Source organism: Onychostoma macrolepis, chromosome 23 (assembly GCF_012432095.1).
Source record: "Onychostoma macrolepis isolate SWU-2019 chromosome 23, ASM1243209v1, whole genome shotgun sequence".
In the NCBI taxonomy this organism is placed as follows: Eukaryota; Metazoa; Chordata; class Actinopteri; order Cypriniformes; family Cyprinidae; genus Onychostoma; species Onychostoma macrolepis.
The window spans coordinates 2,391,184-2,463,272 of record NC_081177.1 but is presented as its reverse complement, the minus strand read 5'-3'; the positions used below and the strand labels follow the sequence as shown (position 1 = coordinate 2,463,272).

Sequence of the window (72,089 nt, the reverse complement as noted above, 5' to 3'; positions counted from 1 at the left end):
AAATGTTACATGCTCCAGCACAGATCGCTGTAAATAGCATGATCAGGTATAGGGTCCCCAAAGGAGGTAAAAATGTACCGTTGACAAGCTTGGATGCTATAGCAATTGATGATTTATCTCATACAATTCATAGGAAACACTGGAAAGAAAAATGGTGTAAAGGCAAGGATGAAACTTATTATTTAGGCCTTGAATGGATGAAAGATGGTCTTTGTAATACGAGCGTTGAGATCATAGGTGAACAGATTTTAGGTGGTCCAAGGTGGTATGAGGCCCTGGAGAGTTCGTGAAGACGGAATCGATGGAATAAAAACAGCAGCAAATGCAGTAGTTAACTTCGTTACTAAAGATATTTGGAATGGGTTATTGGATTTTTTTATTAGCGCAGGATGGTATGTTTTATACGGAGGATTAATAGTGTTAGGATTAATCTTACTGTTCATTATTGTAAAATGTTCTTGTGCTGCTATGGGTGCACGGATGTGTGCTAAAACTGTAGGAAAAAGTGACGAGTTGATGGTTATAGAAAAGTTGATAGACTTTCAAGCTAAAGGTCACAACCGTTTTAGGAGACGGAAAAAGAGTATTTCAGAGCACCCTTTGTTATAGAAAAGATAGCGGAGTGGAAAGACACCTGTTACAGAAATAACGTTAGAGAGGAAATAGGAGGAGCTGAGAACGTATAGAAAATATAGGGCATGACGAACAAACAAAAGACCACTCATCGCTGAGGGGGGCATCTGGTAACTGATAACCCTGAAACTTGGAAAAACCTAGAAGTATATGACATTGGGCAAATTGCTAAATTATTAATTACATAAAATAATATTTTTGAGAACCAATTGTTCACGGTAAGACCAACAGAGATCTAACATTGATAAAGCTTAGTATGGCATCCAACGGGACAAACAACCTCACCACTAACGGAACGGCTGATGAAGTTGGAGAATTTCCTCAGGCAATATCCGAAACTTTTATTCAGGTTGGTGAATGGGGCGTATATTTTTTATGGATGTTGATACAAGGAGTATACAAAAATCTCTGGTGGCACTTTATAACTGGATGTTTTCAATTGATAAGAATAATATTAATGAAGAGACTAAGTAAAATTATTCTGGTTTGCCATTTAATTGTGGTATCAGAAGGATGGAGTAAAATACTTGGTGTTAGAGGGTTAATAGCGTTAACCTTGACCAGTATATACAAATTGTGTATTGATGTGACCATGAAAGTTACGGGAAGAAATGATTTTATTATGTGGTGCGAAATAGCAATTATAGTGATTGATGCAATATACCTAATAGGGGTATTGTTTGCTAAGTACGGAAGAGAAGCTTATCTTTGGATAATCATAGGAGTTATGACTTTAAGTGCATTTTTGCTAGGATGTTATTTGCAAAATGAAAATATTCTTTTGATGGGTATAATGATTTTGATGAATAGATGGGATAAAATGAAAAAGAAACTTAAAGAATGTGTAGGCTGTTGTCAAAGATTGACAGATGTGAACTCAGCCGAACCATTCTCTGCCTGATTTTCAGGACCTGGCAGGATGGAGCGAGCTGAATCAGATAATATATGAGACATCCTGCAGAACCGAAAGAAACAGAAAAGTCATAGGCAAATGCAAATTTGTTACGGTGTGGCGGTTCCACAAGACAATTATTTTTCGAGTTAATCAATGGACAAAGGCATTGCACTAGATGTATGAGAATGCCTAATAATAAGGTAATAGATGGACTAGGTAAAGAGGTTCCTATATGGACCCAAGTTCATTGTATGGCTACAAGACATGGAGTATGCGAAAGATGGCAATTAAAAATAAATGGTTTTATTGATATAACATTACGAAAAGATGAAAATGGTATATTTCATATCCCTTGGTGGATTAAATTATGTGTAGTAGGGCGACAATATGAACGACAAGGATCTAAATCAGGACGGACAGTAATAATTTTCCAATTATTAGAATTCTTAGAGCTAACAGAGAAGGAAGAATGGAATGGCAAAGAATTTAAGAAAATTCAAACAATTGTGAGTACAGGTGTGTTCGGCTTAGGCTTTGTTGATGGTCCTAATTTCTTTTACAGGCCTCTGCAGTGATGGTACAGGAGAATTCGGTCATTTGATCGAAATGACTCTTGGGCGGTTTTTTCATGCGGCCTGGTATCGGCCCAGAATCGCAGGACGAGTCTATTTCTCTCTGGCAGCATTGCGGTTCTTGTGGATAGAGATGGGGATCTCAATGAATGTCTTATGCACGATAGCCCTAGAAAGCAAGATATTCTTCCTATTTGGGAAATGAGGAGATTTGTAGAGATTACATTTTTCAGAAGATGGAAAAACATTTTTGATGTATATATTGAGAAAAAATTTACAAGTGATAGAATTGGCACAACCTTTATGAAATGTGTTGAAGATAGATTACCAGTAGATGGTCAACTTACTAGAGAATTATATCAGATAACCGCAAGAGAGGGTGTAGAATTATTACCTAATTCATCTGATATGCGATTCCCTGATCAATCCTCTAACAGAAACGTGAGGAAGAGGTCAGATAAAATAAAGGTTGATTTTGATGATTTTTTAGTTCAGGGACTACAAAGAGACTGGAGTAGGGAGGTCAAGAAACAGGAGAAGAAGGAACGTCGCAGACGGGCCCAAGAGAGAGCGAGAAGACAAGAAGATCATCTTCAAGATGAAGGCAATATTGAGACTGATGAGAAAACAGGAAACGACAAATAAAAGAATAATGAAATTAATAAGAGAGATGATTGAATTATGTGATTATTCAGATGAACTGCAAAAGTTAACAAATGATTTAGAGACAGTGAAACTCTAAAACTCCTGTTATAAAAATATGAGTGTTGAAAGTTATGTATAAATATATCTTATGTCGAAACCATAGATGATTATAATCTTGTAGGTTTAACGGTTATATAAGTTGCTGTGCTTATTTTGTAACATGACGGTTACAAGCAAGAGGATGCACTTTGCATTTCCATGCAAGGTGGAACCTTTAGCTAAACCGTGGCATAAGATGCTCTTAACACCTGCTAGAGGTGTTATATTGTGGTTTAGGTATATAGTTCTATATGTTGCTTATGTTTGAAAAAGGTGTCATAATTTTTCCTATAGTTTAAAATAGAACTAGACACGCTTGCTATCTAGAGATGTTGTAATATTTCCTTCTGAACTTTTGACATTACTTTTGTACAGACTCTGACATAAAGGTCATGTTTCCTGCCTGGGATGGAGGAGGCAGTTACAAGGGGTGTAAGAACTATATAAATGCTTGTTAGACTATATGTCAGGGCCGACACTTCGTGGTGAAGACTATTCGCTGTTATTTTATTGTTATTTGCTTATGAGTTATTTGTTTTTTTAATAAAACGAAACCAATGCTTTGGTGATTCGTTAACCTTTTTAAACAAGTCTCTGAGTGATTAATTAATAATAATAACTCGTTATCTGAACCTGAATATATTCTAAACGAGCTCCCAGAGGTACGAATTTGACTGAGCCAGGACGGTCACCGGCGGGGAAGCATCCGGAATCATTAACAGCATCCATCCAGATAAGAGGTAAATATGCATTTGCTATTTATGAGGTACTTATGGATGATGAAGATGTGAATAATGGATTTTTGGGTCTTTTAACCGGTATAGAAACACAACAAGCTACAAGATTCATGTCTTGAAGAGAAATAAAACACGGTACAAAATGTTGTGTACCTACTAACTTGTGAGTTTTGTATAATTCAAGTTAAAAGCGATCCTCACACGAGCACAGACGAGAGGAAAGTTTAAGCAGAGTTTGAAGGAAATCCTTAATAAATGAATGTTCTCCACTGCTGGATTTTGATGTACATATATTATGATACGTGTAGACCTTAAAGCATCAAGCTTGGCGGATAAGGTGGCCAGAGTGACGCCGCTTCAACAATTACTGGAAAAGGTTAATATGTATGGAGATTAATATTTCTGAAAATATTTTTATTACATATTACATTCTAAACATGCCTTATGGCATACACTGCATATACAGTGCCCTCCACTAATATTGGCACCCTTGGTAAATATGAGCAAAGGCGGCTGTGAAAATAAATCTGCATTGTTTATCCTTTTTATCTTTCATTCACAAAATTTACAAAATTCTAACCTATCATTGAAGTAAAACAATTGAAAGTGGGTGGGGGGCATTACTTTTTCTTCACGCCCCACGGAAGTTGTAACTGTGTATCTTCCACATAAAACATTCAAGTAGAAATGTTGTATTAATCTCATTAATGGTCATGTGTAGCTTGAAGCTAATTGTAATTTCTCCATTACCCATATACATTTCATTATGTATTTTATCAAATCACATAAGTTTGTAAGAAACTGTTTAATTTTTCAAAAAGATTTGTAATTATAGTAATATAATGTAGCACATGCTGATCAGAGGGATGTGGGTGGGATGTAATACAAGAGTAAAGTAAAGCCACAACTTACACAACAGTGTTCAGATCATCTTTTTTCCTCACAAAAGGAAAGCTTTTGCATATTCCAAGCTTGCCTGCCGCACTGGGGACATTACATGCATGTGCGAGTCGTGAAAATTATGAAAATAAATCTAGGAATTATTTGATTGTAGGATTTTAAGTAGGGTTTGAGGCATCAAAAGTAACTAAGTAACTAAGCTGTTTTATAGATGGTAACTGTAATATTATTACTGAAATCTTATTAGTAATTAGTTACTGTCAGACTTTGTCTCAGCGTCTTGTGTTTCCCCTCCTCTCGTGGCCTTATTTGGAGTTCCTGTTCCTGTCCTTGTTTGTCGTGTTCATTAGTTAATTAGTCCCCAACCCTGTGTTGTTAATTATCTAGTCTCCCCAGCCTTCTTAAGCCCTGTGTTTCCTTGTCTCAGTGTTTGGTCTTGAATCGTCATTGTGAATGTCAGTGTAAAGTTAATTGTCTGTAGATTGTTATTGCAAATAAAGTCATTTGTTCCGAAGCTCCACGTTTCCCTGGCTCCAACGACACGTGACAGTTACACTACTAGTTACTGCAAAAAGGAATCTTATTATAGTAACTAAGTTAGGGGGGAGGGAGTTATTCAATAATTTCCAGTAACATGTGTGACTGTTGAGTTTGTTTGTCTCCTATGTGCAGTGTAACCGGTGTAGTCTGCGTTGTTTTATTTATTTTTTTTTTTGTGTGGAATAATCAGACGGACATCAGATGACGGTCAACTCTTCTTTAATCTGATAAGTGTCACGTGTATGTTCCTGTTTAGTTTCCTGTTTTTCCTTATTTGGTCATGTTCCTGTGTTCATTCTGTTCCACATGTGTGAAATAAATGCTTTCTCTAGTTCACGTTGGCCACAATTATTGGCACCCAATTATTACAACATCCTTTTCCCGAGATAACAGCTCTGAGTTTTCTCTTATAATGCCTGAAGAGTTTGGAGAACACCTGATAAGAGATCAGAGACCATTTCTTCATCCAGAATCACTCCAGATCCTTCAGATTCACAGCTCCATGTTAGTACTTCTTCTCTTCAGTTCACTCCACTCATTTTCTGTAGGGTTCAGGTCAGAGGACAGCCATGGCAGAAGCTTCATTCTGTGCTCAGTGACCCATTTTTGTGTTTATTTTGAAGTTTGTTTTGGATTGTTGTCCTGGTGGAAGATCCAATCACGGCCCATTAGAAGATTTCTAACAGAGGCAGTCAGGTTTTGATTTTTTATCTGTTGGTATTTGATAGAATCCATGATGCCATGCATCTGAACAAGATGCTCATGACCTCCGGAAAAAAAACAAGTCTCAAGTCTCAATTTTGTTTATAAAGCACAATTAAAAACAACTACAGTTGACCAATGTGCTGTACAATGGTGTAAAAGACTTATAAAAACATGTATACAAACCAAGCAAAACATCAGACAACAAACAACACCACAAGTCATAGGCTACAGTGAAGAGATACGTTTTTAATTTTGATTTAAAAATATATAATGTTGGTGCGGTTCTAATATGGATTGGTAACGTGTTTCAAAGTTTATATGCGGCTATGGCAAAAGCTTGATCACCCCTAGATTTTAATTTTGACTTTGGAACAGTCAACAAACTCTGGTTGGCAGACCTAAGAGTTCTATCCTGATGATATTCAGAGAGGTAAGGGGGAGTGAGGCCATTTAAACATTTTAAAACAAGCAAAAGCACTTCAAAATCAATTCTAAAGAGTACTGGGAGCAAATGTAAAGACATTAACACAGGAGTAACATGACCGTATTTACGAACACCGGTTAAAAGACGTGCAGCCACATTTTGGACCATTTGTGATCTAGATATTGAAGAACTGTGTATTCCCAGGTACAGGGAATTACAATAATCAATTCTAGAAGAAATAAAAGCATGAATTGCAGTTTCAAAGTGCTTAAAAGAAAGGAAAGTCTTCACTTTAGCCAACGTTCTTAATTGATAAAAACGTGATGTGACAACTAAATTTATTTGCCTATCAAATTTAATGTGCACTATCGAAAAAGATGCCCAAGTTTTTTACACCTGATTTAACTGAAGAAGATAGAACACCAGAATTTACATGAGAAATGTTTGGGACTTCAGAAGAGCCAAACACAATGATCTCTGTTTTACTCTCATTTAGATTTAAAAAAATTCAAAGACATCCAAGCTTTGACATCGGAAAGACAGGCACAGAGGGAGTCTAAACCATTTTTGTGCTTCAGGGGCAAATAAAGTTGAGTATCGTCTGCATAGCAGTGATAGTACGAGCCATGCTTTTCAAAAATAGAGGCTAAAGGAAGCATATATTAAAAGAAAACAATAAAGGGGCCAAAATAGAGCCTTGGGGGACCCCACAAGTCAGGGGGACCGCCCCAGGATAATATCGTCCAATATTGATTGAGAGCCCACAACATTAAAGATCCAGCAGTACATTTAACCGTTGACATGGGGTACTTTTTTTTTTATCCCTCTTTGTACTAAACTCATCTGCTGGGTTTGCTGCCAAAAAGCTATTTTTTCAGTTTCATGTGACCATAGAAGCCAGTGCAATTTGAAGTTCCAGTCATGTCTGACAACTGAATTTGCTGGAGTTTGTTTTTGGATGAATGAGGAGAATTTTCCTTGAAACCCTCCCGAACAACATGTGCTGATGTAGGGGATGTTTGATATATATATATTTTCTTAGGCTTTCTGACTCCAAGACTCAACTAATCTCTGCAATTCTCCAGCTGTGATCCTTGGAGAGTCTTTGGCCGCTCAAACTCTCCTCCTCACCATGCATTAGGACGATATAGACACACTTCCTCTTCCAGGCAGATTTATAACATCTTTAGTTGATTGGAACCTCTTAATTATTACCCTGATGGTGGAAATGGGGATTTTCAATGCTTTAACTCTTTTCTTACAGCCACTTTCTATTTTGTGAAGCTCAACAATCTTTTGCTGCACATCAGAACTATGTTCTTTGGTTTTACTCCTTGTGGTGGATGATTAAGGGAATTGGCTTTTGTGTTCCTCATATTTATAATCCTGTGGAACAGAAGTCATGGCTGGACAATTTCATGCTCCTAGTCACCCTGGTGTGCTAAAAAATGTATATATGAATGGGAATATACTTCAGAGATATTTTACTCATAAAAATTTCTAGGGGTGCCAATATTTGTGGCCAACATTCATTGGAGAAAACATTTATTTCATCATGAGATTTTCTCCCCACTTTCAATTGTTTTACTTCAATGATAGGTTAGAATTTTGTGAATTGTTTGAGTGAAAGATCAAAAGTATAAACAATGCAGATTTATTTTCACAGCCGCCTTTGCTCATCTTTATCAAGGGTGCCAATATTAGTGGGCACTGTAGAAATAATAAAATTAGAGAGAAAACTTTCTTGTGTATTTGCAGTGTGGAATAAATATATATTGACAAGGAAAGTCCACTGATGAATTATCAGCATAAGCCAAGTATGTGCCTGGGCTCGATCAGCCCAATTGCCTAAACTCTCCAAACACTGATTCTTGAGACATGGGACAAAACATGTCCAGCAATTGTAACTGCTATTAGGTTTAAAAATGAAAATATTTTCAATTGTGTTATGAGGGATTAATAATTATCATTATTATATCAAATCTATGACACTTATTGTCTTCTCGCTACATCTACAACTGTGCGTCCACAGAGAAGGGTTCATATGCTATAAAATGGATCTACTGTTAACTACTAAGGAATATGTGCTAACTAATCAGTATGTAATACAATTTTATGATTGTGTTAAGTAACAGTTAGCTAATCAATAACTAATGTATTCTGTCATACCTCCTGAAGAACTACTAATTATCTACTAGTTAAGGTTCAAGAAAAATAACTATGAAGTAACTACTAATGAACAGTCATACACAATTACATTGAGTTGTGACCCTTTCATATAAATGTTATTAGCAGTAGTAGTAGTAGTAGTATGAAAATGCAATAAATTTTATAGAAGTTTTGCCTGTGTCGTGAATTGTTTTGTGAGTGTGTTTTGTAAGAAATCAGCTTCTGGTAGGAACCCCACCACCACTCGGATGCCTTGCGATAACTTACCTTAGTTTTTATATTTTATATACATTACTGTATGTGTGCCTCCTCAGCATATACCATATTACTATTAATTCAATTCCTGTATGTAAGGCAAGGACTGAGGGAAAGTGAAAATACAGGTAACCAATTAGTAATTAATAAATAATTATCAAATAATTCTGCAGGCCTTATTTCGAACCTGAAACAGTAGGCCTATTCTAAAGTGAAAATATTGGGAACCCATTAGTAATTAATAAAGAATTATTAGATAATTCAGCAATAATTACTTAGAACCTGAAACAGTATTCTAAAGTGAACCTATTAGTAAATAATAATTACTGCATCATTTTTGATTCAAATCAAACTTACACTCTAAAAAAAACTATAAAATTAATCATAAACTTTGTAAAATACATGACACAACTTGTTTACGATCTTTATTTCAGATGAGAACATTTCTTAATACAGCATATTTTATTCTGTTTTACTGTACTGTATACTGCCCACATTTAAACTAAGTACTTAAAGTGGGGGGGGGTTTGGCATTAACACAACACAAACACTACCCAAGACTAAAAAAAACAAATATGACCCAACAGCTTCATCCCAGTGTTTTGGTAAATTAATGAATTAACAAACCACCATTTTACAGAGTGTACTGTATCTGTAGTAAGTTGTATAGTTATGGCAAGACAGTGGAGTGGTGTTCTTTTCCGAAGCAGATTTCCTACAGAACATGCGCACAAAGCAATTATTTACCATACAGGCAAAAACATAAGGGGTGAGAACCAGAAAGGCGTAAGTGACATTTCACCAACTTTACAGGAGGGCCAAAACAAAAATGTACCATAGGTTGATCTGAATTTGTGCACTGATTTCAATCATTAATAATAAAAAATTGTACACTTATGGATGACAGCTTTCATTTGATAGGCTATATATATATCCACTTCACCCAAAATGTCACTTACGCCCTTCTGGTTCTCGCCCCTCGTTATGTACAATTATAGTAATGAGTCCTTTTGGGTGTGCAGCAAACAAAATGCATATTTCATTTCCATTATAGGCTAATGTAGTAGTGGACTGTAACAAAGTTGCTACTGTAGTAGTACTTTGCACTTGTCCTTTTACTCAAGTGATTTTGAAAATGAATAGGCCTACTTATAATTTTACTGGAGTAATATTTTATTGGGGTATCTGTACTTTTACTCAAGTACTTGATTTGTGGGCCACAGCCTGATTATTGTAGTGACTATTTGTGTATAACTGTTCAGTACACATCTTCCTTAATAGTTAACAGTAGTGAGTTAAGTGTTAATGAATAATTACCTGTTAGTTCTTCAATAGTAAGTAAGAAACAGTATTCTAAAGTGTTACCGTTCTTCCCTCTGAACTGAGAAGACAGGAACATGGTGAAGCCTGTCTTGTCCCATCGTGCACCTCAGCCAAGTGTGAATCCATCTCAGCACGGAATGACTGTTCACAACTACAGCTATTGACTGGGAACGTCAGAGAGATATACATAACCTGTGTCAAGGTTTGGGAACATGACTTCATCCAGCAAGTTGAAAACACATTGAGAGCCATAAAGTTTTTAGCCACTAAAACCTCCTCTGATTTTAGATTAACATTATAATGATCTGCCAGACCTCGGAGGTGCTTCTCACAAAGAAAGCTGGTCCAGGATTACACTCTTGAACACCTCTCAAAATTTGGCCAAAATGTTTATCCATCTTAGCAACTATTCTGTCGTGGCAAGATAGAAACATGTATTTATCGCTCACTGCTCCACAACTAGAGTCCACTACATAAACCTGCTTCTGCCTTTGTCTAGTAGCAGCACATGACTCTGGGATCTGGGCGTGTATTACAGAGATTTTTACTTAACTTAAGATATATGTTAAATTAGGATTTTTTGCAAATTCGTATTACAGAAGCAAATCTTAACTTGATTTGGGATTCTTATCCTATCTTACAAAATCGTATCTTATCTCTAGTTAGGAAATCTTAAATTGCATCATCAAGTTCGACAATCCACTCTCGGGTCTTGACAGCATCTGCTTAAGAGTGTCCTTTGTACTCAGCAACATTAGCAAAGTCTGCTGTTTCACTTTGCAGATATTTGTGCAGGTTCTCAGTTACATACAGAAAAGTCTTGAACATCATCAATAAGATATACGGATGTGGCCATTAAAAATGTGCATCACAGGGAAAGGGATCCCACGACCTGCCGTGTCAAGACATAGTGAAGTTCTCTGGCACATGAAGTACATTAGCAGCAGGGGGCAGTCCTGTTTCATTCTCAGTTATACTGAAACCAATAATATGCAAAGGCTGTTTTAACCTCTCTCAGACGCTGCTGACAGCAAGCGACAGAGCTCATAAACGTGTGAGAACCACATTTTTAAGTATATTGTTTATGTACAGCTCGAAGAAATAAAATATTAATGTTTCCATTATTAATGGCTTTTACATGCTTGTCACGGGCGTTTGAACATTACTGTTGTGCTTATCTTGTGTTATTAGAATTATTAAAATTTTAGTCTGGTGAACACTAGTAAGAATATTTTGTGTGTGTCTTTTTTTTTTTTTTGTCCTTTCAAGAGAGTAAACTCTTACTCCATAATTTATGGTCACACAGATAAAAGCAAGACATAATTCATAAATTTACAAAACATGGCCAATTTTAGCCTTGACTCATTGGCAGTCTTATTGGCAATTTACCATCTCAGCACAGTGGTTCAGATTCGTTAGCACATCTAAATGTCACCTGTACACAAACTTGACATAACACAATGAATTACAAAGCAAACAACTACCTTATTTAACTATAGGCTACAATGTGTGTTAGCACTGGGGCGGCGGGTGATCAAAATGCGCTGCCTGGTAGCAACAAACAACTTTCCCATGCCTCTGAACGTCAGATAAACCATTCACTCCGTACATTAAGTTTAGAAGAATTGATTGAGTGCAGTTTACTAGCGTATTTAATTTCTCAGGTAATATCTTTGATTTGACCCATTTCAGAGACGGGTTAGAAATTTAAAGTGGATTGCATGTGCTCTGGTACCTGCCCAAGGGATTGTTCTAATTCAACAAACATAACATCAACAATCAGTAAGTAGGAAAATACTTGAAAATTACTGTGCTTGTCCCTTGACTGAGGTCTTTCAAGGCATAAATGGAGCAGTACTCCTGTTTTGATTGTAAAATGGATAGTTTAAATTACGAAGGGTTTAACAAATTAACAGTTTTTTCACAGTTTTGAACAACTGACCTGATGCAACGAGTATTTCCACTGCCATTTGCCTTCTTAGTTTTTCAATATTGTCTCCAGATGGATTGATATCAAAATAATCAGGAATGCAGTTTCTTTTGCCTTTGGGGGACCAAAGTTTGTTATAACAACCAGCATATAAAAGAGACCATTAGAGTTCTAGAACACTTTTTAGAGGTCAAAGTGCAAAGTAGCTCAGCTTATTTAATCGCACATTTGAAATCTTAATGTTTTCTTTTAAAGGATACCTGTAAGACAAACACTCCACAGCTTGTTGCCTCCTCTTGCACAGTGTGAGAAATGTGGCTTCCACTGAATGTTAACCAGGGCTGGCACTAACTATAGGCAGAGCAGGTGGTTTGCCTAGGGTCTTCGTGAAGGGTCAATTATCATGTGAAAAACAATTTGACTGAATGTTCAGCAAGTACTTAAGTGATTTAAGTGAAGTTTAAGTTAAATCTCTCAGGAGTTCAGTTCTCTCACAATAACCATATTCTTGTCACTCAATTCTTATGGAATTTAAAGGTTATTTAGTAAGTTATTTATTTAGCAAATTATTATTTTGTAAGTTAGTAGAGAAGTTCATTTGTGCAAATTTTTACCAACACTCGATTCAGAACCATGGACAGCAACCTAGCATAGCAAGCCATCATTCACTGGTTTCGTTGCAGCAGGTGCGCCTTCTCCATCTAGTCCTGAGGCCTCATTAGGTAAAGAACTGTTGAGAACTGTTTACATTCTGCTCGATTTAGATATGGCCTACATGCATAGACAACAACATGAAATTTCTTCACTTACCACAAACATCCAGTGGTTGCTTCTTACATTTACAAAAGTAATTATTCCATCAAAGCTTTCAAAATAAACCTGTATAAATGTGACATTCAAGAATGAATTAAATGGATACTTCACCCAAAAATCTCACACTTGAACCCATCTTTCATACACTAGTACACTCAAGTGTAATACAAGTGGTAGCTAAATACATTTTTTTAAATACAAAGATAGTATGTTAAAAGTGCATTTTAGTTCATATTCATGGTGTCGCAAAATAGCACAGTCGAGTACACTTAGATGATCTTAAGTTGACCTTAAGAAGTACTAAAGGATCATTTTTAGTATATTAAGTACAAAATTAGTGTGTGAGAATAGAGCACTTTAAGTACATTATGGAAGTGTACTTGTTTTTCACCTCGGAAAACAAGGGGAGTCCGCTTTTAGCTATTATGCCGCTCGCAGTTGGAACCAGCTTCCAGAAGAGATCAGATGTGCTCAAACATTAGCCACATTTAAATCCAGACTCAAAACTCATCTGTTTAGCTGTGCATTTATTGAATGAGCACTGTGCTACATCTGAACTGATTGCACTGTATTTTATGTATAATCATTCTCTTTTTAACTGTTTTAAATTAATTTTAAATCATTTTAAAAGTTTTTAAATTCCTTGTTTTATTGTTGTGATTACTTTTTTTTATGATTATTTTACTTCCTTTTATGTAAAGCACTTTGAATTACCATTGTGTATGAAATGTGCTATATAAATAAACTTGCCTTGCCTTGAAAAGTCAACACACTTGGAGGAGATGCATCAGTCTCAGGTTGTAAACTCACACTCACCAATTAAGTCAACATAAGACACCTATTATGAAGTAAATAATAATCATAATAAAACAAGAACAATAACTTTCATCAAATACATACATGTAAACAATATAAATATTATTGAAATATTTTAATTTAGATTTTGATATTTTAATATAAATATTTGTAAGTTGGTTTATCTGATTGAATGCAGGTGTGTTTATAATGATGAGAATCATAGGAACTGAAAATTAAATGAAAAACAGATTTGTTTTAAATGACATTGGCACAAATAATCAGAGCATTTGTTTTTATTAAACGTTGCTGTCCTAAAAAATTACAAAAGTATTTTCTATTAACAAAATATATAAATGAAACTTACAAAAATATCCACAGCAAACAAACCCAACTAAAAGGTGTCAAACTGGAGTAACTCCATATTGCCATATTTATTTACTGTACTGTTACTGAATAATCTGTAGGAAAAAAATTGAAATATTTTGAACATAAAAAAATAATAATATCTAATACAAATCTTTGGTGTGAAAAGTTGAGAACAATAAACCTGAGCAGAGTCAATGCTTCACATGATTTGTGTCTGCAGCATGACTGGATTTATGTTTATGATTTCCTTCTGCATACGATGATAGTTTGAGTGGGAAACGATGTAATATCTGTAGGATTTAGTGGATCTTGTTGGAGTGTGTGAGAAAGAACATGAACTTGTGTTTAGGTGAATTTCTTGATGAAGCGCAGCTTGAGGTAGGCGATGATGAGGAAGATGAGGGTCATGATTCCCAGAGCTAAATGATTCTGCCACAAACCCCAGGTTGAGTAATCGATGCCCTGTTCGCTCAGAAAGTCCTCGCCTGTGGTGCAGCTGCAATGAGAAATGATGATAACATTTTTAAAAAGTAGTTAAGCATCATTGCATGTTGGATTTCTACACAAGCTACGTTTATGCAACCAAATAATCCGTTAGAAATCAGACTGATGGCTCAATCGGACCGAAAAGCCTTCATGTAAACACCTTAATCAATCTGACTGAGCTCGATCCCAATGAAATTTCAATCAGATTAGAAGGGGTGGTGTAGGCCTATTCTAATAAGATCAAAAAGACATGTAAACACTTGATCGGATTGAAAACTAAAACTAGAAATTACTGTGCATCTGCAATGCTCTTTTAAACAAAGAAAAGAAGGAATGGCAGGGGAATAGTATGTGCAAACAGCAGGAAACTCGTGCAGTGTGCACTTAATGCATAATGATGCATTGAAAAGTTAATGGCCAAACATACGTTTATAAAAGTTGGCATTGTTGTTGCAGATGAAATATTTTTTACCAGGTTAAAATGTTGATTATTAGTAACTCAAACCCCTCTCCACTTAACCGTTGGTCGTGCACATCTGCCATGTTTGTCATTTTTAATGCTTTTCATTTAGTAGTTTTCATGTAGCTCTGACACAAATCCTTCACCAAAGCGCAATGGATTGTGGGCAGTATTAGCCATTAGAGTGTGCACGGACACACACTTCAAATATCTACCTGAAATAGTAGACCACGCTCTTTTCAACATACTATGCTTTGGGACACACTTACTCTAATCTCACATACTATTTAGTATGGATAGTATGAACATTGGGACGCAGGGATCAGCAGTCATATTTTATTAGCATATTTTCGCAGCTCTGTTTTTTTCTTGTTTTCTTTCCGTTGTTTTTAAATAAGACTATACTCTTTATTTCTGTTTTAGTTATTTTACTACAACTTATGATATTTTGGTTTAGCATCTTGCTCAAGTTTTGTTTGTTTGTTTGTTTGTTTTACATTTATTTGGCAACACTCTACAATAATGTTCCATTTGTTAATGTTGGTTAATGCATTAACTAACAATAGGCTAAACATCTGTTCCAGTATTTATGAATTTCTGTTAGTGCTAGTAAATAAAAACTCGTCAAACTTAATTGTTTATGTTAGCTCAGGTCCATTACATAATACTAACAGATCCAACATTTGATTTTAATCATGTTTTACTAAATGTTGACATTACCATTAAGTAAGAATAAATGCTTCAGCAGTTTTTCATTGTTAGTTTAACTGATGATTTTGACAAATGTAACATTATTGTAAAGTGTCAGCATTCCAAGTAACACATTTTAGTTCATTAACATTTCTTTTATTTCATGTAACTTTTTTTTTTTTTTTTTTGATGATTTTACTTTCAGTTGATTGTTTATTAGTCACATGCAGATTTATACTCACACTTGTGTTTCTATACCGCTCATGTTCCTTGGGTCACAGAATTCGAGTCCGGTGAACTCATTGATTTCCAAAGCCTGGAAGAACATTCATCAACATCAGACACAAATGAACATTGTTATCTGTTCTGCACTTAACAAAGCAGACAGTGTGTTTTATTCTAAGTATCAAGGTTATTATACTTCACTAAAACAATAAACACTAAACTACTAACAAACGTAAACAATATTATGAATATATAAATCATGCATAAAATTAATCTCAATAAATGGACTTCAGCAGAAGAACTTGATGCAGATAAAGACTCACAGCGAGACCATAACGAGGAATACTGAGATACTTCAACCAGTTCAACCAGTTAACGACACTGGGGAGATTCACCAGCAGCCCTGAGAAGATCTGAACACATGGAGAAATAACACTACATATTACAGAACACACTAGACAGCAATGTTTTTTTAAATCATTTTATGAACTAGATCAGCTCAAACATTGAATCAGACATGCTTTAACAACTACATAATATATATTATTAACATACATTTATATACAAATACACAAATACAGAAATTTACATATAAAATATAGCTGCAAGCAGCAATTAAGGGGCCAAGCAGCGGCAGAATGAGCAGCAAACATGCCAGGGAGGATCAGACCAAACGCAACAATGAGTAATTAAAGACATCTTAAGGTGATTTTTACTCAAACTGGCTGAAAAATCATGAATTCAATCATTAGTAATATGACTTAATGGTTTATCTCTTTTGACCAATAGGTGTCGCTGTTAACAAATTGATGTGGTGTGGTCAGTGTGAAGTGACAATGACAAAGTTTGTAGGTCAAAGATTTGCAGAGACACAGCCTCAGATACAGTTTGGCATCATGACATCAAATTTGTTGATGTGGTAAACTAAAACCGTTTCATCTGTCAACTTCTCAAAAATGTAAAATGTTTGCCCACAAGGTGGCATTGCCACAGATCTTTTTGAGTACCTTCAGGGCATGATGCCAAAGACACATACCAAGCTTTGAAATGATACGCCAATGCATTTGTAAAATATAGCAATTTTTGTCAAAATTCAAAAAGGCCAACACAGAAAATTTGGTTACTCTGCATGCTGCTCCAAATGTAAAGACAGCAGTCTTGTGAGTTGTTGAAAAGTAACAAGAACAACTAAAATAACATAAAAATGATTAACATGCACAAGCTTAGGCAGTTTCTATTTATAACACGTGTTTTGGAGCATTGAGCAATGTAGCCAATCACAGACATCTCTGTTGATTTCAGGAACGTAATGGCCAATCAAAGGTGTTTAAGTTAGAATCCACTCACCGCTCAAAAGTTCTTGCGCAATGGTGAAAATTGCATGCTCATGAATCCTCTCATTATAACACATGAAGTGTCGACATTATGGAAGATTCATTGTGCATACATTCATTGTGTTATAACAGAGTTTATGAGATCGTGATGAACTGAGATGTCAGCTTTTTTGTGATAATAAAGCGAGCGCTGCTCGTATTCTGCCATGCCAAACCATACACGGAGCAGTCCATGCTTGTTTTTCTGTTAAAAATAACAGTGAACATTTGTTTGTGAATGTTGATGTTTAGCCTAAATAATTTTATCGGGAGCGTTCATGTGAGCGCTGCTGTAGTCTTAGGCCCTCCCCAAATGCTCTCATTGGTTGAGACGCGTGATGACGCCCATCCCAAGCCAGTACCAATCAACATCCCAACCCTCCTGTGACCCATGGTTTGTCTGTATGTGTATTCAGAGCCAGTGAGCAACAGACTTTCAAAATAATGATAAAACTGCATTAATGCACGATAAAATAATTGACGCTGTTAATTAATTAATGCTTTAACGCGATAATAACGCGTTAACTTGTCCACAAAAGTGAGTACACCCCTCACATTTCAGCAAACATTTTAGTATATCTTCTCAAGGGACAATACTACACAAATGAAACTTGGATATATTTTAGAGTAGTCAACGTGCAGCTTGTATAGAAGTACAAATTTACTGTCCTCTAAATATAACTCAACATATAGCCATTATTGTCCAAATAACTGGCAACAAAAATGAGTACACCCTAAGTGAACATGTCAAAACTGTGTCCCAAGTGTCAATATTTTGTAGGGGCACCATTGTTATCTAGCACTGCCTTAATCTTCCTGGGCTCGGAGTTCACCAGAGCTGCGCAGGTTGTTGCTGGCATCCTTTTCCACTCCTCCATAATGACATCACGGAGCTGCTGGATGTTAGACACGTGGTGCTTCTCCACCTTCAGCTTGAGGATGTCCCACATGTGCTCCATAGGGTTCAGGCCTGGAGACACTCCATCACCTTCACCTTCAGCTTCATCAGCAAGGCAGTTGTCATCTTGGTGGTGTGTTTGGGGTCGTTATTATGTTGGAAAACTGCCGTTCGGCCCAGTTTCTGAAGGGAGGGCATCATCTTCTGCTTCAGAATGTCTCAGTACATGTTGGAATCCATGTTTCCCTCAATGAACCTCAGCTCCCCAGTACCAGCAGCACTCATGCAGCCCCAGACCATGATGCTACCACCACCATGCTTGACTGTAGGCAAGATGCAATTTTCTTGGTACTCCTCACCAGGGCATCGCCACACATGCTGGACACCATCTGAGCCAAACAAGTTTACCTTAGACTCATCAGATCACAGGACATGGTTCCAGTAATTCATGCTCTTGGACAGGTTGTCTTCAGCAAACTGTTTGCAGGCTTTTTTTGTGAGCCAGCTTCAGCTTTCTGGGACGACGGCCATGCAAACCGACTTGTTGCAGTGTGCGGCATATGATCTGAGCACTGACAAGCTCACCTTCCGCTTCTGCAACCTCTGAAGCAATGCTGGCAGCACTCATGCGTCTGTTTTTGAAGCCAGCTTCTGCACCTGACGCACAGCACGAGGATCTTGACATCGTTGATCGACCCTTGCGAGGCCTTTTCCGAATGAAACCCATCTTGGAAAACCTCTGTATGACACTGGCCACTGTACTGTAACTCAGTTTCAGGGTGTTACCAAACTTCGGTCATCTTTGTGGACAGCAACAATTCTAATTCTCAAATCCTCAGAGAGTTCTTTGCTATGAAGTGCCATGTTGAGCATCCAGTGGTCAGTATGAGAGAATTGTACACAAGCACCAAATTTTAACTGCTCTAATACAAGATACACATATTTGTATAGTCCTGTCAAGCAGACAAAAACATGAACATGATGAATAGGACATGTGGCTCTGCATGGTTAAACGACGTATAGCTGTTATCACGTAGGGTGTACTCACTTTTGTTGCCAGCTTTTTTGACAATAATGGCTGTATGTTGAATTATTTTCAGAGGACAGTAAATCTTTACTGCTATACAAGTTGCACATTGACTACTCTAAAATATATCCAAGTTTCATTTCTATAGAATTGTCCCTTGAAAAGATATACTAAAATGATTGCCGAAATGTGAGGGGTGTACTCACTTTTGTGAGATACTGTATATATACGTTTATATAGTTCACTATTATGATGTTTTTTTAATTGTATTATTTTCTTATTTTAATGATTACATCTAACTTTGAAATGAACTCACTAATATCCTTTAAAATTTCCATTCCCTCATTTTCAATTCATTTCACTACATTAGTTTGGTGAGAGAGAGAGATTAAATTGAAATAATAATTAAATAATTAGTTATTGCAGTTATTGCAAATGCTTAAAAAACACTTAACCATAGTACACTTACAACCTCATGTGGTATGTATTGCTTTATTATTCATGTTTAAACGTGTGTGTGTGTGTGTGTGTGTGTGTGTGTGAGAGAGTGAGTGTTTTTTTACCATCATAAAGACAAAGCTGATGGTCATGAAGATGTTAGCGATGGCCACCACCGTCTGATCAGCAGAGATGGCCAGAGTCATGGACGTGGCTGTGTACGACACCAGAATGATGGAGAACATGAAGATGAAGAAGGCCTCAGCCGATGCCTTCAGCCCTGCACAAGAAACACAAACACATCAAACCAAACGTCTGATACCATATGCACATGAATGACATGATGATGAAGGCGATGAGTGTCTGACCGATCATAAAGTATGCCATGCAGCTGAAGATGATGGCCGGGATTGTGCGCAGAGTCAGGATGTCAGACAGGACCTTGGACAAGAAGTACACCGAGACTCTGTAGTATCCACTGATGTACTCGTGCCTGAGGACACACCCAGCAACAAAACATCATCAATCAATCAATACCCAAGATAACTGCACAGAAAATATCAGCAGCCAAATTCACCAAACATTCTTTAGAATTAAATTATTCTTATATTCTTCTTATTTTCTTACTTTGGAAAAAAGGTTAGAAATATTTTGTATTCCCAAAAATTACTTTTCAAAAACAAAACTTGAAGAATTCAAATTCTTGAAACGAATCTTAAAATCATCACAAATGACCTCTTAACCCTCTGGTGCTCAAAAATGACCTACTTCATCAGAACAGTACGATACTTGGTAAAGGTTTTGCACTTTCTATGTGAAAAAAAACAACAACAACAACAACAAAAAAAACACATTCATGATTTGAAAGGGTTAAATGGTCCTGAAAAAAAAAAATAGTCACACTTGTACTGTTCATGGTCAAAAATCATCACATTACAAGGGACAGACCGGGAAGCAAATTTCATCTAGTGGAAACATTTGGCATTGTGCCTAAAAATCTCACAGAAAGCTCAACTTTGGCAATATCAACAACAACTTCAGATTTTTGGCTTTGATTTTCACTGGTACTGTTCACATTCAAAAATGACCGCATTGAAAACGAATGGGAAGTGGATTTCGTCTAGTGGAAATGTTTGGTACTGCGCCCAAACAAAATCCTAATACTGTACATTTTTTGTGATATCAACCTCAAATTTGGAGCACAGCTTGTTTAGATTTATGGTTTTGATTAAAATACACAGTTTTAGATTGAAACATGTTTTGGAAAATACATTATATAGATTTTGTATTTTTGTGCACTTTTAAAACAATACACTTAAACTTGTATAATCTTTTAAAATTTCACTTCTTTAACTTTTAAAAAGTTAAAAAGGTTAAGTGTCTTTAAAAAGTGTCATTTTCACATCTATGTTCAAAAAGTGGTTAACAGGTATTAAATGGATCATAACTATTCCATAAATATAATTTGAAAATTCCTAAAATTACAAAATATTAAATAAAATGCATTATCAAACTAAAATATAGTACTTATCATTCACAAACAAAAAGACAATCTGTCATATTTGTCTGCCATGCAAACAGCACCAGAGGGTTAAATTAGTCTTAAATCTGTATTTCTAAAGTTATTTCTAATTCATTGTTGAAATTAAGCATTACAACATAGCACTATAATACATATTAGTACTGCTAGGGATGTGCATGGTTGTTGTTTTTATTTTAGGTGACACCAATAGGCTAATTGTTGTAAACGATGATTGATCATGATTATGTATGATGTGACTTATGATACTGGAAAAAATTAAGATGTCCTTAAGAACTTCTATTCTGTTTTGAATGTGATGTGATAAACATTTAATCTTATGAATAATAACCCACTCAGTTTGAATAATAGTAGTTGTACCTTCTCAGTTATTTAGTTCTTTGTTTTTGTTTTTACATATTTTATATTATACTATTTTTAACTGCAAATAATTACAAAATGAACACAGAAATATTCTTATATAATAAAACTTTAATAAAAATAATAATACACATTCACATTAATCTACAACCAGAGTTCATGAAAATCTATTTTGATTTCAACTGAAAATGATTTCTTTCATTTTAACATTATATCAGATTAAAACACTTATATATTTACTTAATATTAATTAAGTAAAGTAATTATTTATTTACCTGCATGTCATGTGATCATTAACCAGAGGAATTATATTTCACTAAAACCATTAAATTAAAAAAAAATAAAATAAACAATAATAATAAAAAAATAAATACATATAAAATAAAATATAAAAATAACCTACAATTCTAATAATACACCTGTACTATAGAATACATCAAAACAATAATTCTATTAATAATTAAATAATTTTAAAACTTTTACCTAAATAACCTTTTCACCCTATTTGATAATCAAACTATAATTATATACAAAGCCATTTTTAATTTATTTTAATTAATTGTACACATAAGCAACCTACAATTACAGTGTTTCTACACTGGACATGTGCATTAAAACAAATACTCCCACTATCAACAAAACACTCTACATTTATTTACTTGCATAAGTTATTTCACCTCCTACAGAATGTTTGGATAAACTGCTGTGTGTTAGAGATGCAAATAAGAACTTTTAACATTTCAGTCCTGAAGCAGATAATCAAGAAACATTAATGCAACCAAACATAATGAAATTCATTCAGGAAGAACCGGTTCTCACTTGCCAACTCAAGTGTGTGTGTGTGTGTGTGTACCTGTTTTTCTATTCAGGTGGGGACTTAAACCTGAACACACACAGACTCATGGGGACTCGTGTCGTGTCTAAATTGAGGTCCCCACGGGTAAACAAGCTAATAATTCACACAAAATGAAGTTTTTTTCCTGTAAGGGGTAGGTTTAAGTGTAGGGTTGGTGTAGGACAATAGAATATACGGTCTGTACATCTGTACGCCTATGGAGAGTCCCTACAAGGATAGCAAACCAGACGTGTGTGTGTGTGTGTATTTACTCACACAAACAGTTTCCTCTCAGCGATGAAGAGTTCAGCTGAGGAAACGGAACTGAAGCACTGATTGGTGGTGATGAAGAAGAGTGCGCCTATCCTGAAACACACACACACACACACACACACACACACATTACTGTTAGTGGACAACCAATTGGAGTTTTTCAAAATATATGAGATGTACAGTATATACAAAGCATATATAAATATATGAGTTATTCAGTAAATTATATTTGAAAACACCAGGGCTAATGTGCCACAGCTTCTGTTCATCAGATCTGAACACTGAATCACTCTAATTCAAGTAGACATGATTTATCTCACAGAAATACTGAAATACTGACTGAACTGGATGAATGTGTTTTCATACCTGTTCTGAATGCCGCTTGAATTCTCCTTCACTCCAAAAAATATGGCTCCAACAACCAGAGCCAGGAAAATTATCACTCCGATCTGGAGAAACAATCTCAGATTAATATAGAAATACTAACACCAACCCAAATCAAAACTTCATTACTTTTTTAACAAAAAGAAAAAAGAAAAAATATAATTTATATATAATATACATTTTCTTTTCACATATATTTTGACGAAAAAAGATAACCACTGAAATATTTTCTGTTACTCAAGTTCATATCACCAGAAAATTCACCTCAAATATATTGTGAATATTCAATTAATCAAACAGAATTCATATTAATCTATGAGAAGAGTTGACGATAATGTAATAATTAATAAAATAATAATGTAAAATTAACATCAAACAATAAAAATAAAGCATTTAAAAAAAACTAAATATTTTATGTTTACCTGCATGAGTTATTATATTTAACTAAAACAATAAAAAACCTGTTACTTAAAATAATAAAATACATAAAATGAAAAATTAAATATAAACATTATTTTACTTAAAATATTAAAAAAGAGATCTTATTTTATTTTAACCAGTTGCCAAGGAAACATCTAAGTTTTATTTAATTTAACTTGCTGTACAAAAATAAACTCAAAATGAAATAATTAAAAATAATATACATAATACAGACAAAATAATAAAACTGACAAAAACAAAAAATGATTAAACTTTTATCAAAAATTTACAAAAACATAAAATTAAAAACTAATTTTAAATAATAATGAAACCTATACTAGTATCTAAATGATACTAAAAGAACATTATGTGGTGTGTTATTAAATTACTGAAATATCTTAAAATCTCAGAGGAACTTCAGTTAAATATTTAAGACTGATAGAAACATTTGTGAATGCCTGATGTAGACGATGGTGCTGACCTGAGCGAACGAGGTCTGTGGGTTCAGCATGAGGTTCCTGAAGGTTCTCTTGAGGACCCAGTTGAACTGGTGGCAGAAGGACGTGCTGTAGGTGATGGTTCTGGATTTGGGTCGTGTGCTGTAGTCCTGTCCCTGAACGATTCGCTCCAGCTCGCTTTTTGTCTGTTTGTAGCTGGCACTGTTCTTGTATTCCTCCACCAAACGGTCCTCGATGCCCTTCAGAGACGAACTCAGCTGCTCCTCGTCCAGTTCTGACACACGCAAACACATTTATGATCATTTTTACAAACACAAAACGTCTCGGGTTACATGCCTAACCCATGTTCGCTGAATAGGGAACAAGAGGCTGTGTAGCAATGATGCAATTGGACACCCCCTAGGAGGTGCCGATCTGAAACCTGTATCAAATCACGCCAATTTATTGGCCAATGGCATGGACTTCTCCTCAGCGATGCTACTTCACTCACCTATTAATAGTGAGTGCATCATCAATTCCTCAGATTCTTTACCGAAGAAGCCTCTTCGGCAGTGCAAGGAGCTTGGCAGCACCTCGTTCATGCAGAAAAGACCCAGGAACCAGGAGCTGCATCCAAATCCAGGCTGTAAAACCTGATTAAAATGTGCAAGGAGGACCACCCTGCCGCAACCCAGATATTCTCCAAAGGGACCTCTTTAAAAAGAGCCTGGGAGGATGCTACAATTCTAATAGAGTGAGCTTTAAGGCCTAGAGGTGAAGGGAGGCTCAGCATCTCATGAGCTAGAGAGATAGTGTCCTTCATCCAATAAGAAATCTGGTGCTTGGAGCTGGCAAGCCCTCTGCGGCCAGCACCAAAACACACTAGGCATTGGGACAACTTGTGCCACAGGCCAGAGTAGTCTACATGTCATTAGGGCCCGAACAGGGCATAGTAGATGAAGCCTCTCCGCCGAAGAAGCAGCAAAGGGAGGAGGACATAAAGCATAAAGCACGACCACTTTGGAACGGAATGACGTCGACAAGGCTTTGGAGATGCAACCATGTCTGGGTGGCAGAAACACCTTCACAATACCCAGGGCAAATACCATGCATGGCTCACTCACAAAAAAAGCCTACAGATTCCCTACATTCTTGAGAGAGGTCGACTCAAAAGGCGTTCCCGATAACCCCTCCAGGACGACTGACAAGTCCCAGGAAGGAAAAGTAACAGGATGCGCAGTCCTCAAACCCCAACACAATGTATAAACAAAGAAACCAGACTAAGTCTACCCAAAGGGACTTCGTCCAACTCCAGACGGGTGGCAAAGGTCAGAACATAAACCCTCAAAGTAATCACGGCTGCTTCCGACATCAAACTTCTCTTGCAGAAATTCCAACACCGAGCGAACTGGGCAGCTGACTGGATCCACTGCACTAAATCCTGCGCTGGAGTTGAGACAGTAGGTCCTGATTGGAATCTCCCACGAGGTTCACTCCACCAGGAAAGTCAACTCCGAGAACCATGTCTGGGATGGCCAGAACAGGACCACCAACAGGAATCTGATCCCACATTTCCTCACTCTGTAAAGAGCCACAGGGATCAATTTGACCGGAGGAAATGCATACACTCTCAGATTTAGCCAAGGGTAAGCAAAAGTGCCTATCCCCAGGGGTGTCGGGTGTGACAGGATGAAGCTAAGGGAGCACCGAGTCGAGTCCTGTGATGCAAAGAGCCTCTGCCTCACCGAAAAGACTCCAAATCTCATGCCTGTTCAGAGTGTGTGACCACGAACCTTCCTGGTGGTTTATGTGAGACACCACCTCCATATGAGCCTTTACTGTTAAATGCAATTGTCTCTCCTTATACTCTGCAGTTTATATGTGGGCGTTGATCCTTTAGCATTAAAAAGCATTAAATATAAAACTTATAAAATCGCATCGAGAGCGAATCCAGCTTGACCCCCAAGAAAGTGGTTCTCTGGGAAGGAATTGAGATGCTCTTCTGAGAGCATGATGGCTGACAGTGATGAAGATCTATTGTACTTCACCGTGAGGAGACCAAAGTAAGATCCACTTGATGCGGTTGCTGAAGCAAAAAAGACAGGTTCTCGAAGAAAATAAGACAATAGGTCCTGTTTGGAATCTCCCAGGGGTTGCTCCACCATGGAAGTCAACTCAAAGAACCATGTCTGGAATGGCCAGAATGGGGCCATCAACAGAAGTCTCATCCCACATTCCCTCACTCTGCAAGGAACCGCAAGAATCAATTTGACCGGAGGAAATGCATACGGTCTCAGATCCGGCCAAAAGTGAGTGAAAGTGTCTATCCCCAGTGGCACCAACAGCAAGAACCAAATGGGGCACGGAATCAAGTCCTGCGACGCAAAGAGGTGCACCTCTGCCTTGCCGAAAGGATTCCAAACCTGAGCCACCGCCTGGAGACAGAATCCACTTCCCTGACCTGAGTTACAGTTTCGACAGAAAGTCTGCTGCGAGGTTCAAAGCACCCAGTACATTAACTGTTCTAAGCAAAAGGAAACACTGCCTTGAGCCCAGAGGAGACGACACATGCCTGTTCAGGGTGTGCGACCACAAACCTCCCTGGTGGTTCATGTGAGAAACCACCACCGTATGAGCGTTTACTGTTAAATGAAGGAGAACATAATAAGTTCCATTTGATGTCATTGCTGAAGCACAAATGATTTTCCATGATCTTCTGAATTTACAAGACTTTTACGTTTTTTAAATGTCATATATATATATGAATTATATTTATTCAGATTATCATGACTGCAGGAACACTGTAGTTGCATGCCCATGAAATAATTAATCATTATTTAATTTGTACAGATATAAAGCCACCAATGTAACATAAAAATAATGATAACAAAAATAATAATAATAGTATATATATATATATATATATATATATATATAATACTATTACTAATAAAACAGAACAACAACAACAATACATAATGAAAATAGAAACTGAATAAAATAATAATCAAAATAAAATCCATTTTAATAGTGTAGTAATAGTGTTTTAAATACATGTCAATAGTGGTGATTCTTGACTAAAAGAAGCTGCAAAGTGGCCTTAATACTGCAAGAAAACAATCATGGAGAAGGGAAACTGCTGTACCCTCATTGCTGTATAACTTGTTGAGAGCGACGGCGGTGGAGTCTCCATTGATGACATCCAGGAAGAAATCAGCAGGGTTGTTATGAGGTTCACAGGTGTATCCTGACACACACACACACACATCAGTATCAGGATGTGAGGGTCTGTTCATGTGCGTATGTGTGTGTTTTCATACCGATTTGACTAAAGTACTCCAGGGAGTCTTGAGCCGGGCCGTGATACACCATTCTTCCTCCCACCAGCAGCGTGAGGCTGTCGAACAGCCGGTAGATGGAGTACCGCGGCTGATGGATCGACAGGATGATGGTGCGACCGCTGTCCGCCATTCTGAACAAACACAAAGGTTAAACACATGGAACGGTTAAAACAGTACTGTGGGTAAATTTCACAATGTCAGAGTCATATTTCATCCCAAAAGAGCAAAACATTTTTTTAAATGTAATTTAAATAAATTTATTTTTAAAATAAATGTACTAATTTAGAAATAAAATTTATATAGAGATACCATAATAAGTATATGCAATTATCTAGTCCTGTCTGGCGGAATAGACAGTTTTTTAAGTATTTTTGGAACAAATTAACTGTCTTTCTTGTGATTTGGGAGATTTAGGAAATGTCTTTCTTGAGGTTTAGGTGTGGAATATGACCGGTTTTGTATAAACACACCTCTTGAGCAGCATGAGGACAGAGTTGGCCGTACTGGCGTCCAGGCCGGTGGTCGGTTCATCCAGGAAAAGCACCGGTGGATCAATGATCAGCTCCATGCCGATATTCGTCCTCTTCCTCTCGCCGCCTGAAATACCACGAATCAGCTGTGTGCCCACCTGTAAAACCAGCCAATCAGAGCAGCCGTCAATTCAAGTCCCGCCCTCTAAACCCAATAATGAACTACAATATCGACTGTGTCAAATTCATCATGATTACCATCAGATCAAATTCATTTTGTTCATTTGTCATCATTTTCTGAATATTTATGCACACACACACAAAACAATGACTAATGAATAGAACAGTTATATACACACACAAATATATATTATTTTAGTATCACTGATATACTAGTTTTGTTGATATTTTTAATAATAATTTTTGTAATTTTACAGCGTGTTTTTGTGATTTTTATTATTATTGTTTTTTAAATGTCTATATTTTCATTTATTACTCAGTTTATTTCGTTTTATTTATTTTATTACTTTGTTTACTAAACAAAAATGTGAAATGTTTATATATATATATATATATATATATATATATATATATGTGTGTGTGTGATTTTTATTTTTGAATTATTGATATACTATCATAGTTTTTGTTAATATTTTGAAATTTAATTTTTATATTTTTATTTATATGTGTTATTTTAAGTTTTTGTTGTGTCATTTTTATTATTGTTTTTTATATGTATTTATAGTTTTTAATTTTTATTTATTAGCTTTAGCTTTTTAGTTATTGTAGTACTTCAAGTTAAACCAAATGAAAATGAAAAATCTTGCCTTGGCAACTAGTTGAAATAAAATAAGTTTAAGTTTATTTATTTATTTACATTTTTTTTTTTATTATTAAAAAAAGCTTCTTTTTTTTTATCATAAGAATGCTAAGTTACGTTACTTTATGGTAAAATATTTATTAATCATGTCATTAAGCATCAACAGAAGTCTGTGTTGATTGCACATTGTCTGTGTTTGTTACCCGTGAATCTGCCACTTTGCTCAGTCCCAGCTCCTGAATTAGTCTCTCAACCTTCTCATCTTTTTCTCGCTGACGGATCGACTTCGGGAGCCTTAAAGCCGCTGAGAAACGCAGATTCTCACGAACGGTCAGCGTCCCCATGACCACGTCATCCTGCAAAAAACAGAAGACTTTCAGGATGTTTCATGTGTTTAAACCATGACAGAGCACTTTCTGAACATACACGTTTTGTAATCGTCCTTAAGGAAGGAAGCAGAGTGTCTCATGACACAGCTGGTGTGATTTGAGATTAGATTAAACAATCACTGGAGGAATTCAGACTCCTGAAGAAAACACAAGACGAACGGACTGTATTAAACTCTATTTATGGAAGCAAAATAAACTAAACCGCGGAACAGTCCAGTTCAGTCCAGCTCTTCTAATCTTAGTCAGGAATCCCACAATTCCCTTAGTCATGATATGTATTCTACACAGTAACGAGTTCAGCTTCCTGTTTTAAATGCTGAAGTCAGTTTTTATAATCAAACGTGATGTCTGTTGTGTAAGTTCAGCATTTGTGCTCCAGAGGAGAGTGATTCCTCACATCATGTGTCATTGAGGAGAAAGTGCTGCTACTTCACTAAGTGATCAGAAGAAAGGAAATGTAGTAAATGAGTGTTTGTGTGGTTTATACCTGCACTACGTATCCAGACAGACATTTGAAGTTTGGAGGTTGTGGAGCTCCGTCTATAAGAACCTCTCCAGAAAGACCAGCAGGATCCTTACGAGCGGCCAGAACATCCAGAAACCTTCAGTAAAACACAAACATCATTATACAAAAAACATTAAATAAATAAATATTATTTTATTTTAATTATATTTTATATTTTAAATGTGTCAAAAATCAATAAATAAAAATAATATGTGTAAATGTATTTTTACTATTTATTTTTACATTTTATTTTATTATTTTATATTCTAAATACATTAACCCTCTGGTTGTGTTCGGACTCCAGTCACTCTCGTTATGTTCCCGGTCAAAAATGACCGGACTACGAACAATTGCCCATAAATCTCTCATTTTGCTATATTATCACCAAATATTGGATTCAATCTTTTTGTCAACTTGTTTTCTTTCATTTAGGACTGGTTTTGTGTTTCTATTTGCATCTGATTATTCGTAGGCCTCATTTATCCGAAAGTAGGCATTTTTTGGGTGAAAAAAGCATTTTTTATGAATAATTTTCACATTATGAGATAAAAAATTATGAAAATTTGCACTGTTTCTCACACTAGTGTGCTTTAATGATTAATCAAGAAATTTGGTTTTAAATGCTTTTATTTTGTACAAAATTGCACAAAGTCACACTTTTCAAAAATGGCCGGCCATTGAAAGTGAATGGGGAAGAATGAAAGCAAGAGAAACAACTAGTATTCAGGAGCATGTTGTGCTTGCAAACATAAAGGCCTTGGACCTGTGCGTGTGTGGATGCATGTATACTCACGCTATCACACACACACACACACACACACACACACACACACACACATCTGTGCATACAAACTATTGTGAGTATTACACCTATTTCATCCTACCCTGAACTGCATGCAATATGCTTTTATGAATCTGATATCTGAGACCCGAACACAACCAGAGGGTTAAATAAATATATCAATAAATAACAACAATTTTTATATATACAAAATCATTTATTTTAAATGGCTAAAATTGATTATGCATACTTTCAGATGAGTATATATATATATATATATATATATATATATATATAAATTCTTCTTATTTTTTTTTACATTTACATTTAGTCATTTAGCAGACGCTTTTATCCAAAATGACTTACAAATGAGGACAATAGAAGCAATCAAAACCAACAAATGAGCAACAACATGCAAGTGCTATGACAAGTCTCGGTTAGCCTAACACAGTACACGTAGTAAGGTTGTTTTGCTTTTTTTTTTTTTTTTTTTAAAGAAACAATTAAATAGAATAGAAAAAAGAAAGCTAGTGTTAGTTTTTCAAGAAAAGCTAGCAGTTAGGGATATATATATATATATATATATATATACACACACACACACACACACATATAAACATATACAGTCATGGCCAAAAATATCGGCACCCTTGGTAAATATGATCATAAAAGGCTGTGAAAATTAATCTGCATTGTTAATCCTTTTGATCTTTTATTTTTTAAAAATCACAAAAATCTAACCTTTCATTGGATAATAAGAATTTAAAATTGGGGGAAATATCATTATGACATAAATGTTTTTCTCTAATACACATTGGCCACAATTAATGGCACCCTTTTATTCAACATTTTTTAAAACATCCATTTGCCAGTTTAACAACTCTAAATGTTCTCCTATAATGCCTGATCAGGTTAGAGACACCTGACAAGAGATCAGAGACCATTCATTTAGATTCACAGCTCCATGTTGCTGCTTCTTCTCTTCAGGTCACTCATGTTCTACAGGGTTCAGGTCAGAGGACTGGAATGGCCAGCAGAAGCTTGGTTTTGTGCTCAGTGACCCATTTTTGTGCTGTTTTTGAGGTTTGTGTTTGGATTATTGTACGGTCTGAAGATCCAAACATGGCCCATTATAAGATTTCTAACAGTTTTAAGGTTTTCTGACCCCGAGACTCAACTATTTTCTGCAATTCTCCAGCTGTGGTCCTTGGAGAGTCTTTAGCCACTAAAACTCTCCTCCTCACCGTGCATTAGGACGATATAGACACATGTCCTCTTCCAGGCAGTTTCGTAACATTTTATGTTGATTGGAAATTCTTAATTATTGCCCTGATGGTGGAAATGGGAATTTTCACTGCTCTAGCTCTTTTCTTAAAGCCACTTCACTAATTTGTGAAGCTCAATTATCTTTTGCTGCACATCAGAAATATATTCTTTGGTTTTTCTCATTGTGATGGATGATTAAGGGAATTGGGCTTTGTTTTCCCTCCTATTTATATTTCTGTGAAACAGGAAGCCATGGCTGAATAATTTCATGTTCATAATCACCCTGGAGTGCTCAAAATTGTGAATATGAATGGAAATATACTTCAGTGATATTTTACACATAAGAATTTCTAGGGGTGCCAATAATTGTGTCCAAGGTGCATTTGAGAAAAACATTTATTTCATAATGATATTTCCCCCCATTTTAAATTCTTATTATCCAATGAAAGGTTAGATTTTTGTGATCTTTTAAATAAAAGATCAAAAGAATTAACAATGCAGATTAATTTTCACAGCCTTCTTTGATCATATTTACTAAGGGTGCCGATATTTTTGGCCATGATTGTATATACACACACACACACACACACACACACACACACAGTCAGGTCCATATATATTCGTAGTGATGTCCATGAGTCCCAGACTTAAGGCAGTCATTGCCTGCAAAGGATTCTCAACAAAATATTAAAAATTAACATTTTATTTATGATTATATTTATTTGTCCAATTACATTTGAGCCCCTGAAAATGGGGGGACTGTGTATAAAAATGTTTGTAATTCCTAAGCATTTAATGTTATTTTTAATTCTGATTTGGTGGCATACAGAGCCAAAATTATGACAATTGTGTCAGTGTCCAAATATATATGGACCTAACTGTATATATACACTGTTGTACACTGTTGTTGGAAAAAACAGGTTGTTTCTGGAAAAGCTGGTCTGTTTTGAAAACAGCTGATCTACTTTTAGTTATTCCTTAACACTCGTTACATAAACCACAACACAGACAGACAGACAGATGAACAGACAGACAGACAAACAGACAGACGGACGGACGGACGGACGGATGAACAGACAGACAGACACAGACGGAAGGACGGACGGATGAACAGACAGACAGATGAACAGACAGACAAACAGACGGACGGACGGATGAACAGACAGACAGACAGACGGATGGACAGACAGACAGACGGACAGACAGACAGACGGACGGACGGACGGACGGACAGACAGACAGACAGACAGACAGACAGACAGACAGACAAACGGACGGACAAACGGACGGACGGATAGACGGACAGACAGACAGACAGATGGACGGATGAACAGACAGGCAGATAGACGCAGAGATGGATAGACAGAGGCAGATAAGATAGATGGGCAGACAGACGGACAGATGGAAGAACAGATGGATGGATGGAAGAACAGACAGACAGATAGATAGATAGCACTTACGATGATTTCCCGCTCCCAGTGGCTCCTAAAATGGCGTTCAGTCCCGGCCTCATGATACCACTAAACAAAACAACAGAATTACTTCAGAATTATCATTACCACATTTTTTTCATTTTCATATAATTACATAAAACAAGATAAAACCAAACACACACAGGATGCTGATTGGATGAGCTTCATTTGAAGCTGTTGTGAAATTCAGTTTCTGTTTGGAAGATAATTATATTAAAAGATTTTTGTTTGCTTAACTACGATGAAAAACAACAACAACAAATGCCATCTGACCATATCAAGTGCTCACGTGTCACATTTATTCACTAGACTAATGTAACTTGGCATAATTCATATTCATGAGCTCAGCTGATTTGTTGGATGAGGAAACACCCTAACGCAGCCGATCATTGGAGCTCATGTGTCTGATTGATACAGATCAAATAATTTCATGAGTTCAGATGAGGAAATATACAGAAGTGGACAGAAACGAAGTAAATTTACTTGAGTATTATACTTAAGTACACTTTTTGAGTATCTGTACTTCACTTGAGTATTATTTTTACTGGAAAGTATTTCTTACAGTATTTGTAAGCCTGCAGTTTTCCGCATAGCTTTGAATGGACATTTGGCTGATTTTTTTTTTTACACAAATCTGGCAACCTCGGGACCTTCCCCGCTAAACTAATGTAAACGGCTACGCTACTGCACAGCTAAAAACGCTCTAAAAAAAAAAAAATGTGTTAACTCATTAAAGCCCTTTGTAGTTAAACCATGTTTTTACTACAGTAACCATAACTATGCTATTTGCAGTAAAATCACAGTATCCACAAATGTACTATTATCTCAATATAGTAACCATAATTATGCTATTTGTAGTAAAACTTCAGTAACCACAAAATACATTATGTTCATTAAATTCATTATAGTAACTATAGTTTAACTTTTGTAGTTAAACTATGGCAATACAAATGGTAGGCTAATATATCCGTCAAAAATGGCTGCTACACTTTACAATATATATATATATATATATATATATATATATATATATATATATATATATATATATATATATATATATATAAAACTTAGGCCTACTGGTAAATTGCTGCTAAAAACTGGTCAGGAAAGTATATCAATCTGAACATTATTTTATTGTCAAAACACTGCACATAAATACATATATTTTTTGCAAACAAATGATCAATAATTAGGCTAAATGATCATTCACTTCTAAATATTTTACTTCATTTTTTTTACAACTTTAGAATCTAAACTGGGAATCGATAAGAATTGAAATCAATAAGCAGAATCAGAATCAGAATGGATAAAATTCAAACAATGCCCAACCCTAGCCATATGTTGTGAAGTTCACTGATTTCTGAGCATTTTATGAACACTGATCAGTTGATGGCAAAATTCAAAAAGACGGTTCTTTGGTGCAACCTTCACACCCGTGGCCTACTGAGAGAGTACGATCCAGTTTTCTGAAGAGACTAAAGATTTGTTTTCTTTTCAATGTTTGCTTTGTTTGCCTAAAATGAACCATATCATAGACTTCAGTATCTCTTTGAAAAATAACTTTGTAACTTTTAAACAAGTATTAAAATGAGTTCAATGTAGTTGTAGAAGTGTTAAATAATAAAATAAAGATGATTATCTTCATTCAGTTCAACATAAAAGCTCTTAATTCCAAAGATAATACAAGCTAATCAGTGTATTCAGTAGGTTGCATTTGTGGTATAAGTTATTGTAAGTATACAACAATGCAACAATAAAACAATGCATTTACTTTTTACTTTTGATACTTAAGTACTTTTAAAAACATGTACTTCCATATTACTTAAGTAAAAATCTGTCTTTACAACATTCACTTGTAGTGGAGTAGTATTTGACCAGTAGTATCTGTACTTTCACTCAAGTAAGGAAGTTGTGTACTTTGTCCGCCTCTGGAAATAAACATCCGCAGTCACATACACTTATACAAGCAGCTGAACGCACATGGACACACACGGGTTAATGATCAAACTCACCTGGCAACCTCCGATGAAGAGCACGCAAACACCGTATAAGGGTCACATACTATGCTTTATCTAAAATGATTTTAAACAACATTAATATATATATATTTATATATATATATATATATATATACACACATACATATATATAAATACATAATTTAGTTTATTATATTATGTAATTTTATATTAGATTGAAATATGTAAATAAATATGTATTGTTTTAAAAATATAAAATATTTATTAATAATAAAATAGTATATTATTTAATTATGATCACAGTCATGGTCTTACAAAATATTTAGATACTATGTACTTGTTAATAAGTGCAAAATAATCTGAAAACAGGTCATTCTCATCAGGGTTATTATAGTTAATGAAAACTAAAACCATAAAAAAAAAAAACCTTTAAATAAAATTAACTAATTAACTATTTAAAAAACAACAACAAAAATCACTAAAACTTTAACTAAAATTAAAATGAAAACAAAAATAAAATAAAAACTAATTAAAAATATTAAAAAAAAAAAAAACATACAATTATACTAAATTAACATTACCAGGAAAATATTAAATATTAAACAACTAAAATTTATTAAAATGATTTCCTAAAGAACATTACTAAAAGTACAATTAATAACGTACAATTTTAAAAGTATTTACTGTATGGAATTTATGCTCTTAAAAAATAAAAACAAAAAATTTTAATTGTAAAAAGTAAAATGTTTTAAAAATCCATACATAATTTAAATAAAATATTAATATTTAAATGTTTAGTCATAAAAATAAACGTATTGCATTCAGTAAGGATACTATATACATATATAGACTGTCTTCTGACAGGATCATTTTCATAACTATTAGTTTTTTTGCATTATGGTCTCAAGAATTTGAAGGATGTGTTTAATCAAGAAAAAAAAAACTTTAAGCAACATACAATTTCTTAATAATTTGGTCTTGGAGTGAAATACGACTCGAGTGATGTTTCGAGTGAAAACCTGCGATTTTGGATAGGAAATTTGACTGACAGATGTAAGATTGCCAGATTATTGTCCAGTTATGTGATCCAAATTCTGTAATTCGATCTGTCCGAGACAGACAGCAAAACCAGACTCTTATCTGATAGCAGGGCAAAAGTCAAGGTTTGATGGTGCTCAGCAACACTAAAATAAAGTCACTGCACTCTCACTGCGTTTATCCCCTCAAATGTCTCAATTCAAGCATGTGTTTTCCATCTTGCACTGTGTGAAATTTTATATTGTTCAGCAGGGGCTTTCATGTCAGACAATGACCTGACCGCAGCGGGTGCGCATACGTAACGTAATCAGGTTATGAAAGCGCAAACATGCACATGTGTTTGTGTGCTCATCACACAGGGTGTGTGTGTGTGTGTGTGCTTGTATAACAATGCATTAGTATGCATGTAATGCCATGTCTACTGAAGCACGTACAAACGTATGTTTTTCAGTGCATATTTAGTTTTTTTTGGAGGCAGGGCACAGGATTCCATTGAAACATCTCCATGCTTCCTTCCTTCAATTCACACAAGTCCTCCCTGGTGGTTTCCACAATCACACAACCACACAGCTCCTTTGAACACACGTTACCCTGCATCACGTCCACACTCATGCTCCCAGACCTACAACCTCACAAATATGACCTCCCTTTCTTTCTTCATAGCAAATAATAAACATGAGCTTCATGCAAAGGGCTATAAATAAATACGTGACAGTTCCTCTCGACTCCATGTTTTAAGCAGGTAGAGAAGATGAAAGTCGAGGCAGAAAACAAGTCTGAACATGAGATCTGATGCAGTCCTGCTGGTCACCGGACGAACACAAAAATAAACTTCATTTTTTTAAAGGAACATGTTAAATCATCCATCAGATGAACTTGCAAATGTCACTATAAGTAAGTAAAAGCATTAGTACTGCTATAAAAACTTACCAAAAATAAAAAAATACAGAAACTATATAAAAATAAAAAAATTAAAAATTAAAAGTAATTTTAGTATTATTGAGATACTGAAGATATGATAGTTTTCATTAACATCATATTTTATAATATTATTAATATTATTTCATAATATATAACATTTTATTAATATTTACTTTTACTTTTTTTTTGTTGTTGTTGTTGTTGTTCATTTAATTAAAGTTTTAGGAGTTTTGTTGTGTTTTTATTATTTTTATTAGTTATTTTTATTAGATATTTTAATTTAAATTTTAAATAAACTGTATATTTAAATGTCTATATACAGTTTTTATTCATATGCAAAATATGTAATACTGTAATACACAATAAAACTTCATATTTAGCTTTTATAAATATTTTAAATTTGTTTTTATATTTTCAGTTTTGTATTTTTAATTTTTTTTTTCTGTTAATTTCAATTGTAGTTAAAGTTTTAGTAATTTTGTTGTGTGCTTTTGCCATTTTTTATTCTTTTTTTTTTTCATTTATTCATATAGTTTTTATTCATTTTTATTTTCAGGTATTTTAGTACATCAATTTAAACCGGAAAAAAATAAAAGAAAAACTAGCTGTGAAAATACATATATAGTTATGAAAATGTTCTTTGTGCTTTTAGGTGTGGCTTTCTTTAACTAAAACAACCCAAAGAAATACATAAAACATACATAAAAAAGGAAAAAAATAAAAACAAAACAAAATATGACAAAAACCATGTACCACCACTGTATCACAGTAACACTACACTTTTTTTCCTTACAAAAAAAATACTGTGGTGGTATCCTGGCACAGCATCATTTACACCATATAAAACATACTGTCTGATTACCACATTCATATATTTTAATGTTCCTGCAAGGTATTTCAAAAAATACCCAGGTATTGCCATAATTCATGAAGCATGTTATTTAAGTGCTTTCAAAAATAGCACGGTACAATACATACCCTTGTTGAACACCATGGTATTTTTGAAATGCCTGACTATTTAAACCCATGAAACATGAATATTGTGATCAAACAGCATCAGATTTGACACCACACCATCAACAAAAGAGTGGAAGACTCACTTGAGCTCGATGAGGATGTTCTTCTGTGTGACCTTCCTCTTGCACAAGAAGCCGCTCTTCATCTTCACGCTGTAGTTGATGTTGTGGAAGCTTACAGTCGCTCCTCGTCTTGCCGATGAGAAGGACATTCTGGTGGACACCGGTGTCCTGGACACATTATTGTCCACATCTCCGACTCTGGTCATCTGAACCTCCGTGTCTGCCATCACAACCCTGAGGAAGATAAACCATCAGCTGTCAGATGACATGAACTCAGTAAATCATTACAACAGGACACACAAAATCAGCTTTATCAGTTACAGTCTGATTGCAGAATCTCAATGTACCTGATCAACTCTAGTTTCTGTTATTATGATGAACTACCAAATATGAACCGCTTTGGTAATTTCTAAACAAGTAATTACGTAAAACTTAGTTGAAATGTGCGGTATCACTCCAAAAACTCCGCAACATTCAGTAGTTCGCAGCGAAAACTGAACAAATATGATATTTGTCAAAACAAACGATCTTGTTTTGAGCAGAACATCGGGTAATTAACGATTAATCGGTGGTTTTTGCAAGCGTGATTCACAGAAAGCGTATTTACACTCACCTGAAGCTTGAGCCGATCCGCAGCGAGCGCGTCTGTCCTTGTGTTATTATGTGTGTGTGTGTGAGAGAGAGAGAGAGAGAGAGAGAGAGAGTGAGTGAGTTTATGTGAATGAGGTTTCATAAAAAACACGAGGCGCGTCACACGTGTTATGATAACCGGAGTGACTTTATAAAGCTTATCCAAATCAGCGTTTATACATTAAAAACATAAATTATGATGGAATTACCATCATTGTACCATGGTACCGCTAGCTTTTGTGTCGCTTATATGACATAAAAATTTGAGAACTAATAAAATATTTAAAAACACATCTAGAGTTTCAAGAAAGATACTGTGAATGTTTATTTGTCATTTTATAGTCATTAAATAGCATCAAATTACCCTTATGAAAATTAACCATGCTTTTACTACAAATTAAACCAAAAAAACAAAAAATGGTTACTATAGTTAAACCATGGTAACCACAAATTACCTTGCTGAAAAAACAAAAACAAAAAAACAATAAACACATTACAAAATTTGTAATGATTTTACTGGTTATAATTGGACTTGTATTGGTTTTACTGGAAACTGTAATGGACCCTGTGGGTTTTTACTGGTAATTGGTCACCTTCTATATGTGGCTTGTTAAAAACCAATCCTAATGGAATATGTCCCAAAACACACTACAGAAAACCATTTTTTTAAATGATTTTAATGGTTAAAAGTTGATGGTTTGTAATGTTTGTAATGGTATTTGTAATGGAAACTTTTCAAGGTTTTATTGTTTTGTTGTTGTTGTTGTTGTTTTTCAATAGGGTACCCATAAATAAAAGTCAGATTTTTAGACTATAGGTATTTGAAGGTCAATGTTAAGTATTAGCTTTAAATCTACAAAATGGACACTCAGTTTAAACTGATTTCTAGGATAATTTAAAATTAAATGAAAAAGCAAAGTGAAAAAGTTGAAGTGGTCGTGAAGAGGTTTAGTTGAAGTAGTGAAAACTTCAAAGAAATGGTGACCAGTTACAAAATAGGCTACATACATTTACATACAAATACATACGTTTTGAACTGAAGTCTTGATGTTAAGAAAAAGTGCACATCCTTCTGTAATAGACTGTACTTCTGCTTTAAATAGCCTACACACGTACATCTATATTAACTACATAAAAATCAGCATTTATAAAGCATATCTGCTTAGTCAGCCATCAGACAAGGACTTTATGGGAAAATGAGAACATGATCATTAACATCATTGGAGTTATTAATATATATTTTATATACATTAAAATAATTCCAATGATGCTGATCAGAGAAATGACATGAACCAAAGAATATACCATGCTACTTTTTAAACAGAACATATGAAAAACTTATGAAACAAAAAGCCTTAAATTTATGAAACAGCCCATATTATGGCTCTTCCAACTGTTTTATTGTCCCTCTTGACAAGTTACACAAGTTTCTGTTTGACAATTGCACGGCACCTGGACTCTGCCCACATATATAAACCTTATCTAACACGCACTCACTAGAGGTGAATACTGAGGACAAAAAAATCAAAAAATAAAACCAGTTTAAAAACAACTGTTTAAGATGTAAAATGTCTCACTTTTGTTCCGTATGCAAATACACAATGGCCGTCAAAAGGAAAAGAGACATGATGGTACAGTGTCTCTCCTATGCACTTAGAATATTTGAATTCATTTTACTAGCTGGTTAGTCTGATATTATTTTGCTAAATACAAAGCAACATAATCTTGGCAAGCAACTGTATGTCTCTCTCTCTGCGTATAGGTTACACATTAGAGCAAGCTTCAGTTCTGTCTCTCTCTATCTGTGGCCACACACACACACAAACACACATAAGAGAGTCCCGCCCACATACACGCACGAGGAAAAGAAAGAAACGAAACTAAACTGTTTGTAGAGTCCCTTTAACACCGAGCTCCTTGTTCTCCATGCAAATGGCAGATGAACAGGACCTGCAGGAAAACAGCTGCCCTCGGTGTAAACAGAATTCCTCATGCGAGACAGATCCGGGAGAATACGAGGCTCCAGCTGCAGATCTGGATGATTCCAATGCTTCTGTATCAGATCCGGACGAATCTGTTGCTTGTGTTGCAGAGGCACTGGAGAGGACAGGACTTCAGACGGAGCAAGCTGAGGACGTGGAGTGTGACTCTTGCAGTGATAGGAAAGAGAAAGCCATCAAGACATGTCTGGTGTGTTTGGCGTCTTACTGTGAAACTCACCTCAGGTTGCACAATGAACTGAATGCGAGGAAAGCACACTTACTGGTGGACATCACTGGAGAACTCCAAAGGAAGACGTGTCCCCAACATCACAAGCTCCTGGAGGTTTACTGCCGCACTGACCGCCAGTGTATCTGCTGCCTCTGCATGCTGGACACCAACCACAGAGGACATGACATGGTCTCGGCTGCTACAGAACGAGCAGAGGAACAGGTAAAGGTGGGGTAGGGTCGGTTTAAGTCCAAAGAAGTACAAGTTCTTAGCATGCAATGTATAAACAAACCATTTTTAACTGGTTGGGTGAATAAATTAGGGAATAGCCAGTTGCAGTTAAATGGGATTGTTGTTATGAACTTGATTTTACAACTACAGAGCACATGTTGCTTGAAAATATCTTTAACTCTTCAATACAAAAACATAATGATTAAAAACTGACAATAAGAGACAATCATTGTTTGAAATGATGGTTGGGTGCAGTTTGGTTCATGAACGGGATTTTGGTGAGGGATTGTCGTTTTAGACTTGGTTCTAAAGCTATAGAGCAGATGTTGCTGAAAAAAGACTTCATAATGATTAAAAACATGTATTGGGGATAATCTGTATTGGAGTATACAGTTGCAGTTTTGTTTATGAACAGGATTTTAGAGGGGGCTGCCATTATGGACTTCCACAACCGTGTCTGATGTTGCTTAAAAAAGTCTTACTAAACTCTTCCGAACAAAGACATAATGATTGAAAGGCAATGACAAGAGAGACATACCTAATTCAAGTTGCCAGTACAGTCACAACAAGTTATGACACACCTAAAATGCCTCAATCATCTTTGTGATACCGTAGTAGTTCTCAGTCACAACAGTGATGCTAAATGTAAAAGGCTGAGAATGTACAGTAAAACAGGGTCTTGAATGACGTTGTGCACTGATTCCCAGAGGCAGCTGGAAAAGTCCAAGCAGATGGTTATGGATCTAGAGGCAGAGCTGAAGGAAATCCAAAAGGCATCAGGTAGACTCAGGGTAAGTGTTTGACAAATTAAAAAGTAAAATAATGTTCCCAACACTTTCTCCTATCCCAGAGTAATAAACACAAGCTATAATTAAGCCACTGGTTGACTTCCCAAAGTGACTTGAAACATGAATAAGAAGAACACACACTGTAAAAAAAAAAAAAGGTTGAGTCAACTTAAAATTTTAAGGCAACCAGCTTCAGCAGATTTTTTAGTTTTCTCAACTTTCAAAACTTTTTTTATACAGTGCAGAAGATGGGAAAGGGGCTGTCTGTAAACTATCATTAAATTTGGTGCCATTAGCGGTGCAGAAAATTTATACACTTCACCTAAACCAAGGACGAGAACAAGAACAAAAAAGGTTCAGCTTGCTATATTTCCACTAGCAGAACCTGACTCAAACCACGGAGGAAGAAGGTGACAGGATCTTCACCGAACTGCTCAGCTTTATACGGACAAGCCACACAGAGATGATCACGCTGGTCCAAAGTCAGATGACCACAGAGTTGAACCGGATTCAGGGACATTTGGTAGATCTGGAACAGGAGATCTCAAAGTTGAAGAGAAAGCAGTCCGAGGTGGAGCATCTTTCACATACTGATGATCACATCTATTTCCTCCAGGTAAAAGCACCACCAGAGCTGAAAACAGACCAAGATACTGTTTGAATAAATGCATTATTATAGTCTTGAAACAAAGCTCGCATTATTCATGATCAACAAATGGTATATCATCAAAATCTTTCAGCTAATGCTGATGTAGTGACTCAAGCTTAGAGCTTGTTATCAGTGGATTGCTTATTTGATCCCATCACAGAGCAAATAATTTACTACAATACACTTTGGAAGAAAGTGGCTACCAATTAGGGATAATTAGGGACTTTAAGCAACAGCCACTGATGGAACGGCAATAGCATTTCGACGTTATATTGCACGTAACTGCTACTTCATGAAGTTCTACTCATAGAGGAAAAACCTCATGAAGTAACTACCTCAATCCATCTACTACGGGAGCACAGCTGGTTTGCCGTAGTCGTTACAACGTGACAGATTAGGTTGGTAAATGTTAAGTTTTGTGGCATATAACATTGTAATTACACCAGTATACAATTCTACCACTAGTCTTTTATTTAAACTTTGTTGATATGTTTTGAAATTAAACTGATTTTAATGATTTTTCCATTTGTACAAAGATATGTCTGCTGTTAGTAACAACATCTCAGGTAGCACTGAGACTAGAGATGATGTGAAGCAAACAATGAAAGTATTGCCTAAACATTCTCCTCATAATACTTAAATAAATGACTTAATACCGCATTGCCGTCTTGTTTACATTTGCTTTGTGATCTTTACGTTCTTGGCTACTGCGGTGTAATAGCTTACTTCCGGTCAGTCATCGTAGCCGTTCCAATCGCAGCTGTAGCTTAAAGTCCATATTTTTAATGTGTTGTAGAAGCCTTCTTTCCTCTCCTGATTATCTCCAAATCTTGTAGGAGGTCCAATCCCGCTGGCCGACTTGTAATGACTTCCAAAGCCTGACAACTAATCCACAGTTTTCATTTGGAGAAGTGATCAAGTCCCTCTCCTCATTAACAGGACATATAAAGGACATTTGGAGACAGGAAACAACCAGGATATTCTCAGCAGGTAAAAAGTGATGGATGATGAACTAATTTGGTCCACAAAAGTGGTTGCCTTCAAACCAATTTTAGTCTAAAGTATAAGACCTCAGTTGTGTTTAATTAGGGTTGGAGCTAAACTCTGTAGGACACTGGCCCTCCAGGGCAAGATTTGAGGAATCCTGCTGTTAAGAATCCTCCGAAGACCCTAAAGGGATATGATGACAAAAAAATTAAAGCAATATGAGATGGGAGGAAAACTTGTATTTCAAAGCTTGTGCATTAAAATGTTTTGCATTCCCCCCAAGGAACTTTGCATTTACTCACAAAACCCCATGCAAAGTTTCTCAAGAAAATGCAAAAGTTTTGTGAGTGACCTCAAAGTTTCTCAGGAAAATGAAAAAGCATTGAAATACAAATTTTCCTCTCATCTCATATCTTATCTATCTCCATGTCACTTTAGGAAAGTAGTGGGCAAATCATGTGTCCAACCTCTTGTGAAAAGGTCTGCAGATTCCTAAATAATCCATCTGTTCTGTCACATCTCACGTCTCTTTAGTGACTGCAGAAAAGATCCTACTGCCGCAAGAACCCAAGACGAGGGAGGACTTTATACAGTGTAAGTCATTCTACCTTAGTGTTCAAATTTAAGGCTGTAATACACTACACATCTAAACTGATTTTAAAACACTGGGCATCATACACTTACCGACTTTGTAATTGTCACAGAGGAAAAACCGGCACCTTTTTGACAAATGGAAACAATATGTGTTCAAATATCAACTTAAAATATCAAACATGTATGATATTCTCCAACTAGATGGAATCATAGTCTGAAGCTGAAAAATCGGAGTCCGTGAGCATCATACACCATGCGATTTTCTCTAAACTCAAATCTGCAGACTATCGCCAACTAGTGTCAACTTTTTCAGACAGTAAATCAATGGAAAATCAGGGCAAAAATCGTGTAGTATATTCTATTCTTTAAATAGTCCCCAAAACTTCACAGTGAGATAAGGTACTGTGCAATAGGAAAAATCCCAGTCCCTAAAGATGCTTAGCCTTAGTACTGGTTTGTTAGTTAAAGATACTTCATTCACATTAAGTTCTGTTTTACATACTAAGACAACTTACCAAGGTGTGAAGACCCAAGTAAGTGTGCATACACTGGTCTTGGGGTAAAGCTGGGTTTTGCATTTTCACCTTGTTTCTCATTTCCCATCAGTTCTGGTTCCCTTGAGTCTGGACCCAAACACGGTCCACAGAAACCTTCGGTTAACAGAACAGAACCAGGCTGTGGCTTGCAGTATTGAGCCCCAATCATACCCAGAACATCCGGACCGCTTTGAGTGGTGGGCGCAGGTGCTGAGCAAGGAAGGTCTGACAGGTCGCTGCTACTGGGAGGTGGTCTGGAGCGGACTGTACGGCGTCGACCTCGCCGTGTCCTACAAAGACATCAACAGAACTGGACAAGGAGACGACAGTGGGTTTGGGTACAACAGGTACTCCTGGAGTCTGGACTGTTCCATATTCAGATACGCACTAGTGCACAACAACGAGGAGACGGAGATCAGTGTACCCCTGTCCCGCCGGATCGGGGTGTATCTGGACCACCGGGCAGGACAGCTGTCCTTCTACAGTGTCTCAGATACCATGATCCTCCTTCACAAAGTCCAGACCAGGTTCACTCAACCTCTTTATCCAGGATTTGGGCTCTTTCAGGGCTCAACTGCCAAAATTGGTCAGCCGCAAGAAGGCGGATCAACGCAAGTAGTTGACAGACTGAAGAACAACAAAACATGTATAAATCACAGATGCTTAAGAACAGTCATGAAGAGCAACAAATGTCTCAGATTTGGAAAGCGAGGTGCCAGCAGTCCTAAATAAAAATTTCCTGTCCTGAATTGTCCAGAATAAAAACATGGTCCTGAATAAAAAAATTAATAAAAATGGGGAAATGGCATCACCGGCACTGCTGCAAAAATGAACTCAATACAAAACTTTTGTTTAGGTGAAAACCATATAAATCAATAAATCTGATAATCTGTTGGTAGCTTGATGCTTTAGGGAATCTGTTTAGAAGGTGCACTGCATGGAGAACACATTGCACATGTGTTATCCATTTACATTTGTTTTACATTTCATTCATGACATTTAAGGCAAAAGTGGTTTAGCGTCACTGCTTTTGATGTTCAGATCTGTGATGTCTTTTGATGGTAAATTAATGACTTTCCATACATGCTTTAATAATTACAAAGCTTTTATTAATGGGAAATTTCACCAAGAATTAAATTTCTGTTATTTTCTCAGCCACATGTTGTTCAAATCTATATGAAGTTTGAATATGCAGAAGAATAAATGCAAAATTACTTAAATTTATGCATTTGAATTGCTACTCAAAAATGTAATTTCTACACATTTGGATTATACAGTTTTAACATAAACTAATAATCTTTGTGATTCATATTTGTCAGTCATAAATAAAAGAAACAGGACAGATTTCTGTAATAGTATAAATAATAATAATAACAAATTAAATGTTTTAAACACGCAATAACCAGGTTTATATATTTATTATCGATGAAACCAAATTGTCAATCTCACACATATTAACTAATTGAATATTGAATATTTTAACCATGTTCACTTTTTTTTTACCTGAAAAAATATAATTGTTTTTACACTAAACATACTTACACTGATTTGAATAAATGCATTGTGAAAATATGATTATTGAAATTAAATTAAATAGATGCAAAAAGTTATGATAAACTACGCCAAGATTTTTTTTGAGTATAGAAATCTGACCCGTTTCATTATTGTATGACTGACTAACATGCATCATATTAAGTTTATTGGTTTGTTTACGTTAAAATTGTATAATCCAAATGCATGAAAATGTTATATGCAATTTAATCTTAACTTTAAATATTGTTTTTGCATGAGTTTTGTGGAAGACTTTTATGAAGCTTTATTTTTATACAGTCAAAATTCTGACAGTAATAACATGTCAGTCCGTTCTGCAGGATTATACAGAATTCTTCTCCGGTCGTTACAGCAAACGTGTGTCCTTCATTACATCCTCACCATCGGTAATAATATTCTGACCATCACAGGCTCTCTGCTGGAGATCATCATCCAACTGAAAGTGAAGAGTGAAATCAGCAGATTATTGTTATGTAAAAGTGAAGAACATCACAGTACTGTCGTACACTGTAAAAAAAAAATGGCGTAAAATTTACGGTAAAAAAACGGCAGCTGTGGTTGCCAGAATTATACCGTAAACAACAGTGGCAACATTTTAGGTTTTAACTTAAATTTACAGTTAAATACCGTACTTTCAGTTAAATACCGTAAACTGATATAATGTTAATATAACAACCTGAAATCTGTTTTGTACCTTTGAAATACACTGATAACCACCAAATGCAGGTGGTGATGAGAAAGTCACATGATGAACCAAAACCCATCACAAGCAGCTTTTAAATAATAACATACATAGAAGGTGCACAGTGTCATTCACACAAGCACTAAACACCATCATGGTGAGACTCATTAAACTGAAATATGCAATAAACATTAATTTAACAACATTAGATGTAACATACAACCCTAATAAACATAACTGATAAAAAAAAAATAAAAAAAATAAGAAGAAACCTAGTTATTTCAAAGAAAAAACATCAAATTCAAACAAAATTTGAAATGGAACGCAGGGAATTCTGGGAACGTCAATTTATGGTTTTTCCCTGTAAATTTTGCATTCTTTTTCACTTCCAAAAGCGGTATTTCACCGTAAAATTGTCTGAAATGTCTATTACAGTTTTTCACCGTATATATTAGGGGAACTTACCGTTAACCATTTAACAGGTTTTTACCGTAGCTTTTTCACAGTTTTTTACCATTTAAAATCACAGTAATTTTTTACAGTGTATGTGAAATATAGGCGTTTTTGAAACCATACTGATCGCATACAGTGATCTGGGTGTTTTATTAAATAAAGTGTCTAAACATGTTGATACAGTGTCATTTTGCGCCCTCTGTTGGTCATTAAGAAGTTTGGAATCTTTTTTTTTTTTTTAAGTGTTTTTTAAAGAATTCTCTTCTACTCACCAAGGCTGCATTTATTTGATCAAAAATACAATAAAAAAAATAAAATAAAAATAGTGAGGTATTAATACAATTCAAATAGCTTTTTTCTATGTGAATATATTGTAAAATGTAATTGATTCCAAATCCAAATCTAAATTTTCAGCATCATTAATCCAGTCTTCATTGTCACATGATTATTCAGAAATCATTCTAATATGCTGATTTGCTGCTCAAGAAATATTTCTGATTATTATGTTGAAAATAATTGTGCTCCTTCATATTTTTGTGGAAACTTTACAGAACTTTTGTGGAAAAATACATTTTATTTTTCAGGATTGTTTGATGAATAGAAAGTTCAAAAATACAACATTTATTTGATACTTATTATAAATGTCTTTACTGTCACTTTTGATAGATTTAAAGCATCTTTGAACAAAAGCATTAAAAAGAAATCTTACTGACCCCAAACTTTGGAATGGTAGTATGTGTTCATATAATATTAACATATGAATATCCTGATTTGGCCGTTTGTCTCCATGCATGCCTGCACGTTCAGAGACTCTATTAGCACTCGCCCAGGAAATGCAAGTGAAAAATCAAGGTTAATAAAGCATGATAAAAAAAAAAAAAAAAACAATGCATAGAAATCCTCAAAAAAAAATATTAGTGTACTTTTTTCACTGAGTTAAATATCTTCGGACCGAAACTCTGGTCATGACAGTCAGAATGACAGCTGACAGATGAATGCGATAACTTTTTATTTAATTTTTTTTTATGAAAGCGATAACTTCTCGTTTCAATGAGCACAACAGATATATTATTTACCTCAGAGAAAAAAGCACATGGATTGTATTTTATGTCGCGTTTTGATTCATCTTGATTTTCCAAACTTGCTTTTCTTGGGTGAGCTGGAGTGAACTGCAGCACTAATGGAGTCTCATGAATGCACAGTCGTTTACAGAGACCAAAAGTCAAGTCAGGATATTCATTACTGATGTACCATTTTAAATTATTTTTTTTATAGAAGTGTTCATTTTTACATAATTTACTTTAATATTTAGTTCTTTGCCATAGAAACAATTATTTCTGTCCATTTTTCTGTATTGTGGACAGTGGGCTCTTGCATTTGTTCCTTCAGCAAAAGCAGATGTGTTTGTTTGTGTGTGTGTGTGTGTGTGTGTGTGTGTAAAAGAAAAAGGAAATTTTGACATTCATCTCACAGTTCTGACTTTCTTTTTCGCAATTCTGAGTTTACATCTCACAATTCTGACTTTTTTCTCAGAATCACGCTTTTGTATCTCGCAATTTTAACTTATAAATTCACAATTGTACATCTATATCTTACAATTCTGGGGGGAAAAAACTACAAACTGCGAAATATAAACTGAATTGTGAGAAATAAAGTCAGAATTGTGAGATATACACAATTCTGAGAAACAAAAGTCTGAATTGTAAGATATGAACACAGAATTGTAAGTAAAAAAGTCAGAATTGAGAGATAAAAAGTTGCAATTAACTTTTTTATATATTTTTTTCCCATGATGGAAATGGGCTTCCATAAAATGTTACCTTGGAAACTAATCAAAATAAAATGCGTTAATTTTTTTTAATAAAGTTAGTAAAATTCTAAAATTGCTCTAAAACTCTAAAATTAAAAACTCTAATTAATTAATTTATTAATCTAAGTTAGTTCTCTCTCTCTTTCTACACTGTAAAAAATCAAAAGTTGAGAAAACTTAAAAGATTAAGGCAACCAGCTTCAGGGCATTTTTGAGTTCTCAGCTTCTTGTATTCAGTTTATAAAACAAAAAGTTGAGAAAACTCAATTTCCTACAAAAACAAGTTGAGAAAACTCAAAAATCTCCTGAAGCTGGTTGCCTTAAACTTTTAAGTTTTCTCAACTTTTGATTTTTTTACAGTGTATATATAGAATTTATATTTATACGTATAGCGTATTAGCCTCTCTTAAATTCAATCAGAGTGGGTGCACTGGGTTCATGTAATGTGACTCTTGAAGGAATAAACTACTTATTACTCACCTCCGGTATTTACTTATAAATTACCGTTACAGTAACATGATCAGATGGATGTTGTCAATGGACTCAATTTAAAGGATCTCACCACTTCAGATAAGGTTAAGTATGTGTCTGAATTCATTCACCTCTACAGGTAAGTACAAATTATCATTAATAACTAGCTCAATTAATACATAATAGGCAAGGCAAGTTTATTTGTATAGCACATTTCATACACAGTGGTAATTCAAAGTGCTTTACACAAAAGGAAGTGAAAAAAAAAAGTCACAACAATAAAAACAAGGAATTAAAAAATAATAATAATAAAAACAAGATATAAAAATTGATTTAAAAAGAATTTAAAACAGTTAAGAATAGAAAATGATTATACATAGTGCAATCAGTTTCGGATGTAGCACAGTGCTCATTTGACAAATGCACAGCTAAACAGATGAGTTTTGAGTCTGAGTTGAGTTGAGTCACAATCGTGGACACACTCTAGATTTACTCATCTGTAGAGGTCTAAACATTTCATCCATTGTTATTAAGGATGTAGCACTATCTGATCACTTCTGTATTTTCTTTGAGATATTGATCTCTGTTACCACTGAATCTAGATCTGTCTCTGTCAGAAAGAGATGCATTAACGAGAACACTAGTGCACTATTTATGAAGGCTATATCTTTAACACCAAGCATTTCTGCAGACTCTGTTGATCTTCTCCTGGATTCATTTAACTCAAAAGTTAGGAATGTTATTGATGATATTGCTCCGGTAAAGGTCAGCAAGAAGACTGGAAGACAAAAATCATCTTGGAGAAAATCAACAGCAGTGCAGAGTATGAAAACACAATGCAGAAAAGCTGAGCGGATGTGGCGGAAGACAAAACTTGAAATTCACTATAGCATCTATAAAGACAGCCTTCATGCTTTCAATGTGGAACTAGCCACAGCTAGACAGACCTTCTTCTCAAACGTTATAAACAGTAACTTAAACAACTCTCGCACTCTTTTTGCTACTGTTGAGAGACTGGCAAAACCCCCAAGTCAGATTCCCAGTGAAATGCTCACCGACAGCAAATGCAATGAGGAATGTTTGCTTCCTTCTTTTCTGAGAAGATCAGCAATATCAAAAAGGAGATTGGCACATCCTCAAGTTATGCAGAGGTCACACAGATTCGACCACAATTTCAAAAAGAAGTGACTATTTTTTTAAGCAATTGATAGCCAAATTTTGGAAGAAATAGTACAGCACTATTAAATCGTCAACCTGCTATCTTGACACACTTCCCACATCTTTTTTTCAAAAGTGTGCTTAACTGTTTAGAAGCAGATCTCTTAGAAGTGGTGAGAGATTTTTTTCCAAACTTCCAACATCTGGTTTCCGAGCACATCACAGCACAGAGACAGCACTCATTAAGATAATAAATGATAATCGCTTTAATTCTGATTCTGGCAAAATATCAGTGCTGGTACTACTAGATCTTAGTGCTGCGTTTGATACTGTCGATCATAACATACTTCTAGAGAGACTGGAAAACTTGGTCGGGCTTTCTGGGATGGTACTCAAATGGTTCAGGTCATACTTAGAAGGGAGAGGTTATTATGTGAGTATAGGAGAGCATGAGTCTAAGTGGACGTCCATGACATGCGGAGTCCCACAAGGCTCAATTCTTGCACTGCTCTTGTTTAGCCTGTATATGCACTAAGTCAAATAAGGAGAAAGAACAAAATTGCCTATCACAGCTATGCTGATGCTACCCAGATTTACCTAGCCTTATCTCCAAATGACTACAGCCCCATCGACTCCCTCTGCCAATGCATTGATGAAAGTAACAGTTGGATGTGCCAGAACTTTCTTCAGTTAAACAAGGAGAAAACTGAAGTCATTGCATTTGGAAACAAAGATGAAGTTCTCAAGGTGAATGCATACCTTGACTCTAGGGGTCAATCAACTAAAAATCAAGTCAAAAATCCTGGGGTGATTCTGGAGACAGACCTTAGTTTTAGTAGTCATGTAAATCAGCATACTATCATCTCAAAAACATTGCAAGAATTAGATGTTTTGTTTCCAGTCAAGACTTGGAGAAACTTGTTTATGCCTTTATCACCAGCAGTGTGGATTATTGTAATGGTCTCCTTCCAAAGAAGACCATTAGACAGCTGCAGCTCATCCAGAACGCTGCTGCTAGGATTCTGACTAGAACTAGAAAATCTGAGCATATCACCCCAGTCCTCAGGTCCTTACACTGGCTTCCAGTTACATTTAGGATTAATTTTAAAGTACTTTTACTCGTTTATAAATCTCTCAATGGCCTAGGACCTAAATACATTGCAGATATGCTCACTGAATATAAACCTAACAGACCACTCAGATCATTAGGATCGAGTCAGTTAGAAATACCAAAGGTTCACACAAAACAAGGGGAGTCCGCTTTTAGCTATTATGCCACCCGCAGTTGGAACCAGCTTCCAGAAGAGATCAGATGTGCTAAAACATTAGCCACATTTAAATCCAGACTCAAAACTCATCTGTTTAGCTGTGTATTTTTTGAATGAGCACTGTGCTAAATCTGAACTGATTGCACTGTATTTTATGTATAATTATCAGTGCTGGTACTACTAGATCTTAGTGCTGCGTTTGATACTGTCGATCATAACATACTATTCTTATTTTTTTATTCTTAACTGTTTTAAATTCATTTTAAATAAATTTTTATATAATTTCCTTGTTTTTATTGTTGTGATTATTATTATTATTATTTTAATTCCTTGTTTTTAATGACTATTTCACTTCCTTTTTTGTAAAGCACTTTGAATTACCACTGTGTATGTAATGTGCTATATAAATAAACTTGCCTTGCCTTGCCTTGCCTATACATGTCCACATAACTGTTGTCCTCCGTCTCTGGTAACGGATGTCCGGAAAGTGAATCTGCAACATTGGTTTACCTGCAATGTGTTCAATTTTGTAGTCGTATGGACACAGTAGCAGTCAGAGTCTTTGTATTCTTGGAGGCAAAAGCTTGGACTTTTCTGGATTGAGCATATAAATGATGATGGCCGGTGATCTGTTTGAAGGGTAAATCTGCCTCCCCACAAATATGCTCTGAAGTGTTCTACCGCCCATACACACCCTAGGGCTTCCCGCTCTATCTGAGAGTAACGCTGTTCTGTGGGTGTCAGAGAGCGGCTTGCATATGCCACAAGTTTCTTAGCTCCATCTTCTTGGGTCTGAAGCAAAACTGCTCCAAGTCTGACTGTACTTCCATCACTTATTACAAATGTTGGAGCATTTATCTTAAAGTATGCTAGGCATGGTTCACTAACCAATTCCTTTTTCAGCCCTTTAAATGCATTTTCCGCTTCAGATGACCACTGCCACTCTTGTCCTTGTCTGGTGAGTTTTCTGAGAGGCTCAGACAGATTTGCGCAATTAGGCACAAACTTCATCAAAAATCCACAAGTGCCTAGAAACAAATGTAACTGTGCAACATTTTTGGGTCTAGGAGCATTACAAACTGCTTCAACCTTCCGTGGATCCGGTTTTATTCCGTCTGCTGTGACGATATGACCTAAACATTTGTAATAAGTGATGCAAGTCCAGTCGGACTTGGAGCAGTTTTTGCTGTCTCTCTCCCTCTCATATAATATAATTTTTAGGGATTTATTAAACATTTTACACTCTGTCCACTTGAAGTCCATTAAGTGCCCTCCTGAGGAAGGCGTGAAGACTCCACATGACATCTGTGAAGGTAATGTGTACAGATAGGCGTGTGAGCATTTGTGAGTTTAAGCCATGGAATGACAGTCTCAAAAGAATCCACAAATACAAAAGCGCATATTCATGGACATTCTTAAGGCAGAACACTACTGCAAAGGACTTGCTATTTGTTGTGTATACTGTGAGCAAAGAAACAATGCATTTATTGCCTTTGTCTGGATTGCCGTGTGTGGATCTCTCGCATACATTTGTGGATTCGCGCATGTGTGTGTGGATCGCTGTGTATATGGATCTCTCGCATACATTTGTGGATTCATGTGCACGTGTGTGGATCTTTCACGTGCATTTGTAGAATCATGTGCATGTGTGTGGATCGCCGTGTACATGGATCTCTCGCGTACATTTGTGGATTCGTGTACGCGCATGTGGATCTCTCGCGTGCATTTGTAGGAGGTTTTGATACTGTTTTCACTCCACAGTTTCCATTTAACATGTATTTTGAGTGTTTAAAACCTTGAGGAACAGACAAATAGAATCAATTAAGTGAGTCATTCACCCAACTGCTCCAATTGATTCAAACTCGTGCTTCGATTATTCAGCTCAAGCGATTTACTAGCAAAAACCAGATCAAAAGAGCCATTCATTTTCGAATTTCAACATCGCTTGTATTTTAAAAAGCATGTGTGAAACGGAGCTTTTCGAAACTCCAAATCAATTAAACCACTGGGTCTCAAAATATTCACTGTATGGAAGCGTTCCAATCGGATCACCTATCGTGAATCATTTGATTCAGATCTGGACTTTGTAAGGATCCACCTGCTAGCCCAAACAACGTAATCCAGCGGCCTGGTAGAAGGCTTAATGCATGTTCGGTCTTTTACTTGCGCTTCTGAATTTATCTGGATTTAGTTTCAATTTAAATCTAGCCCCATGTTCAATCTGACTCCAATTCCAAGTGATCATTAAATTTAGACAATATTTATAATTAAAAACTGATCACAGATAACGATTGTACATTAATTTAGATATTTGATTATTCTGGAAATCCCATACTTTCAATTATTCGTTCATTAGGGACCAGGTATCACACAGGAATTACACTTCGGCCGATTTTAGTGAATCCATGAACACAAACTCGTCAGTTCTAAACTTACTCAGAGGGTGCAGACAGAGTGATTATAATACCTTTAACATAACAAAAAGTGTATTTTTTTTCCCTATAACCACGAGAGCTACACCGTGTTAAGCCAGTGACAGTCAGAAATCCAAAATCTCCATCATGGTGTTCCCCATGGTTCATCCATTGGTGCTTTGGTATGATCTGTCCTGAACGCAAATTTGCGGAAATACCACTACACATTAATCTACTTGAAAAATGATTTCTGAAGAGATCAGAATAAGTCAAATATAGCATTTTATTATCAGTCAGGTAAATATGTATTAATTATGCCAATTGCATAGCCAATTCAAAGATGTCAAATCATATCAATACAAAACATCAAATTCTCAAAGATTAATCTAAGAGTAAAAGATGCATACCAGACCTTAGAAATACATAGTATGGAGTGTAGAGACACACCACACTACGGGCTTATTCTGGCTACAGAATCACAATGACTGATTTGCAACTTTCCCTTAAATACTACCAGAACAAAAGGGCCATAAACATTTATTCTCTGCCCCAAAACAGATTACATCTGTTGCGAAAAAGGCTGTTTACACTAAGTGCCTTTAGATTCTATTTATACGTTAAAATAGCAGGATATTCTGCTAATTCCTTATTGCAAATAGTGGCAATTATCTGCACCTCAGCATTGTAATACATTATAAAACAGTATGCAATAATAACTTATTGAGTGTAAATTTTTAATTTTAATTCAAATTATTAAATGGATGCCACCTTATTGGGACAAAAGCCCTCCCTACACTTACCCTAACCCTACCCGATACTTTATTTTCAACTTTTTGATTATTTCCTTCATTTTTATTAAAAATAAATGCTTTTCTGATGTGATTTTAAATTTGAAAAGGGAGAACAAAAGTTTGCCAAAAGGCAGATTCGAACCCGCGTCAATCGTGTCAAAAGGAGCATGACACACATTTTACCTCCTGCACCACTGAATCTGACAAGTGATGACCATCTTTTGTAATGTTGACGAGCCCAATCACACGTTTGTGGGCAGAGCTGGTGTAAATAGCCTCAGCCAACAACCGGGCTATTTGCACTTAGTGTAAATAGACACTCCGATTTTTATTTTTTATTTTTAATATTCCCAACAGTTAAATAGTTGTCCACAGAAAAAACAGGGGGTGCTGCAGCACCCTCAGCACCCCCACTTCCCGTGCCTATGTACAGGGCTGCCTACACAAAACCTGCATGGGCCCAAAGGACACTGGGCCATCATTGGATTAATGTGAGGGCTGTTCACAGAGAGCCCATGGTGAGCCCAAAGTAGTGTGCCTCGCCTGGGCAAGCCCACACTGGGCCTGTTTAGGTTTGGTGTGGGCTACCCCAAGCCCACTGTGCCCGCAAAAAGCCAGCATGGGCCCTGCAGGGACATGTTTGCAGGGTAGTTCCCAAACTCGGACATCGCTTGTTATGATTTTCAGGGGGTGCAGAATTTAGTAGAGATGCTATGACATGTCCCTACCAATATCCAGTGATCACAAAATTGTCCCTAGCAATAATTTTGATTAAAAAAATTAAATGTCTGTTCCTTTATATAAATATAAAGAAAAAAACAAAATTACTAAAATATAGCATAGCATACTGTATAAAAAATGCTAAATAAGAAAAAAATGTGATGTAAAGGGTTAAGCTAGAAGGAAAGTGTACATCATTTACTGTTGTAAATGGGAAATGCATGACTTGTTTCCGAGAGTCTGTTTTCCCTCATCAACGACGACGACATGTTCGCCATTTTAAGAACATGTAGCAGAAGAGTGACGTGGTGTGGCTCTGCAGCCGCCTGTATCTCTACACGTTTGTGTCTCTGTTCATCTACATCAGGGTTCCTCAATTAGTTTTCGCCGAGGGCCAAATTCTGCCAACAATACCAAGCCAAGGGCCACTGGCCTATATATATATATATATTCTTATTATTACAATTATTATATTACTGTTTCTTTTGTTAAAATAGTCACAAGATGGTAACACGATAAATATTCAGATTTTTTTCCCCCAGTAGTCTGTTTTATTCAAACAATTATGAACATTTTTGCATTTAGATACAGAAGAACTTGTCAGGGTTCCGGACTCTTTGTTCTTTGTTTTTCCCCTGTCCTTCCTGAGTTTCCTTATTTGGTTATTTTCCTGTTCTTGTTAAGTTGATTGATTATTCCTAGCACCTGTTTTGGTTCTCCTTGATTATGTTCTATGTGTTTATAAGTCCTCCGTTCTCCCTGAGTCTTTGTCCATTCACGTTGTGTTTCCTGTTTTTCTATTTTGATTTATTAAAATGAAGGAAAAAATACTTTCCCCAAGTCTCCTGCGTCCTTCCCGCCACACAACCCGTGACAGAACTTTGCCTGTTGAATATTAAAAACAAATGAACAAACAAAAAATCTGTATCTCCATGGCTGCCATTCCAATCAACTCTTCCTGCTTATCTCCAGACTGGATCTCTTCTCTCCACTTTCCCTAATTGCAGATTCAATTATTAGATCTGTCAGCATTAATATTTTTACACTTAGATTTTTTAGGGGGGGGGGGTTAAATTAAATTCCATGTAATATTTGTCCTAACCACCCGCGACACGTGACAATAAGCGACACTGAATTCTATTTTACAAATGTTTTTTATTTTCTGCGACGTCGCGTCAGGAACAACATACAAAATATGACAGTGATAATCTCAGGTAATGATTATGTGCTTTATTCAATGTTAAAAATGTCTAATGTGAGTTTGAATATTATTTTGCGTGAGGTTTATAGCCATAGTGAAAGCAACAATAGATATTTTACCTCAGATCTTGAAAATAAATTAAAGCAAACTTACATTTAAAACTTCCATAACAAAGATGGTATCACTCACTCACTCACTCACTCAAAACTGTTCAGTCCATTCACATGTGAATCATCTATTTTCTGTGTCCACTTTTCTTTACTTCACACTTGCCATGTTTTTGCTGTCACATAGTATCTACACTGGACGCGAAAAAGCATTGCAAATCATTTGAACTTTGTGTCAGTAAGTCATAAATAGAACGAGTCATCCGTTTTCTGTCGGGGATTTGTCGCGCTGCGCTGCATCCAGTGTAGACCGCATCACTGATTATAATAAGTTCTATTGTATTTTCTTGCGTCGCGCTGCTCGCATCCGGTGTAGACACGATGTAAGTTAATGTCGCTTTCTGATGCTGCGTTTGAATTGTCATGCCACATTTGAAATTAGCACGGGCCAAACATTTTTCTCTCACGGGCCAGATGTGGCCCGAGGGCCGCCTATTGAGGAACCCTGATCTATATGGTGCTCAGTCTGTTTATCACGCTCATCACTGACACGTAGGACACCATCAAGGTGAGGGATGAGAGAAACACACACGTCAAACACATAAATGATCATTTAATAATTATCAAAACTAAAATGATCAGCAGGGTAAACATCAGGAGAAATGGAGGAAACCTGTTTGAAAACAGTTATTTACTACTAAATTCACATTCCAATTTGTCTTATTGTTTGTTTCTACTGAAATCCATTAGAAGCTAGTCTTACTGTTACAACTGTAACAGATGTGTTACACCTTTTTGTTTTTCTTTTCTTTGGTAAAACCACAGTTTATACCAGGCAGACACATTTCAGATGTGGATCACGAGAAGTCTGATTTACTCATGTGTTTTGGTGAGACGGTCTTAAGAACTAGTTTGACTATCTAGCATTTAAAAAAAGTCTTAGTTTTCTGATTCAAAGTACAACAGTCTACCTTTTTATGTAACTGTATTTAAAAAGTGAAAAAAACAAAAAAAAACAAATGATGGCCACAGGTGTTTATAGAGGTTTAAAGTATTTGTTAAATAATTGTTATAACTATGTACATCATATTTAAACATAGTTTATTTACAGTAGCTACTGCACAGAGGACAAAAAAGGGGGAAAAACAATAATTGTGACAGAAATCATTGATCTAATAACCCTTTGAGAACAATAAACCTATAAGCAGAGTCGATGCTTTACATGTTAATTTCTGTCTGCAGGATGATTGGATCAGTATTTGTATATTTGTATGATTGATTTACTTATGCATATGATTACTGTTTGAGTGGGAAGCAGTGTGTAATGTGTAGGATCTCATCTATGGCTGCAACTTAAATCGCATGCCTCCCTAATATATAGGGGTGATTAACAGTATGTGACAAACGAAGTATGGCTAAATGTATGGCCAAATTCACAGTACTCATAAAACAGCAGGCAAAAAGTATACTGTGTGCATCTGATGGACACACCAAAGAGCTTGTGTTTAGGTGAATTTCTTGATGAAGCGCAGCTTGAGGTAAGCGATGATGAGGAAGATGAGGGTCATGATTCCCAGAGCCAAATGATTCTGCCACAAACCCCAGGTTGAATAATCAATGCCCTGTTCGGACAGAAATTCCTCACCGGTCGAACAGCTGCAATGAGAAAAGATGAAAACATTATCAAAAGTCATTGCACGTTGGTTTTATACATGTAACGGTGTTGTTGAAGGAAGTCATTTAGGCACAAAGGAGACTGTGTGCATTCCTGTGGACAGACTTTGGACTTATTTGGACAGAATAACTTTATTTTGACATCTTCATTTCACTAAAGCCTGTGAAACTCATGCAACAGCATACAAACCTGCTCAAACACACAGCTGTCTTTCATTTGCAGCTGTCAGTTTCCCGCTCATCTTGAAGGCCTTGATTAGCTGCTCAGGTGTGTTTCATCAGCACTCTTATTTCAGTAGCAATATTGACACATATATCCTTATATTCTGTTTTCATGTTAATTTTACTTATATGTTTTGTGTGTATTTGTCATTTGTATTGTTTTTTAAATGTCCAAATAGTTAAATATATACTTACACTTACATTTTTATTTCAGTTTTACTTAAGTACATCAACTTAAATTAGATGAGTAAAATTTGTTAACAAACTTTGAGGTTGGCTTGAGAAAGCCTAGCCTGAAAGTTTGAACCCATTATAAAAGCTTGATGTTTGAAACTATAGATCAATTAGATATGTTGCTAGCACATCATTAGCATGTTTAACATGTTAACATGTAGTTAGCGTGTTTTTAGCATGATTAGCATATTGCTAAAATGTTAATTTGTTTTTAACATGATCAGCAGGTTGGTAGCATGCTAACATGCTTTTACCATGATTAGCATGTTGCTAACATTTTTCTAACATAATTACTGTGTTGGTGGCATGTTGATAACATGTTGCTAGCATGTTTGGCACATTAACATGCTTCTAGCATGATTAGCATGTTGTTAACATCTTTCTAGCATGGTTAACGTTGTCAGCATGTTTTAATATGATTAGCAGGTTGCTAATGTGCTTTAACATGATTATGCATGTTGCTAGCATGTTTCTAACATGATTGAAATGTTGTTAATGTGTTTTTAATATGATCAACATGTTGTTAGCATGTTGTTTTTATTACTGACAGTTTATTTATTTTTTCGCTGGTCTCTAAAATGTACATGTCATAGCAACCTTATTTACAGAAAATATGTATTTGATATATATATATATATATATATATATATATATATATATATCTTTAAATAAATCACTCATATAAAGTTTTGGTCATATGGCCCACTCATAATCGTGTTAAATAATCGTGATTACAATATTGACCAAAATAATCGTGATTATCATTTTTGCCATAATCAAGCAGCCCTAGAATAAACAGATGATACATCATCCGCTGGTGTGGATGCTACTATGGTTATCTTTATAGTTATTGTTCTTGGTGTGAATGGCCCTTAAAGTTTCCATGAAATCAAAATTGAAGTTTTTTGGGGTTTTAGTATGAATAAGTTAGCCTTAAGTTTAAGCTTGTAAAATTTGTGTTTACAAAATATAGGCATTCAAAACGTACAGTCTCTCACTTCCGCCAATACTTCAGCTTCTCGTCAAACTTTCTGTCCAATTAAAAGCTCTCTAGAATCCAAAGCATCTCGCCCCCTACACTATAAATAGATGCTGAAGCTGCGGCTGAAATCGCTCACTTGTTCACAGAATTAGTATTTTCTGTACAGTGAATGGCATGTAGTGCACTATATATGTGACGGAACGAATGAATTGTGGTTTCGCGCTGAATCAAGCGAATCGCCACAGCGCGCACACAGTCTACTCCAGAGACATGATAGCACGGAGTGGATCATATGCGTGAATCAGTGCAGACCACAAAACGTATCGGACCCATTTGAATTCTACACAGAATGCTATATTTTATAGCAATATGGATGAGATTATGGCTGTCGTACACGGTCAAATGCGGCTTTACCGAGCTCAACTGCTCTGGCCCAAACCGTGATGTAAACAAAACGCTATTAGCTATTTTAAAAAGTGGGTGGGACTGCTTGATATGTTTTGCCTTGTCTTCCGGTTTCATTTGAAATGACGTCAACACAGAATAACGCTGCGTGTTTCAAAGCACTTCACCGGACCTTTACGTCTTACTGTACAAAAGTTTTGACCCCTCAATGAAACTCTGTTGTATTCTGTTTAATGAAAGTAACTAAATGAAAATTAGATGTAGGCTCAGCAACTACCTAAAATAACTTTTTAATTAACATTTTTCATTTCAAGTAACAAAGGTTTTTCATTTCATTACAATTTTTCACATTTTATTTCTTTAATATTTATTTCAAGTAACAAATGTTTTTTTATGGCTTTCGTTCACTATAATGACCCTGTTAATTACTTGCATGCAGCTTCATACTCACACTTGTCTTCCTATTCTGGTTATGTTCTTTGTGTCACAGAAGATGAGGCCAGTGAACTCATTGATTTCCACAGCCTGCAAAAAAATTAAAAATAAATCAATGAAATAAACACTGTTATCTGTTCTGCACTGAACAAAACAGTGTCTTTCATTGTTATTATAGTTCACCTAAACAATAAAAATGCATTCTTTTAATACTAATAAAAATATACAAACACCACTTGCAAAAACATTTCTGATAATTGCTAAAGCAACATTTATTATCATCAACATTGTCATATATAGTTATTTTTATTTTAATTGTAATGTGAAAGGTGTAGCAATTTTGTAGTTGATTCATAATATATATATATATATATATATATATATATATATATATATATATATATATATAAACTCACTGGCCACTTTATTAGGTACACCTTGCTAGTACCGGGTTGGATCCCCTTTTGCCTTCAGAACTGCCTTAATTCTTCGTGGCATAGATTCAACAAGGTGTTGGAAACATTCCTCAGAGATTTTGGTCCATATTGACATGATAGCATCACGCAGTTGCTGCAGATTTGACGGCTGCACATCCATGATGCGAATCTCCTGTTCCACCACATCCCAAAGGTGCTCTATTGGATTGAGATCTGGTGACTGTGGAGGCCATTTGAGTAAAGTGAACTCATTGTCATGTTCAAGAAACCAGTCTGAGATGATTTGAGCTTTGTGACATGGTGCATTATCCTGTTGGAAGTAGCCATCAGAAGATGGGTACACTGTAGTCATAAAGGGATGGACATGGTCAGCAACAATACTCAGGTAGGCTGTGGCGTTTAAACGATGCTCAATTGGTACTAAGAGGCCCAAAGTGTGCCAAGAAAATATCCCCCACACCATTACACCACTAGCCTGAACCGTTGAGACTAGGCAGGATGGATCCATGCTTTCATGTTCTTTACGGCAAATTTTGACCCTACCATCTGAATGTCGCAGCAGAAATCGAGACTCATCAGACCAGGCAACGTTTTTCCAATCTTCTATTGTCCAATTTTGGTGAGCCTGTGCGAATTGTAGCCTCCGTTTCCTGTTCTTAGCTGACAGGAGCGGCACCCGGTGTGGTCTTCTGCTGCTGTAGCCCATCTGCTTCAGGGTTCGATGTGTTGTGTGTTCAGAGATGGCATTCTGCATACCTTGGTTGTAACAAGTGGTTATTTGAGTTACTGTTGCCTTTCTATCATCTCTAACCAGTCTGCCCATTCTCCTCTGACCTCTGACATCAACAAGGCATTTTCGTCCACACAACTGCCGCTCACTGGATATTTTCTCTGTTTCGGGCCATTCTCTGTAAACCCTAGAGATGGTTGTGCGTGAAAATCCTAGTAGATCAGCAGTTTTTGAAATACTCAGACCAGCTCGTCTGGTACCAACAACCATTCCACGTTCAAAGTCACTTAAATCCCCTTTCTTCCCCATTCTGATGCTCGGTTTGAACTTCAGCAAGTCGTCTTCACCACATCTAGATTCCTAAATGCATTGAGTTGCTGCCATGTGATTGGCTGATTAGCAATTTGTGTTACCAAGCAATTGAACAGGTGTACCTAATAAAGTGGCCAATTATATTATAGTTTCTCAACGATCATCACAAAATGTACTTTTTGTACAGACTTTCCATTATAAGTAGACCTCATTCAAATCAAACACTCCAGCCGAACATGGACACATTAAAATTAAAACTCACAGTGAGACCATAACGAGGAATACTAAGATACTTCAGCCAGTTCAACCAGTCAGCGACACTGGGGAGATTCACCAGCAGCCCTGAGAAGATCTGAACACATGCACACATAGGAATAAATATTACACAAAGACTAAACATAAATGTCAATATGACATTCATTTTATAAACTGAATCAGCTCAAACATCTCACTAAATGAGACACCTTTAAAACGCTTCATAATACAACTGTCCTTTCCTTTCCTGTCCTTACCTGGACAATTTCAGCACAGCACCACCTAGTTGTCAGGAGATATGGAAAATTACTATTTTTGCTTAAAACTTATGAACGATTGGGCTAAAAAGACTGGTCTCTTTACATTCGGAGCAGCATGCCAAGTTGAACTCTACTCAAATTTCCCATGTCGGCTATTTTTGTCATCGGCCATTTCAAATTTTGAGAAAAATGCTATATTTTATGAATGCATTGGTGCATTGTTACAACTTAATATATGTTTTCGGCACCATGCCCTGAAGGTACTCAAAAGGTTTTGTGGCAGTGCCACCTTGTTTCAAAACAACGCTAATAACTAGGGCTGCTCCCTAAAAGTTGACTAATCATTAGTCGACGAGAAGAGGCTTGGTCGACCACAATTTTATTAGTCACTTAGTCGCAGAAAAAAAAAATCCCACAGGCGAAGTCGCGCAATTTGTAACGGACAGATCGTTAATGGCTGGTCTATGTGATAATATAGTACATCGGGCAGGACATCTAAACGCTCACCTATCATTCATTGACCTCAAATAAGGATTATCATCTGAAATACGTAAGTATTAGCAACTTTACATGGCCGCTCAATCTAATGTTAACCTAGAAATATGTGTGCTGTCCACGTGTGTGTGTGGAGTGTGGAGCTGAACAGTAGCACTCACTGCAGGACAGATGGAGGCGCCGGTGCACTCACTTACTCCTAAAATACTCCCTCATTTTTGGTCATACAGATAAATGTAATACATCTTTCAAATCTGTTAAGACTCTACGTTTATTTGTGTGTGCTCACAATAACAGCGAAACGTGCTTTTGTAAAATAATGAAAGCAAACAGGATGAGCTTTCTGCCGTCTCAGTCTCTGTGTAACTCCGAACTCTGTATCCTTGCCTTACAGACATGAAAAAATAGCTATATCTATAGAGAGTGAAATGTCAACTTTCTAATGAACCAATTTAAATGGAAAACAAATATTCTCAGATTATGTATCCGTATGAAACATGCATACAGGCGCATCACTACTGTGGAGATGACGAGTCAGTGTCGCCGACTTCATCTCTTAAACCGAGAACAAAGAAAGCACTAGTGTATCAATACATTATTAAAATGTTAATGCAGCCTCCTTACTGTTTTTTCCCTGATACATTCATAATCATTAGCTTCTGCCGGTGCGCTGTGGCAAGATTTATGCATGCACTTGAGCGCTTATTAAGCTATGTAAGAAGTTAAAGGCTCATTATTATGATTTAAATGGTTTATTAATAAACGTGCGATTAGTCGACTAATGCTTCAAATTAACGACTACTAGTCGACCAGAAAAATCTGTAGTTGAAAGCAGCCCTACTAATAACCTTTGATTAGTTTTACCTATTGCCATGAGACTGGTATTGTTAGATTCCTTGGATCATGTAGAGAACATCGATACCAGTTATGCCATAATCAGTCAAACTTCCTGTCTGCTATTTTGATTCATTTTCAACTCCTCCTAGACCGTTGGTCAAATTTTCACTAAATTCGACCCAAATCATCTTCAGAAAATGCTAGCAAAAAGTTATGGATTTTGTAGGCGAAACAGTTTTTGTTTACCGCATTAACAAATTTGTTGGTACGATGCCAAACTGCATCTGAGGATGTATCTCTGCAAATCTTTGACCTACTGACACCACACGTTACAGTATGTGTGTCATTGTCACCTCAAACTGAGCACACTACATCAATTTGACAACAGCGCCACCCACTGGTCAAAAGTGATAAACCATTAAATCATATCAGTAATGATTGAATTTATGACTTTTCAGGTAGTTTGACTAAAATCACCATGAAAGTCTTTAATTACTCATTGTTGTGTTTGGTCTGATCCTCCCTGCCATGATTGCTCCTCATTGCTGCCTGCAGCTATATTTACATTCTTTATTGTAAATATACTAGTCAACATTTGAAGTGGATCAAAACCCTTAATCAAACGCATTCTTGTCTTAGGACAACTTTGATGAACTTTTTTGATCCACTTCAAATGTTGACTACTATACTTATAAACCATGGTACACTCACAGCCTCATGTGCTTTATTACTAGTGCTTGAATGTGTGTGTGAGTATGTTCATTTACCATCATAATCACAAAGCTGATGGTCATGAAGATGTTAGCGATGGCCACCACCGTCTGATCAGCAGAGATGGCCAGAGTCATGGACGTGGCTGTGTACGACACCAGAACGATGGAGAACAAGAAGATGAAGAATGTCTCCACTGACGCCTTCAGTCCTGCACAAGAAACACAAACACATCAGACATGAGATCACATGTGTGATATTAAAGGAACAAGAATGACGTGAAGACGGCGTGAGTCTGACCGATCATCCAGTACGCCACGCAGCTGAAGACGATGCCAGGGATGGTGCGAAGAAACAGGATGTCACACAGGATCTTAGACAGGAAGTACACTGACACTCTGTAGTATCCGCTGATGTACTCGTGCCTGAGGACACACCCACCACCAAAACATCATCAATCAATCAAACAAATATTCAAATAACAATTACCACAGTGACTACACATAAAACATCAGAGATCACATTCTTGACACAAAATTATTCTTAACTGCTATTTTCTTACTTTAGAAAAAAGTGAATAATATTTTGTATTCCCAAAAATTCTTCTTAGGAATATTCTTTGTTTTTTTTCTTAAGATTGTTCTTAAAGGCACAGTATGTAAGATTTTTGCTATAACATATACAAAAAACTACTAGGACATTGTTTTATATTTTGTTCAGTTGTGTACTTAACATTGTCCCAAATGTTTCCAACTATTTGTAAATCCAGAGAAATTCACGATTTTAACAAAGACACGGTCCATGTCTTTGTGTTGACTGTCAATGGTGTCATATACGCATTTTTCTCGGTTTCCGCTTTAACTGCCGTAGAAACCAAGGCAACACAATCTCGTGGACAAATGTGTAAGTAATAGTAGCAGCATCTAGCAAGCCACTCCCTTGTTTCACTTAGTCGTTATGGAACACGATTGTTCTACCATTTGCAGCTGGTTCTCTCAGCAAAGACAATTCCCATAAACATAAACATAAACGTACAGGTCAAGTGGAGGTGAAGGTGACAACATGCTTTATTCCTCGCTCCTTCACAGCGTCATCAAGCTACTCCATTGTTGATGTTTTGAATATGCGCCCTCTAGTGGCAAAAATTACATACTGTGCCTTTAAGAAAAAAAATTAAGAAGAATTCTAATTCTTGAATAGAATCTTTTTAAGAATCATCGTAAATAACTTCTTAAAGTTAGGATAACCTCAGACTTCTTGTCAAGAACTTAAATTCTTGATTCCCCACTCTAGTGTGTGTGTGTGTGTGTTTACTAACACAAACAGTTTCCTCTCTGTGATGAAGAGGTCAGCTGAGGAAATAGAACTGAAGCACTGATTGGTGGTGATGAAGAAGAGCGCGCCTATCCTGAAACATACACAAATTACTATTAGTGGACAACCAATAGGAGTTTTTTAAAATATAGAGATACAAAAGGAAGCGTCAGCTTCTGTTCATCAGACCTGAACACTGGTGATGAAATGATTCATCACACAGAAATACTGAAATACTAACTGAACGTCATTGCATCAGCTGGGTGAATGTGTGTTTTTTTTTTCTTTTCATAACTTTTTTTTGTGGTAAGTGATGGGCAAAACATTAATACAAGTGATAAAATTCAACATACAGGGTGAGGAAGAAATATAAATATACATACATACAGTTATTTTAACATGAACATAGCCAGAGAGTTAAGACCGAACAGTAAGAACATCAGTTACTGTCTTCCCATTTGAGATCATCCTTGTTCTGTTGTTCTATACATATGTACTATTCTGTACATTTAGCCATTTTTCCCAATCTTTGTAAAAAAGCACATTTTGTCATCCTCAGAATGTATGTTAGTTTTTCCATTTAAAAAAAAATCACCAGCATCAGTCACAAAATGTATAAAAATAATCTTTGTGAGGACGACTGGCAACAGCTGGTCTTAAATTCTTGAGACACCGCACACTACACGACTTTAAACACAGACTGAAAACACTGACTGAGTTTAAATGACATTCATAATCATCCTGACAGTAGTGTGTTCCCGGCTTTACAGAATGAACTGGATCAGCCTGCGCTCGGAACTACAAAGTCTTACCGTTACTTGTGGGCTGATAAACGGTTCTTTCCCTCATCAGTGCGAGTTTTTAGAAGTCCTTTTTACAGAATTATACCTTGCTGCTGTTTTGCTAACATTTTCTAACACACAACTGCAAATTACAAGCTAACTGAATGGTTGAACTCACAAATTCACAGGTGCAACATGCCCGAAACAGCCTGGATACACACAGCTGTCAATCAAACTCATCAAGAATTGTGCAAAAACACATTTTATGTACTTTAGTTATTTGAGATGTTATAATAGTTGTGTAATTGTGTTCAAATAGATTAAACAATTATTTAACAAATATTCAAATATTATATTTATATAGACCTAATAAACTGGGGGGGCCTATTCATCAGAGTGGGTGAGTGGGCATGTGCCCGTCAGGCCCGTCCTCTGCCTATGCCGCTGTATAAAATGCTCTAAACAAATGTAACTTTTTTTTTTCCTCACAGGTTTTGCTGATTCACTGTATACATAAATTGGGGAGCTCACAGCTTAATACACCATATTGCTTCATTGCCCAACAAGAATCTGGGTGAATGCGTTTTTTATACCTGTTCTGAATGCCGCTCAAATTGTCCTCCACTCCAAAAAATATGGCTCCAACAACCAGAGCCAAGAAAATCGCCACCCCGATCTGGAGAAACAATCTCAGATTAATGTAAAAATATCAGCTTCAACATAAAACTTCATCATTATTTTATCATTTATTTATATAGAAATTTATATATTCTTTTCACATATATATTTCGTTTTGACATTAATGACAAAAATAAAAGTGCATTAAACCATTGCAATATTTTCAGTGTTGCTTAAGTTTATATCACCAGCAAAATTACCAAACTGAATTAATAACAATGACAAAAACACAACAAATTTACTAAAACTTTGAATAAAATTAATAGAAATAGAAATAGTAAACAGAAAAATCAAAATGAACATTTTTTAAATGAAAACAATGAAAACACTTAAAATATTAAATATTTTATTTGTTTACATGCAAGTCATGATACCATTAACCGGAGTTATTATATTTCACTAAAACTAAAACATTTAACATTTCATTTAACTTGCTGTACAAAAAATAACTAAAGCTAAAAATGAAATATAATTTAATAAAACATAAAATAAATTAAATAAAATCTAATTTAAAATAATTATAAAAATATTATAGTATATTAATCATACTAGAACAACAGTAACATTATATTATGTGTTGTTCAATTATTGAAATATTATCTTAAAATCGCTGATAAAAACATCTGTGAATGCCTGATATAAATGGTGGTGCTGACCTGAGCGAACGAGGTCTGTGGGTTCAGCATGAGGTTCCTGAAGGTTCTCTTGAGGACCCAGTTGAACTGGTGGCAGAAGGACGTGCTGTAGGTGATGGTTCTGGATTTGGGTCGTGTGCTGTAGTCCTGTCCCTGAACGATTCGCTCCAGCTCGCTTTTGGTCTGTTTGTAGCTGGCACTGTTCTTGTATTCCTCCACCAAACAGTCCTCGATGCCCTTCGATGCCTCGTCCAGTTCTGATACACGCAAACACATTTATAATCAGTCACAAAAAAATACTAGTCTAAGTCACTGATGGGATGATCAACTAAAATAAAAAATTAAACATTCGTATTCAAGTTGAAATAAATTCAATATATTAGATGAAAATCTTAAACTAAAACTATTAAAATGTAATTTTAAGGCTGAAAATTAAATGATAAACAAGCTCAGTCAATTATGCTACTGTTAACTAAAATGACAGAAAACTAAAATTGTAAATATTAGTCTCATTAACTAAACTAAAGGACAGGATGAGCCAGGGCAGAGTTGACGGGACCGAAGACCCCCACAGTGAGCAGAAGACCACCATGGGGCAGTAATGGCCTAATGGTTAAAGAGTCTGACTTGTAACCCAAAAGTCGCGGATTCGCGGGAGTCTCAGTATTGGCAGGGATTGTAGGTGGGGGGAGTGAATTGCTAGTGCTCTCTTCCACCTTGAATACCACAACAGAGGTGAGACCCTTGAGCAAGGCACTGCAACAAAAATGGTTGCCCACTTCTCTGGGTGTATGTTCACAGTGTGTGTGTGTGTGTGTGTGTTCACTACTCACTGCTGTGTGTGTGCACTTGTATGGGTAAATGTAGAGCACAAATTCCAAGTATGGGACATCATACTTGGCCACACGTCACATCACGTCACGTCACTTCCTTTCCTTTCCTTTCCATAGCAGAGCCGATGGAGCTGAAGACCACCGGGGCAGAGCAGATGGGATTTAATATCCCTTCAGCAGTGCAGGCAGAACTGAGAACCACCACGATGGATTATGTGGAGCTGAAAACCACCACAGCAGTGCAGACAGGACAGAAGGTTCCCACGGTGAATCAGGTGGAGTTGAAAACCACTATGGCAGAGCACTAGACCACAGTGGAGCTGGGGAACACCATGGAGGTGCAGGTGGAGCTGGCAGAGCAGGAGCTGAAGATCTCCAAGGTGGAGCTGAAGACCACCACAGCCGAGCAGGCAGACTGGCTGGCTTGAGACCATCTGGAGCGCCAGCTGAGAGGCTGACTTCCTCGTTCTGACGGCCGAGTACTGTTTAGCGTTTATCACTGTGATAGCTACTTTATGGAGCCTGCTCTAGTTTTCATAGTCGAGTCATAGTTTTGCCTTGCCTGTTTTCCTGGTTCTTGATTCTGGCCACGTATCTTGGATTAATCCTTTGCTTGCTGTTTCGGACTGTGTTTGCTCCTCGCCTGGATTTATGCTCACGTTTACGGATTACCCCTCTTGTCAAGCCCTCTGGATTACGTTTGCCCTCATCTGACTCAAGCCTGTTCAGGATTGCTCTTTTGTCTTGCCTGTGCCATTCCTGTTTGCTGTCGTTCAACCCTGCCTGTGTTTTTGACCATGTTTCATAATAAAAGCTTGCACATGGATCCGCATGCCTCTCGTCTCGTCGGCCCCATTCTCAAAAATGAAATTCAGACCCTGAATAAAATTCCTGTCTAAATTCATAATGTATAAAATTCCTGATTGGAGTACTACTATAAATAATTCTACATGATAAAAATAAGGCTTTAAAAAGATCGGTATCGGTGATCATATCAGCAGATACTGCTTTCTGTGATCGGGCCTCTAAAATCCTGATCGGAGTACCTGAGATTATTATAGGAATGCTGTAGTTATGCCCATGAAATAATGTATTATTATTATTTCATATATAAACCCATCAGTGTAACATAAAAATAATGCTAATAAAAGATTATAGTATATTTTATAGATGATAAAAGTAATAAAAATCAAATGCAATAAAAAAACAATCATACAAAAGGGAAATTGTCGTACCCTCATTGACATATAACTTGTTGAGAGCGACGGCGGTGGATTCTCCATTGATGACATCCAGGAAGAAATCAGCAGGGTTGTTATGAGGTTCACAGGTGTATCCTGACACACACACACACATCAGTATCAGGATGTGAGGGTCTGTTCATGTGTGTGTGTGTGTGTGTGTTTTCATACCGATTTGCCTAAAGTAGTCGAGGGAGTCTTGAGCCGGGCCGTGATACACCATTCTTCCTCCCACCAGCAGCGTGAGGCTGTCGAACAGCCGGTAGATGGAGTACCGCGGCTGATGGATCGACAGGATGATGGTGCGACCGCTGTCCGCCATTCTGAACAGACCACAATCTTATATGCATGTAATTTGTACAATAATAAGTATATGCAATTACCTAGTGTTTTCTAGTTGTCGTGCATTACAGCGGGACAAACTGAACTATTTTAAAACTATTACACTATTACAATTCAAATGAACATGTCTTTCTTGTGATTTAGGAGATTTAGGAAATGTCTTTCTTGAGGTTTAGGTGTGGAATATGACCGGTTTTGTATAAACACACCTCTTGAGCAGCATGAGGACAGAGTTGGCCGTACTGGCGTCCAGGCCGGTGGTCGGTTCATCCAGGAAAAGCACCGGTGGATCAATGATCAGCTCCATGCCGATATTCGTCCTCTTCCTCTCTCCGCCTGAAATACCACGAATCAGCTGTGTGCCCACCTGTAAAACAAATTCATGATGATTCCCATCAGTAGATCAGACAGATTTTTCTGTTAAATGGTCATCGTTTTCTATGTGTGTGTGAGTGTGTGTGTGTGTGTGTGTGTGTGTGTGCGTGTGTGTAAATGTATGTGTGTGCGTGTGTGTATACACACACATATATTTAAATATTTTTAATTGAAACCTTTTATATTAATTTTTATATTTTACAGGTTTCTGTCATTTTGTTGTGCGTTTTGTCATTTTTATTGTTGTTTTTTGTATCTAAAGTTTGTATCAATAGTTTGTTTATATATCTATAGTTATTAGTAATTTTTATTTGTTTTATTTTAGTTTCAGTTTTAGTTATTTTAGCACTGAGAAATCTTGCCTTGGTAACTAGCTAAAATAAAATAAGCTTAAATTTATTTATATTTCATTTAATTTTAATTTATTTATTAATTGGTTTGTGTTTGTTATTTTATTTTATTTTATTTTTTATTTTCTTTACTTATTTTTGTGTATGTTTTATCTAGCTATACTTTCGGGCAGAAAACAAAATCACATCAAAAAGTATTTAGACAGCAGCTACATCTAAACTAAACATCAAAAATGAGACTAGAGACATTCTTTACTGATTTCTGAGAATGTTAAGTCTGTGTTTATTGCGCATGTAGTCAGTCAGATGAAGGTGTGTTTGGTTTGTTACCCGTGAATCTGCCACTTTGCTCAGTCCCAGCTCCTGAATGAGTCTCTCAACCTTCTCATCTTTTTCTCGCTGACGGATCGACTTCGGGAGCCTTAAAGCCGCTGAGAAACGCAGATTCTCACGAACGGTCAGCGTCCCCATGACCACGTCATCCTGCAAAAAACACGACTTTGAAATAGGGGTGTCGAAACATACTGGTATTGGCAATGTTTAAAAATGAAAAGTATAAACATGACACATAATTATCCAGCACC

General features: G+C 36.1%; 4 protein-coding genes across 5 annotated transcripts in view; 2 read left to right on the top strand and 2 right to left on the bottom strand.

Moving 5' to 3' along the window:
* The window catches only part of LOC131532399 (uncharacterized), a 3,849-nt gene extending 3,613 nt beyond the window's left edge, over positions 1-236 (top strand). The window contains exon 2 of the mRNA XM_058764016.1: positions 1-236. This exon is cut by the window's left edge and continues 3,036 nt beyond it. The gene's annotated coding sequence lies outside the window, so the exon portion shown is untranslated.
* A 13,400-nt stretch (positions 237-13,636) lies between these two features.
* LOC131532524 (broad substrate specificity ATP-binding cassette transporter ABCG2-like) lies at positions 13,637-38,464 on the bottom strand. The gene is made up of 16 exons (XM_058764245.1): positions 38,328-38,464; positions 37,736-37,948; positions 32,683-32,742; positions 29,158-29,272; positions 28,485-28,637; positions 27,462-27,619; positions 26,971-27,122; positions 26,796-26,897; positions 23,695-23,945; positions 22,776-22,858; positions 22,413-22,502; positions 19,770-19,894; positions 19,527-19,681; positions 15,989-16,078; positions 15,683-15,756; positions 13,637-14,300 (listed from the first exon to the last, which is right to left on the bottom strand). Exons 2-16 carry the CDS (start codon positions 37,939-37,941, stop codon positions 14,150-14,152), a joined length of 1,965 nt encoding a protein of 654 aa, XP_058620228.1. The 5' UTR covers positions 37,942-37,948; positions 38,328-38,464; the 3' UTR covers positions 13,637-14,149.
* Positions 38,465-39,853: 1,389 nt separating this feature from the next.
* On the top strand, positions 39,854-47,216 carry LOC131532661 (tripartite motif-containing protein 16-like). 2 transcript variants are annotated; one of them, XM_058764499.1, is made up of 6 exons: positions 39,854-40,777; positions 41,494-41,577; positions 41,954-42,190; positions 43,060-43,213; positions 43,745-43,804; positions 44,411-47,216. In XM_058764499.1, exons 1-6 carry the CDS (start codon positions 40,271-40,273, stop codon positions 45,070-45,072), a joined length of 1,704 nt encoding a protein of 567 aa, XP_058620482.1. In that variant the 5' UTR covers positions 39,854-40,270; the 3' UTR covers positions 45,073-47,216. The 2 variants fall into 2 exon arrangements, with proteins under 2 accessions (XP_058620482.1, XP_058620484.1); XM_058764501.1 differs by having other exon boundaries at positions 39,855-40,777; positions 41,957-42,190; positions 44,411-47,215.
* Positions 47,217-57,591: 10,375 nt separating this feature from the next.
* LOC131532660 (broad substrate specificity ATP-binding cassette transporter ABCG2-like) overlaps positions 57,592-72,089 on the bottom strand; it is an 18,489-nt gene continuing 3,991 nt past the window's right edge. Inside the window, exons 4-15 of the mRNA XM_058764498.1 lie at positions 71,836-71,988; positions 70,990-71,147; positions 70,610-70,761; positions 70,433-70,534; positions 68,386-68,621; positions 67,645-67,727; positions 66,274-66,363; positions 65,256-65,380; positions 65,012-65,166; positions 62,660-62,749; positions 60,935-61,008; positions 57,592-58,622 (exon numbers count right to left, since the gene is read on the bottom strand). Of these exons, the coding sequence (XP_058620481.1) occupies positions 58,472-58,622; positions 60,935-61,008; positions 62,660-62,749; positions 65,012-65,166; positions 65,256-65,380; positions 66,274-66,363; positions 67,645-67,727; positions 68,386-68,621; positions 70,433-70,534; positions 70,610-70,761; positions 70,990-71,147; positions 71,836-71,988 (1,569 nt within the window). The 3' untranslated portion in view covers positions 57,592-58,471. The remainder of the gene's footprint in view (positions 58,623-60,934; positions 61,009-62,659; positions 62,750-65,011; positions 65,167-65,255; positions 65,381-66,273; positions 66,364-67,644; positions 67,728-68,385; positions 68,622-70,432; positions 70,535-70,609; positions 70,762-70,989; positions 71,148-71,835; positions 71,989-72,089) is intronic.

Excerpts from the sequence above, each read along its gene's own strand:
- LOC131532661 (XM_058764499.1), top strand. The coding sequence starts at position 40,271 with ATGCAAATGGCAGATGAACAGGACCTGCAGGAAAACAGCTGCCCTCGG. Across the intron at positions 40,778-41,493 it reads CAGAACGAGCAGAGGAACAG|AGGCAGCTGGAAAAGTCCAA; the intron begins GTAAAGGTGGGG and ends ACTGATTCCCAG. Across the intron at positions 41,578-41,953 it reads AGGCATCAGGTAGACTCAGG|CAGAACCTGACTCAAACCAC; the intron begins GTAAGTGTTTGA and ends TATTTCCACTAG.
- LOC131532524 (XM_058764245.1), bottom strand. The coding sequence starts at position 37,941 with ATGGCAGACACGGAGGTTCAGATGACCAGAGTCGGAGATGTGGACAAT. Across the intron at positions 28,638-29,157 it reads TGTCTGGATACGTAGTGCAG|GATGACGTGGTCATGGGGAC; the intron begins GTATAAACCACA and ends TGTTTTTTGCAG. Across the intron at positions 15,757-15,988 it reads TTCCTCGTTATGGTCTCGCT|GCTTTGGAAATCAATGAGTT; the intron begins GTGAGTCTTTAT and ends ATGTTCTTCCAG.